Source organism: Coregonus lavaretus (assembly GCF_964263955.1).
Source record: "Coregonus lavaretus genome assembly, chromosome: 12".
NCBI classification, from domain to species: domain Eukaryota; kingdom Metazoa; phylum Chordata; class Actinopteri; order Salmoniformes; family Salmonidae; genus Coregonus; species Coregonus lavaretus.
The window spans coordinates 12050888-12122976 of NC_139999.1; the positions used below are offsets into that span (position 1 = coordinate 12050888).

Below are 72089 nucleotides of genomic sequence, written 5' to 3' on the forward strand. Positions count from 1 at the left end.
TGTGGGGTACAGAGGTGAGGTAGTCATTCCAAAATCATGTTAAACACTATTATTGCACACAGAGTTAGTCCATGCAGCTTATTATGTGAAATGTTAAGCACCTTTTTACTCCTGAAATTATTTAGGCTTGCCATAACAAACAGATTGAATAGTTATTGACTCAAAACATTTCAGCTTTACATTTGTTTATTTTATTTTTATTTTTATTATAAAAACATAATTCCACTTTGACATTATGGGGTAGATCAGTGACACAAAATCTATATTTAATAAATTTTAAATTCAGGCTCTAACACAACAAAATGTGGAAAAAGTTGAGGGGTGTGAAAACTTTCTGAAGGCACTGTATATAAATGCTAATATCAAATATTACCACACTACACCTTTGTAGGAGCATCGTTAATTCGCCGAGTTGTTTCCCAAAACCATCGTTATTAACGTTGCATTTGAAAACGCTCTGAATCTAACGCCTGCCTCAGACCACTCATAGAACAGCTAAGTGTGTCTTTAGATGCTTTTTTGCCCTCCTTCATCACTTAATATATAGATATCCCGTGTAGCTCAGTTGGTAGAGCATGGCGTTTGCAACACCAGGGTTGTGGGTTCGTTTCCCACGGGGGACCAGTATGAAAAACAATGTATGCACTCACTAACTCTGTAAGTCGCTCTGGATAAGAGCGTCTGCTAAATGACGTAAATGTAAATATCTCAGCTAAACATAGAATCACATGGTTTATCCATCTCTCTGTGACCACTGATAACTTCAGGACAAAGTTGACTACAAATACAAAGTTGCCAATGTCTTTGCAATTGATACAAACAAGCAACGTATAAAAAGATGCTTCAAATGAAAAGCGACATGACTGTGTTAAAATATCAACAGTAGGCTATAGGCCTATTTCAATCATATTGAAATACATTTAATTTTCAAACAATTGAGTACTATTGTGCTACATGTAGTAAACTGTCTGTAATTTGTCTCAATATATTTAATGATGTGTAACAACGTGCCAAATGAATCTCTGATTGAGTGCATTATAATAGTGGAAGCATTAAAATAAGCCGCCTCAATATTTGCAGCCATTAGGTGATAATATATCTCTAGGAGCTGATCCGTCGTCAGTCTTGTTGAATAAGATTAGAATTAAGGTAAGATTTGAATGGAGATAGCTGATCAGAGAGCAGCGCTGACGTTCTTTCTATCCTATCAGTATTGACACATGCTCCAGCAACGCACTTAGCAAATGTTCTTTCTGCTTGGTGTTTTGGGAAACGGATGGTACATCTTCGGCCGTTGTAGGAAAGATTCATAATTAAAACACTTGTAAGCCTAAATTCCATCGCTATCGGAAAACCGGGCCCTGCACAGCATCACAGCCTGGCAAAACAGGAAATGACTGTACTCCCTGACTTCCTGCACCGACTGGGAACAGGGATGTCTACTGGCAGTCCCCCACCCCCTGAGGACTGTCCCTTGGCCCGATACGAGGCTCTAATTTCCTGCTCTGGAGGAGCAACAGACAGGGAGGTGGGGGATGTTTGTCTACACAATATAGAACATATGAATAACATTTGCATTTTGTTACCATATTACCTTTTTGTATCGGTTCATGTGTAAACAACGTATTCATGTTGCCAAGCCGTGAAAAGGACACCAAGGACAGAAACGTTTAAGATGCCAGACCTTTACGCCAACCTAAATGCCAAGGAATTCTGGGACAGCTAGCTCAGTGTTTCCCAACTCCAGTCCTCCAGTACCCCCAATAGCACACATTTTGTGTTGTAGCCCCAGACAAACTCACACGATTCAACTCATTGAGGGCTTGATGATTAGTTAAAAAGTTTAATCAGGTGTGCTTGTCCGGGATTACAGCAAGAAATGTGTACTGTTGGGGGTACTGGAGTTGGGAAAAACTGAGCTAGATGAAGACATTTGTGAGACAAGAAGTCCAGTATAATACTAACAGCACAGCATAATGTTAAAACAGACCCGCACCGCAAAGCAGAAGGCAAACAACATATCACCAAGAGAAGCATGTATACTGCTGTCTTGTGTAAGCTAAAGATCACACTGCTACTAAACCTAATCAAGTCTTTATCATGTCAGTGTCTGCATAGTCTCTACAGGACACTATGGCTCTACTATGGGAACAGCTTCTATCGGCTCATTGTCTGTAACTCTCCTCTTTCTGGAAGTATTTCAATTGATAATCCAGGTTTATATGAAAGCTCATTGTAATAATGGTTTGTAAATGGAAAGTGTTGTAGTGTATTTTAAAGTGAACACGAACAATGTTAATAAACTATTTCTGAGACAAGATTATACACAGCCTCCCTTGTTCAGTTTTTCCATTTTACACAGACTATTTTACACATTTATTGCTTGTTTTCCAGTTTAGCAGCCACTGCTTCAGTTAGGGATGTAGTAGTGAGACATGAACATACATGGTTATAGATTCCTGAGAGATGGATATCATCTATTGCGGATAAATGACTGAAACATGATGTAATGATGTTAGACCAGGTGACACTGATCCAATAGTCATCATACTACTGCATCTAAAATGTAGTGGTTCAATTGTCGGCATACTGAAAATACAGTGGAGGTTTAAAAAGACATCGCCAAAAACAGTAAATATCAAATGTATTTTGAATATAAAATAGTTGATAAAAACACTCTCGCATCATATGCTCTGAGGAGATACTGTCCTTTGAATTACATGTTTGTCTTCATTGGTCACTTGTCAGTGGGATATTTTGTATTACCAAACGGTGAACTGGTCAGGCTGAAGATTTCATCCAGTTTCTACTGAGCAAGGATTTTAGTCACCCATCAAGGCAAAACAGTCTCAGAACAGCAACCAGTAGGTGTACAGTATGTGGAGGACCGTGAACAGACTCCCTAGGTTAACTACTCTTGGCCCTTAGGAGAACAAAGGTGTTACCGCTCCCAGGTTAGGTTCCTGTTGAGGATAACAGGGTTTCCCACCACTATCAGCAAGGCCTTGGCTCTGGTCATGGCCAACTTGAACCTCTGTAGAGAGGAGAGAGGACATGGTGGGGTCAGCTAACTGCTGCACAGAAGGTGCAGATTTAAAGCTGCAGGACATGGTGAAAAGCTAACATTTTCTCTTGGCTATAACTACTAGACTATGATTTATGCATGCAGACACAGATGTCATTCAGGGAACGAGTGAGTAAAAGGTACTGTAAGTGCAGTGAAATAACTTCTCGTTAGTGAGGAAGCTGATGTTAAAGTCTTGGTCCATCTTGACGTAGACACCAGTGGAGGCTGCTGAGGGGAGAACGCCTCCGGAACGGAGCAAATGGAATGGCATCAAACACCTGGAAACCCTGTGTTTGATGTATTTGATACCATTCCACTGATTCCGCTCCAGTCATTACCACAAGCCCATTCTCGTGGTAATGACCTCCTGTGGTAGACACCGTGATGATCCTTTATTTAATCAGGTAAGCCAGTTGAGAACAAGTTCTAATTTACAACTGCGACCTGGCCAAGATAAAGCAAAGAAGTGCGATAAAAACAACAACAACACAGAGTTACATATGGAATAAACAAAAACGTACAGTCAATAACACAATAGAAAATAGAAAATCTATATACAGTGTGTGCAAATGTAGTAAGTTATAGAGGTAAGTCAATAAATAGGCCATAGTGCAAAATAATTACAATTTAGTATTAACACTGGAGTGATAGATGGGCAGAAGATGATGTGCAAATAGAGATACTGGGGTGCAAAGTAGCAAAATAAATAACAATGTAAATAACAATATGGGGATGAGGTAGTTGGGTGGGCTAATTACAGATGGGCTGTGTACAGGTGCAGTGATCGGTAAGCTGCTCTGACAACTGATGCTTAAAGTTAATGAGGGAGATAAGTGTCTCCAGCTTCAGAGATTTTTGTAGTTCGTTCCAGTCATTTGCAGCATAGAACTGGAAGGAATGGCGGCCAAAGGAGGTGTTGGCTTTGGGGATGACCAGTGAGATATACCTGCTGGAGCGCATACTACGGGTGGGTGTTGCTATGGTGACCAATGATCTTCCTATCCTGTCTCTAGAACTCCTCCACTGAACCCACCTGGAACAACCACAACAACATGGTTAAGAAACAACTACAACAATCATCAACACTCAAGGCCTCATCTAAACAAAGGCCCCGTACACACTCAGGTTGTTAAACTGATATATAACACAGGACTCACCTTGAGCTCCTTGATGTCCTTCCATTGACTCAACTCTTTGACAGACTTCAAAGCATTCTGGATTTTCTCAACCTGTTCAAAACAGCAGATGACCCTAGTGAATGACCTGCAGAGAGCTGGGACCAAAGTAACAAAGCCTACCATCAGTAACACACTACGCCGCCAGGGACTCAAATCCTGCAGTGCCAGACGTGTCCCCCTGCTTAAGCCAGTACATGTCCAGGCCCGTCTGAAGTTTGCTAGAGTGCATTTGGATGGTCCAGAAGAGGATTGGGAGAATGTCATATGGTCAGATGAAACCAAAATAGAACTTTTTGGTAAAAACTCAACTCGTCGTGTTTGGAGGACAAAGAATGCTGAGTTGCATCCAAAGAACACCATACCTACTGTGAAGCATGGGGGTGGAAACATCATGCTTTGGGGCTGTTTTTCTGCAAAGGGACCAGGACGACTGATCCGTGTAAAGGAAAGAATGAATGGGGCCATATGTCGTGAGATTTTGAGTGAAAACCTCCTTCCATCAGCAAGGGCATTGAAGATTAAACGTGGCTGGGTCTTTCAGCATGACAATGATCCCAAACAAACCGCCCGGGCAACGAAGGAGTGGCTTCGTAAGAAGCATTTCAAGGTCCTGGAGTGGCCTAGCCAGTGTCCAGATCTCAACCCCATAGAAAATCTTTGGAGGGAGTTGAAAGTCCGTGTTGCCCAGCGACAGCCCCAAAACATCACTGCTCTAGAGGAGATCTGCATGGAGGAATGGGCCAAAATACCAGCAACGGTGTGTGAAAACCTTGTGAAGACTTACAGAAAACGTTTGACCTGTGTCATTGCCAACAAAGGGTATATAACAAAGTATTGAGAAACTTTTGTTATTGACCAAATACTTATTTTCCACCATAATTTGCATATCAATTCATTAAAAATCCTACAATGTGATTTTCTGGATTTTTTTTTCTCATTTTGTCTGTCATAGTTGGCGTGTACCTATGATGAAAATTACAGGCCTCTCTCATCTAAGTGGGAGAACTTGCACAATTGGTGGCTGACTAAATACTTTTTTCCCCACTGTATATCAACTTGTGACTCTACACATTTGTTGGGTGCATTTGCTGTTTGTTTTGGTTGTGTTTCAGGTTATTTTGTGCCCAATAGAAATGAATGGCAAATAGTGTATTGTGTCATTTTGGAGTCACTTTTATTGTAAATAAGAAAAAAATATGTTTCTAAACACTTTTAGTGTTTTACAGACTGTTACAGGCTTTGGTTATTCCATTTATGTATTGAGGTTGGACTTTAGCACCTATAGCTCGTAAGCAAGTGGGGCGCACCGATTGATGTCACCTCGTTAGTCAGTATGTGTTACACCCGTGCTGGTTGCCGTTTCGTTAGTGGGAATGTGTTTCACCTGTGTTGGCCCAGGTGCTATTTAAGAGTGGCTGGCCCAGTTAACACCTTTAGTTGGTGCTCCCATTTTAGATTTCTAGACAAACAAATATTTTATCTGATCTTCGCTGTTTTCGTTTTGCTTCACTTTGTGGTTTGCTTCCTGTCTTTCAGTTTGGTCTGCGGGGGTTTTACTTTTGTTTGCCTCTTCTTGGGAAAATGTTGTGGGCGCTCATGGTGGGTGTCTTTTAGGTTCCAGTTGTTGTTGCTAGTCAACTTTCAGTGGACACCCCCATGAGTGTCTTTCAGAACCCATCCTAAAACACCACCTGTTTCATTTTGGTTGTTGGTCAGTGACTCTTTGTTAGTTCCCCCTTCTTTTCGAGTGACATTTTTGGTTTTCTTGCTGGGGAATGTGACACATTACAACAAATTGATTACAGCACTACCTCAAAAATGGAGGAGGCAGGTGGCAGAGAGAGGAGGTAGGGAACTGGTCTGTCTGCCCAATATAAAGGATCAAAACTGGCAGAGGAACAAAAATAGCATGAATAGGAAAGTATACCAGTTTCATTTGAGGACCAGGATGTTGACAGCTGTGCCATACAGATTTTGTATATACTGATTCCATGGTACAGGGTGTATATGTATATGTATGTATATATATATATATATATAAACCGATGCAAGATTCAACACTGTACTTTTCAGCTAAAAGTAATGTACAGAATTCTTACCACCAACTAAACTATTTGGGGCATACAACCATTGCAGATGTTGTTGTAAGGAAACAATCAATATATCATTTGTTCTGCTATTGCCCTCAGGTAGCCTGTTTCTGGTCTCAGGTTCAGGAAGGGCTGAAAAAACATAACATTAATCTAAAATTGACCCTAGAAATAGCATTGTTGGGAGACTTGGAGAGACATGGTCAGTCAATTCCTAATTTACTAATACTCTTAGTAAAAGTATTTATCTTCAACACGCAATCTGTGGATTCTATTCGATTAGATAGATTTCAATTGTATGTTAAACATCACAGCATAGTTGAAAGATACAGTATGCGTCGCGTAGAAATCCGAGCATGGCCAGCAGAGCGAGGTTGGATGGGCTGAGTCAAACCGAGGGTTGGGCTGTCTAAATGGAGACAAGTGAGAGTGAAGTTGCTGGGCAGGTGGTAGAATGACGGTTAAAGATAAAATAAACAAATATAAAAAGTTTAAATGACACTAAAAAGGAACGTTGTTACATCCAATGCATGTTTGTCTGAGGCTGATGCCACGCAAGCGCTTGGACACGCGTACACATACCTGCATTCAAACGCACACACACATAAATAGTGCCACACGCACACACACATACAGTGGGGGAAAAAATGATTTAGTCAGCCACCAATTGTGCAAGTTCTCCCACTTAAAAAGATGAGAAGCCTGTCATTTTCATCATAGGTACACGTCAACTATGACAGACAAAATGAGAAAGAAAAATCCAGAAAATCACATTGTAGGATTTTTTATGAATTTATTTGCAAATTATGGTGGAAAATAAGTATTTGGTCAATAACAAAAGTTTCTCAATACTTTGTTATATACAGTACCCTTTGTTGGCAATGACACAGGTCAAACGTTTTCTGTAAGTCTTCACAAGGTTTTCACACACAGTATTTTGGCCCATTCCTCCATGCAGATCTCCTCTAGAGCAGTGATGTTTTGGGGCTGTCGCTGGGCAACACAGACTTTCAACTCCCTCCAAAGATTTTCTATGGGGTTGAGATCTGGAGACTGGCTAGGCCACTCCAGGACCTTGAAATGCTTCTTACGAAGCCACTCCTTCGTTACCCGGGCGGTGTGTTTGGGATCATTGTCATGCTGAAAGACCCAGCCCCAAAGCATGATGTTTCCACCCCCATGCTTTCATCTGACCATATGACATTCTCCCAATCCTCTTCTGGACCATCCAAATGCACTCTAGCAAACTTCAGACAGGCCTGGACATGTACTGGCTTAAGCAGGGGGACACGTCTGGCACTGCAGGATTTGAGTCCCTGGCGGCGTAGTATGTTACTGATGGTAGGCTTTGTTACTTTGCTCCCAGCTCTCTGCAGGTCATTCACTAGGTCCCCCCGTGTGGTTCTGGGATTTTTGCTCACCGTTCTTGTGATCATTTTGACCCCACGGGGTGAGATCTTGCGTGGAGCCCCAGATCGAGGGAGATTATCAGATTATTATGTCTTCCATTTCCTAATAATTGCTCCCACAGTTGATTTCTTCAAACCAAGCTGCTTACCTATTGCAGATTCAGTCTTCCCAGCCTGGTGCAGGTCTACAATTTTGTTTCTGGTGTCCTTTGACAGCTCTTTGGTCTTGGCCATAGTGGAGTTTGGAGTGTGACTGTTTGAGGTTGTGGACAGGTGTCTTTTATACTGATAACAAGTTCAAACAGGTGCCATTAATACAGGTAACGAGTGGAGGACAGAGGAGCCTCTTAAAGAAGAAGTTACAGGTCTGTGAGAGCCAGAAATCTTGCTTGTTTGTAGGTGACCAAATACTTATTTTCCATACCCTTCTTTCTTTTCTTTCCAAAACACTTGAGCGTGCTGTCTCTGACTTAGTCGCTCGCTATCGCTCTCAGAACGATCTTCTTGACCCTAACCAGTCAGGCTTCAAGACGGATCACTCAACCGAGACTGCTCTCCTCTGTCACGGAGGCTCTCCACACTGCCAAAGCTGACTCTCTCTCCTCTGTTCTCATCCTCCTAGATCTATCCGCTGCCTTCGACAATGTGAACCATCAAATCCTCCTCTCCAACCTCTCAGGGCTCTGCGTCTTAGGCTCTGCACACTCTTGGATTGCATCCTACCTGGCAGGCCACTCCTACCAGGTGATGTGGAGAGGATCTGTGTCTGCACCACATACTCTCACTACTGGTGTCCGCCAGGGCCCTCTTCTCTCTATACACCAAGTCACTCGGCTCAGTCATATCGTTACATGGTCTCTCCTATCATTGCTATATGGATGACACTCAACTACTTTTCTCTTTCCCTCCTTCTGACACCAAGGTGGCGACGCGCATCCCTGGGTGCCTGCCAGATATCTTAGCTTGGATGTCGGCCCACCACCTCAAGCTAAACAAGACGGAGCTGCTCTTCCTCCCAGGGAAGGCCTGCCGGCTCCAAGACCTCTCCATCAAGGTTGACAACTCTGCGGTGTCCCCCTCCCAAAGGGCAAATAATCTTGGTGTGACCCTGGACAACACCCTCTCGCTCTCTGCAAATATCAAAGTGACTCGCTCCTGTAGGTTCATGCTCTACAACATCCATAGAGTACGATCCTACCTCACACAGGAAGCGGCGCAGGTCCTAATCTAGGCACTTGTCATCTCCCGTCTGGACTACTGCAACTCGCTGTTGGCTGGGCTCCCTGCTTGTGCCATCAAACCCCTGCGACTTATCCAGAATGCCGAAGCCTGCCAGGTGTTCAACCATCCCAAGTTCTCCCATGTCTCCGCACACTCCACTGGCTTCCAGTCAAAGCTCACATCCACTACAAGACCATGGACCTACGGAGCAGCAAGAAGAACTGCCCCTCCCTACCTTCAGGCTATGCTCAAACCCTACACCCTAACCCAAGTACTCCATTCTGCAACCTCTTGTCTCTTGGCCCTCCCACCCTTACAGGAGGGCAGCTACCGCTCAGCCCACTCAAACTCTTCTCTGTCCTGACACCCCAATGGTGGAACCAGCTTCCCCCTGAAGCTAGGACAGCAGAGTCCCTGACAGTCTTCCAAAAACATCTGAAACCCTACCATCATCAAAGAGTACCTTAAATAATCCCACAGCACCCCACCCCCCCAAAAACAACGTGCCTTCTGTGATCGAACACTTGCACTTGACTCTTTCCCCCCTACTAGCACTACTAACTTTGAGGAAAAATGTACTTACTATGACTGAGATAGCCAGGTGGGACAACCACGTATCTTTAGATGAACGCGCTAACTGTAAATCGCTCTGGATAAGAGCGTCTGATGAATGACAAACGTTTATGTAAAATATATATGCCTCATCACAAAGAGTCTTTACGCGCACATTAATTTAATGATAATCTCTTCAACAGTGGAACTGTGTGTAGCATGTGTACCTAATGCAAACAATCAGGCGTGGATCGCTGACTCCACTTATGTCTGATCTATAACATGGAGTTCAAAGTTCTGTGCTTAGTATTCCAAGATAACTGACTGTGTTGTCGGTCACCCCTTGTCCTGTTAATTGTGTTATCATTTAGTTGTGTTAATTCTCCAAAATATCTACATTTTTACAATTTAAATGGGCCGTAAATGTTTTCACTAAAGCAGCACAACAGCATGTGAAGATAAGATTTATCATGCCAGTATAATGAAGGTAAGGTCATATATCGAAGCGTTCAGAGACAAAGGGACTGAAAGCAGAGGACAATGGGAGACTAATTGTATTGTCCATCAACACGGTTTTACACATTGGACACAAATGTGCACAGACAATGCAGATGAGGAGTGCTCAATTAAAGTGATATACAATAATCTTTGTTTCTTTATTCAAATGATGTCCCTTTCACCTTTTGCAGTGCTAGCCAGCATTTACACACATACACATTTGGCACCAATTCAGATTATTTCCCAATCATCATATTTCTACATACTGGTATGTGAAACGCTATTTATGGTTAATGATCACAATAGTTACTGCATAGCATTTGGTGCAACTTCTTTATTCCTTTGAATTATACATGTTTGTTCTTACATTTTGTATAAAAAAATATAGCAAAAAGCTAAAGGAAGGCATGTGGGAGGTAAGGAAGAAGATCAGTATATTATATATTAAGTTGGCCTAATCACTGATAGAGGACACTGAGGGTACTCTGCTTGTTTAGGCCTGATTAAACCATTGTACATGTACATCTCTTTCCAACGGGAAAGCTTGCAGGGGACAGAGCTGTTACTTGGGATTTTCTTTGGAGGTGCGCTATATTTAGTCATTAAGGAGTATACCCCTCACTTGGAGGAGACCTTGGGTTACAGATAGATTGGCCAAGACCTATATAAAATATAGGTCATGATTCAATCCAATTACCTGCGCACAGCGATAGGCTTTTAAAGGCAATTTCCCAGACATTCACAGAGATCACGCAGCGGATGCAGCTCAGTCAGAAATCGCCTTTAAAGATTAACCACAATGCACTGGTCGTTTATCTGCATTTGTTTGAATCCCGGCCATAGTGGGTTACGAAATGGGCTTAAACTGATTACTACCTGTGGCCCCCAGACACAAAGTCAACCAAATGTGGGGTATGAGGATATGACTATGATTTTTGAAGCATCGGACAATGAGTGAGTGTGGGAGAGCGAGGTTGACCCAATTACCCAAACTTTCACAGTGTCACTAAAGGCATTTTGTAGAAATTAAAAATTTGCAAATAAGCCAGAGCTAAACAACCCAAAATGTCCTCTTAATATGAAGCCATCGCCTCCTAACGCGCCGAAGATAGCATACCAACTCCACACACCAAATCAAACCGTGGCATTCTTTAACAAAGACGAAATAGACCAAATTTTTACGACACCACCCCCCTTTGTGACGCCTCCTTTTCTGATTTCCCCTATTCTCTCTGTCTTTGCAGTAACACAGTAACACTGACCGACACACTGTCCTCTAAGCATTCTGCATCTCCTTGCCAATCTTGTAGCTGAGGATCTTGTTCCAGTCAATCTTGGTGCGGGTGACAGGAAGCTGCCGGCGTAAGGCTTTGAACGTGGTGTCAGACATGGTCTGGTAGTTCTCACTGATGGCCGTCTGGAAATTAGGAAAACAAATGTTTAGACTCTTGCTCCCCACATTGAGGGGGAAAAAATACATTAAACTGTGATTTATTCCAATATTCCAATTCCGCCAATATTATTGTGAGGAAACATGTTGCATACCTGGTATTCATTTTCTGTATCCTCAATGATTTTCACAAACTCCTTTGCAGTCTGAGTCTCACTCTGCCAAAACAACAGAATACAACCGAGTGTCACACCTCTGAGGAAGAGTTGTCATACCAAAGAAAGGACTAATAAAGCAAATATCAGAATTAATGCCTTTGACAATTGAATTGCCTGTAAACTTGACAGAGATTGAAGACCATCTCTCTCTTTATCATAAAAGGACATTTCACTTATTATTTTATTTTACGTCATCCTACTTCTCATGCACCAATGAACCTGGACTAGGGTTGCAAAATTCCTGGAACTTTCAATAAATTCCCTGGTTTTCTGGGAATCCCGGTTGGAGGATTCCCGGAATCAGGAGGGGATAAGCAGGAAATCCATAATTCTACAACCAGGATTTCTGGAAAACCAGGAAAAGGTTTTACACCCTTCTTCTTTTGAACGCTTATGTTCAGGTCTAAAATATCCTACTGAAAGGGGAACTCACATTTACGGTGAGGGATTCCTGTACTTCCTTGTGGCTGACCAGCTGCACATTTCCATCCTCATAGTAATGCACCTGCAACCACAAGATGGCGGGTGAGGGAGACTATATACACAATATGACAAAACAATATCCATTTTCAGTTTATCAAATTTGACTTGCAGGGGCCTGTGCCCTAGCCTCGTATGGACCATCCTGATCTTGCGAGCTCACATTCTGCATGTGAGCTTGTGAGTTCAGGGTGGTTCATACGAGGCTACCTGTGCCCAACCAGTTGTCTTTGAACAGGCTTTTAGACAGCCGGACAAAATGGTGGACAACACTTGGCGATGGACACTACCAGCCTACCTGTATTTTGAGGACTCCAACGACTTGAGCTGTAGATTGGGAGATGCTGAACTTCCATTCAGACCTACAACGACCATTCCTGAGAACAGAAATCAAATATCAGTCCTTTCCCAAATTCATAGTTGATTTGCATTAGGTCTAAGGCACTATTATAGACAGAATTACATTTTTCATACAAAACACAACAGTTCAAAATGCAAATGTTTGTATACTCATTCCCTAAATGACTCCCCGATAAAATAAAGGTTAAATAAATAAATAAATGATTGGTAACTTTATGAAGAGACATTGGTTTTAAAGTGAGACTACACTTACCAGAAGTTCTTTGGTTGAAATTGATGACCTTCAATGCAAGCAATTATGGTTTGCTGGCCGTCAATAGTTTTCCCATAAACCTGTGATATAATAAAACAAGGTCCTGTCATTGTTTACCACGCACATCTTAAAGATAATGTTATTATATCTTGCAGGTGAAAGATGGGACGTACAGTGCAGACGCCGCTGGGGTAGTGCTCCTTGACATAGGCCCTCAGGGCGCTGTCACACGCGTCTCTCCAGGGTCTGAGAGCTGCCTCTCCCTCGTGGGGCTGGGGGTCGCTGGCCTCCTTCCTCAGGTGGTCGAACTTGAATGACCGCTTGTTGCGGGGGTCAAAGAAACGGCCATTGCCCAGGTCCCCATGCTCGGTGATCAGCACCTGGAGGGGAGATGGATCACAGGGACACAGATAGAGGTCCTCAGTTGCTGCATTGATCATACAGGGATTTTTCTGCCATACTCCAAACTGTAAAAAAGTGTTTTTATATACACTACCAGTCAAAAGTTTGGACACACCAACTCATTAAAGGGTTTCTTAATTTTTACTATTTTCTACATTGTAGAATTATAGTGAAGACATCAAAACTATGAAATAACACATATGGAATCATGTAGTAACCAAAAAAGTGTTAAACAAATCAAAATATATTTTATATTTGAGATTCTTCAAAGTAGCCACCCTTTGCCTTGATGACAGCTTTGCACACTCTTGGCATTTTCTCAACCAGCTTCATGAGGTAGTCACCTGGAATGCATTTCAATTAACAGGTGTGCCTTCTTAAAAGTTAATTTGTGGAATTTCTTTCCTTCTTAATGCATTTGAGCCAATCAGTTGTGTTGTGACAAGGTAAGGGGGGTATACAGAAGATAGCCCTATTTGGTAAAAGACCAAGTCCATATTATGGCAATAACAGCTAAAATAAGCAAAGAGAAACGACAGTCCATCATTACTTTAAGACATTAAGGTCAGTCAATCCGGAAAATGTCAAGAACTTTTAAAGTTTCTTCAAGTGCAGTCGCAAAAACCATCACGCGCTATGATGAAACTGGCTCTCACGAGGACCGCCACAGGAAAGGAAGACCCAGAGTACCTCTGCTGCAGAGGATAAGTTCATTAGAGTTACCAGCCTCAGAAATTGCAGCCCAAATAAATGCTTCACAGAGTTCAAGTAACAGACACATCTCAACATCAACTGTTTTTTTTTCCAGAGGAGACCGCGTGAATCAGGCCTTCATGGTCGAATTGCTGCAAAGAAATCACTACTAAAGGACACCAATAAGAAGAAGAGACTTGCTTGGGCCAAGAAACACAAGCAATGGATATTAGACTGGTGGAAATGTCTCCTTTGGTCTGATGAGTCCAAATTTGAGATTTTTGGTTCCAACCGCCATGTCTTTGTGAGACGCAGAGTAGGTGAACGGATGATCTCCGCATGTGTGGTTCCCACCGTGAAGCATGGAGGAGGTGTGATGGTGCTTTGCTGGTGAAACGGTCAGTGATTTATTTAGAATTCAAGGAACACTTAACCAGCATGGCTCCCACAGCATTCTGCAGCGAAACGCCATCCCATCTGGTTTGCGCTTAGTGGGACTATCATTTATTTTTCAACAGGACAATGACCCAACACACCTCCAGGCTGTGTAAGGGCTATTTTACCAAGAAGGAGAGTGATGGAATGCTGCATCAGATGACCTGGCCTCCACAATCCCCCAACCTCAACCAAATTAAGATGTTTGGTTTTTTTTCACCTTTATTTAACCAGGTAAGCCAGTTGAGAACAAGTTCTCATTTACAACTGCGACCTGGCCAAGATAAAGCAAAGCAGTGCAATAAAAACAACAACAACACAGAGTTACATATGGAATAAACAAAACGTACAGTCAATAACACAATAGAAAATCTATATACAGTGTGTGCAAATGTAGTAAATTATGGAGGTAAGGTAATAAATAGGCCATAGTGCAAAATAATTACAATTACAATTTAGTATTAACACTGGAGTGATAGATGTGCAGAAGATGATGTGCAAATATAGATACTGGGGTGCAAATGAGCAAAATAAATAATGTAAATAACAATATGGGGATGACGTAGTTGGGTGGGATAATTACAGATGGGCTGTGTACAGGTGCAGTGATCGGTAAGCTGCTCTGACAACTGTAGCTCAATTGGTAGAGCATGGCGCTTGTAACGCCAGGGTAGTGGGTTCGATCCCCGGGACCACCCATACGTAAACATTTATGCACACATGACTGTAAGTCGCTTTGGATAAAAGCGTCTGCTAAATGGCATATTATATTATTATTATTAGATACGTGTCTCCAGCTTCAGAGATTTTTGCAGTTCGTTCCAGTGATTTGCAGCAGAGAACTGGAAGGAATGGCGGCCAAAGGAGGTGTTGGCTTTGGGGATGACCAGTGAGATATACCTGCTGGAGCGCATACTACGGGTGGGTGTTGCTATGGTGACCAATGAGCTAAGATAAGGCGGGGATTTGCCTAGAAGGGATTTATAGATGACCTGGAGCCAGTGGGTTTGGCGACGAATATGTAGTGAGGGCCAGCCAACGAGAGCGTACAGGTCACAATGGTGGGTAGTATATGGGGCTTTGGTGACAAAACGGATGGCACTGTGATAGACTACATCCAATTTTCTGAGTAGAGTGTTGGAGGCTATTTTGTAAATTACATCGCCGAAGTCAAGGATCGGTAGGATAGTCAGTTTTACGAGGGCATGTTTAGCAGCATGAGTGAAGGAGGCCTTGTTGCAAAATTGGAAGCTGATTCTAGATTTAACTTTGGATTGGAGATGCTTAATGTGAGTCTGGAAGGAGAGTTTACGGTCAAACCAGACACCTAGGTATTTGTAGTTGTCCACATATTCTAAGTCAGAGCCGCCGAGAGCAGTGATTCTAGTCGGGCAGGCGGGTGCAAGCAGCGTTCGATTGAAGAGCATGCAATTAGTTTTACTAGCGTTTAAAAGCAGTTGGAGGCCACGGAAGGAGTGTTGTATGGCATTGAAGCTCGTTTGGAGGTTTGTTAACACAGTGTCCAATGAAGGGCCAGATGTATACAAAATGGTGTCGTCTGCGTAGAGGTGGATCTGAGAGTCACCAGCAGCAAGAGCGACATCATTGATATACACAGAGAATAGAGTCGGCCCGAGATTTGAACCCTGTGGCACCCCCATAGAGACTGCCAGAGGTCCAGACAACAGGCCCTCCAATTTGAAACATTGAACTCTATCTGAGAAGTAGTTGGTGAACCAGGCGAGGCAGTCATTTGAGAAACCAAGGCTATTTAGTCTGCCAATAAGAATGCGGTGATTGACAGAGTCAAAAGCCTTGGCCAGGTCAATGAAGACGGCTGCACAGTACTGTCTTTTATCGATTGCAGTTATTATATCGTTTAGGACCTTGAGCGTGGCTGAGGTACACCCATGACCAGCTCGGAAACCAGATTGCATAGCGGATTTGAAATGGTCGGTGATCTGTTTGTTAACTTGGCTTTCAAATACTTTTGAAAGGCAGGGCAGGATGGATATAGGTCTGTAACTGTTTGGATCTAGAGTGTCACCCCCTTTGAAGAGGGGGATGACCGCGGCAGCTTTCCAATCTCTGGGGATCTCAGACGATACGAAAGAGAGGTTGAACAGGCTGGTGATAGGGGTTGCGACAATTTCGGCGGCTAATTTTAGAAAGAAAGGGTCCAGATTGTCTAGCCCAGCTGATTTGTAGGGGTCCAGACTTTGCAGCTCTTTCAGAACATTAGCTATCTGAATTTGGGTGAAGGAGAAGCAGGGGAGGCATGGGCAAGTTGCAGCGAAGGGTGCAGAGCTGGTGGCCGGGGTAGGGGTAGCCAGGTGGAAAGAATGGCCAGTCGTAGCAAAATGCTTGTTGACATTTTCGATTATCGTAGATTTAATCGGTGGTGACAGTGTTTCCTAGCCTCAGTGCAGTGGGCAGTTGGGAGGAGGTGCTCTTATTCTCCATGGACTTTACAGTGTCCCAAAACTTTTTGGAGTTAGTGCTACAGGATGCACATTTCTGTTTGAAAAAGTTAGCCTTTGCTTTCCTAACTGATTGTGTATATTGGTTCCTGACTTCCCTGAAAAGTTGCATATCGCGGGGGCTGTTCGATGCTAATGCCGTACGCCACAGGATGTTTTTGTGCTGGTCAAGGGCAGTCAAGTCTGGGGTGAACCAGGGGCTATATCTGTTCTTAGTTCTGAATTTTTTGAATGGGGCATGCTTATTTAAGATGGAGAGGAAAGCACTTTTAAAGAACAACCAGGCATCCTCTACTGACGGAATGAGGTCAATATCCATCCAGGACACCCGGGCCAGGTCAATTAGAAAGGCCTGCTCGCTGAAGTGTTTTAGGGAGCGTTTGACCACGGACCCATTACAGACGCAGGCAATGAGGCACAACTTTGTCCCTGACCTGTTTGGAGAGCTCCTTGGTCTTCATGGTGCCGCCCCTTGCTTAGTGGTGTTGCAGACTCTGGGGCCTTTCAGAACAGGTGTATGTATACTGAGATCATGTGACACTTAGATTGCACACAGGTGGACTTTAACTAATTATGTGAATTCTGAAGGTAATTGGTTGCACCAGATCTTATTTAGGGCTTCATAGCAAAGGGGGTGAATACATATGCACGCACCACTTTTCCGTTATTTATTTTTTCGAATTTTTTGAAACAAGTAATTTTTCTCTTTTCACTTCACCAATTTGGACTATTTTGAATATGTCCATTACATGAAATCCAAATAAAAATCAATTTAAATTACAGGTTGTAATGCAACAAAATAGGAAAAACGCCAAGGGGGCTGAATACTTTTGCAAGGCACTGTATATCACAGTATGAGACCAACAAGACTCAAAACAGCTGGGTAGGAGTCACAGCTCAAGTGACTGAGCATCTTACCTGATCATCATACCCTTCAAGTTTGGCAAGGGTGAACTGATCCATGTTGTACTGGGCAAAGGCACTGTTTTCCAATGGAGAAAAAAACAAAATACAGCAAGTTAACACAAATGTACACAACAATACATGGACAGAATACAGTAAATAAATCAATAAAATACTACTCACTGTGCTGCACCCTCCCTGAGAAGATTGTCATTGTTGAGCAGTAGCCGCACATCTGAAACCAAGAGATAGCATTATCACGAGATTGCCAACGCCTTAACAGACTGTATAACAAACCAAGTGTATTGGTAAATAAACAAACAGTACAAAGAATGCACGATTTCTAAGCACACTCACCGTTGAAGACTTCATTGAATTCTCCAGGTGGAGCATGGACGACAAAATTAGCCGCAATGCGGACCTGAGGGAAAGGAAATACAATGAGGTAAATAGGCTACTATCCACTTTTTTGCCATACAGCTTTTACAGCTGAGTGCCAATGGAACATTTTGGTACTATATGATAAAATGTTTATTCCATTCTACTGAACCATTTGCTTTATGTTCTTATCTTTTATCTCTTATTGTTGTTGCATTGTCCAGAAGGAACCTGCAAGGAAGCATTTCGTTGGATGGTGTATACCATGTGTATCCTGTACATACGACTAATAAAACTTGAAAAAGATATTTCATACATATTAATATTTCTACCACTGATATGACACCCAGGGACAGTGTAATGATGCAGCCAAGTCATTATTAAACTGGCCACTAGGGTGAAGCAGAGAGCGGTGACTGACTTGGCTTCCTGACTAGCCTACCTCTGCGCTGTCCTAACCACTCCTTAGATGGCTCGAGCTTTTCTTAGCAGCGTGTGGTGTCAGAGCAGAACCAAGAACAGTGAAAGTGGGGGGTGGAAGGGACTAGGCAATCTTCATTAGGGCTTCCCTGAAAGTCTAGAGTGCACTGAAATCAGTAGCAGAACTGCAGTATTGTAGGCCCTAATGCATGTCTTCATGTCCAGACTCAGACCCAAAGGTTGTGTGGGTTACACAGCTTTAATTCAAGTATTTTTGCAACACTTCACCAGTACATTGTAAACAATACCAACAGGTTCTGGAACGTCTGGTGTGTGTATGCTGTTGCCATACAGTTAGATGCTCCCAAACACTGTTAGGTGCCTTCCCATGCTAAGTAATGTATTTACAAAATACCTATGCTCATTCTACTGGTCTGTACATGTATCTGACCGCATCTCTGCCTGCCACTGAAGCGGTAGGAATGCTAGACACCAGTAGGCAGCCTCAAACATGTATCTATCTGCAAGCTGTTGACAGCAAGAATGGTCAAACCCAAGCTCTCATATTAAGGTTGTTTCGTTTTTGGTGATTCAATCTCAATTGGTTGAAAGTGGCCACAATCACTTTCATCGTGTATGACCGTCAGAAGAAGTGTTGTGAATAGGGTTTTATGTTTTTGTGGACTTTTTCATGACTTCAATGATTGTTATACCAAATAATTGGTCAATCAAAAGTTAATTGTGTTGTAATGCGTTATAGTCAATAGGCCAGGTGCCATCCCAAGACAGAACATGGGATTATAAATTATGCCTATTATCTTCAGAGTTGTGTCTAGCAGGGTGTGGAGGGTGTTGCAGTCAATACAGGAAGTAGTGGCTTTTTCTAGCTAACTAACGTTAGTTAATCAAATGTTTTTTTTAGACTAAAACCATTTACAAATAATCCATGAACAATTGTATGATCATTTACTGCTAGATAGTAACTACAAGACTCGGTGGGACAATTGCCATTGTAAAGTTAGCTGGCCACCGTGCAAAAGCCCAATGGCAAAGCCCAGCTAAAGTGTCAGACTTGAGGCACATACTAGCTAATTTGCTCATCTTTGGCTAAGGAACGTGGCTAACATTCACAAACATTTTAGCTAGCTAGTTAAGCAGTAAGCAAAGTGCTTCTTGGGTCTGGTATGTTTTATCATGGTGTATGGAGCTGTAGCTATCTAACTAGGTGATACAATTAACTCCCCCTGATAGTTTGTTCGCTAACAGTAGCTAGCTTCAGATAGGATAGCTAGCTAGAGTGTAATGTTAGCCAGTCAGCTAATGTTAGCTTAGCAAACACTTTTTGCGGCCAAAATAATTGAGTAAGGACACAAACAACCTAATTTACTAAACGTCGTAAAACAATGAGCAAAGCTTCTCAAAATACTGTACCTTCTCTTCCTCAGTGAGTTGTTCTTCGAAATCGGCCATCTTGGCTCATGAGACAAACCTCTACTGATCGGCGACTGACTGCAGCGGACAGTGAGGAAGCGGATCTTGACAGTGCCACTGGCACATGATTCCTCTGTTTACAGCACAGCCATCCGTTAAAAACATGGAGGACGCGACCAGCATTAATCCTCAATCTCTTGGATTTACAGATAAATTAAAATCATGGTTGTCCTGGTCATGGACATACATATGTGTCGTTTGGTTTGCCATGGTTTTAACTATGATCTATGTTCTGCGAAGCCCCTTGAAACTGCAGGACACTCTTACCTCAGGTGAGTTAGCTAGCTTTCTAAGAATGGGCTAGCTAGCGAATGTAGTGTAGCTAGCTAGCCAGCCTTCTGACGTTAGCGAGCTAGCAAATAGAAATCGAGAGACAGTGGAGGAACTGAACGTTTGACAGCAAGCTAGCTAACTGTATGACAACACATTGCACGAAAAATATATCTCAGGTTGGTTTATTTATTGAATGGTAACTAGAAATATTAGCTAGCTAATGTGGCTACTAGCTATCTACGTTAGCTAACTTAGCTAGCTGTTAATGTTATGCTTATGCATAACAACTAGCCAGCTAGCTAGCTAACATCATTCAAACAATGCATAATGATTGCTAGCTAAAATTGCATGAGTGTCAGTTACTCAATGTTGTAAGTTAGCTAGCTACCTAGCGCCTATATCTTCATCTAGCTATATGGTCATGGTACTTCAACATCGCTACTGTAGCTAGCTACACACTGACTCAGTCAGCATCTGTCTGTGTGGTGGGCTCTGCATGATCAGCAAGCAACTAGCTACCTTCAGTGTTCAGTCTGAATCCCATTTTAGGCAAGTGTAGTGTCATTCATTTGTGTGGGATGCGTTTGATCTAACATAGCGTTCCTTGTTGTTTCAGCATCTGTGTTCTTGAATACACTGACCCCTAAATTCTATGTGGCACTCACTGGAACATCCTCTCTAATCTCTGGTCTAATCTTGGTGAGTTGTGATGATCACAGGGTTACTCACTGCATGGGGTTGGTGATGTGAATATTGTTTTGCCCAGATTGTAGTTTGGACACTACATTTGGAAATGTGGATTTCAAATACCAACACCAAAGGTAGCTTAGATTCATTGTACAGTTGGTGCACTAATAATGATATGATAATCTAATAAATTGTCTAGAAGGTTTGTGTACCGGTACATTGCTCTCTGTATGACTGTCCCAATCCCCTGCCCCCAGATATTTGAGTGGTGGTACTTCCGTAAGTATGGGACCTCGTTCATCGAGCAGGTGTCTGTTAGCCATCTGCGACCCCTCCTAGGTGGGGTGGAGAGCAGCTCAACCACTGGCCTGTTCTCCTCAGTCAACGGAGAGGCTGAGCCCAGACCCAGTGTCTCAGGTAAACGTTTCTCCAATATAATGTTTCCACATTTTGCAACAGAAAACAAAAATGACCCTGGGTTGAATACGTGACTCAGGTTGGCAAGGCCATCAATGTTACAAAGTAATGATACAATGACACTGTCTTTTGCAGAGTGTAAAGTTTGGAGGAATCCTTTAAATCTATTCAGAGGAGCAGAATACAGCAGGTATGATGAGCCCCCACAGAATGTCACTGTGTTCATGTTGTACTTCAGCCTAACACTGTGTTCATGTTGTACTTCAGCCTAACACTGTGTTCATGTTGTACTTCAGCCTAACACTGTGTTCATGTTGTACTGTACCCATCTAAAGGTACACCTGGGTGACTGGAAAGGAGCCTTTGACGTACTACGATATGAACCTGTCTGCTCAAGACCACCAGACTTTTTTCACTGGTGACACTCAGCAAATCAAGGCTGAAGATACTGGTTAGAATCCTAACTTTTTAATCGGAATATCATGAAAAAGTGTTAGCCAAAGTGTAAATGTCTGGGGAGGAATATAATCCTTTAATTCCTTTTGAAAGACTGCTTTGGTTCTCATCGGCCTCACTCCTACTCCTGCATTCAGTACAGTATTTGTTGTCTGCTTCCGGCCTGTTACAGTGATGCAGAAGGCCTGGAGGGAGAGGAATCCCCAAGCCCGGATCAGAGCAGCTTACCAGGCCATAGAGATGAACCACGAGTGAGTTCCACCACCACCATAACAGTTTCAGTTGCGCTTAAAAAGACATTGCATGCTCATTTAGGAAAATCCCAAATTAATTTTCTTATTCGGAAAATATTCAGACCCCTTGACTTTTTCCACGTTTTGTTACGTTACAGCCTTATTCTAAAATTGATTAAATTGTTTTTTTCCCCCTCATCAATCTACACACAATACCCCATAATGACAGCAAAAACAGGTTTTTAGAAATTGTAGCTAATTTATATATTTTTTAAAAATATTACATTAACATAAGTATTCAGACTTTGTTGAAGCACCTTTGGCAGCGATTACAGCATCGATTTTTCTTGGGTATTTTTTTGGTACCCTTCCCCAGATCTGTGCCTCGACACAATACTGTCTCGGAGCTCTACGGACAATTCCTTCGACCTCATGGCTTGGTTTTTGCTCTGACATGGCTGTCAACTGTGGGACCTTATATAGACAGGTGTGTGCCTTTCCAAATCATGTCCAATCAATTGAATTTACCACAGGTCAAATCAAATCCAATTGTATTTGCCAGATGCGCCGAATACAACAGGTGTAGACCTTACAGTGAAATGCTTACTTACAAGCCCTTAACCAACAATGCAGTTTTTTAAAGAAAAAAAAGTGCAAATAGTCCGGGTAGCCATGATTAGCTGTTCAAGAGTCTTATGGCTTGGGGGTAGAACTCTAATCAAGTTGTAGAAACATCTCAAGGATGATCAATGGAAACAGGATGCGCCTGAGCTCAATTTCGAATCTCATAGCATAGGGTCTGAATACTTTCGTACATAAGGTATTTTATTTTTTATTTTTTTATACATTTGCAAAATAATCTGAAAACCTGTTTTAGTTTTTTTGTCATTATGGGGTTTTGTGTGTAGATTGCTGAGGCTTTGTATTTATTTAATCAATTTTAGAATAAGGCTGTAACGTAACAAAATGTGGACAAAGTCAAGGGGTCTGAATACTTTCCGAAAGCACTGTATATTCTGTGAAGTAGATTTCGTAGCAAGTGTCTTCCCTGTGGTTTCTAGGTGTGCTGCTGCCTATGTGCTTCTGGCAGAGGAGGAAGCCACCACCATCACAGAGGCTGAGAGGCTGTTTAAACAAGCCCTGCGGAGTGGTAAGGGAGAACAGAGAGTACAGGACCCCATCACAAGCCTCAGGCCTCTGACCCTTCGTTTAAAAGCATTAGTCAGGGATGGGATTGTGTTAATTAAATGCATTAAGTTTCCTCTCTTCCATAGCTGGCAAAGACATCAACTTGCTGGTGTACATCAAACGCAGACTGGCCATGTGTGCACGAAAGCTGGGACGCATCAAGGAGGCAGTGAAAATGATGAGAGATGTGAGTGTTGCCATTTCCTTAATCAGGGGTGTTCAAATCAGGGCCTTGAATTCTGCATTATGGCTGGTTTTCTTTTCTCCCTAGTAGCGGATGTCATTGATTGGCTAGAGGGAGTGTTCACACACATGGTGTCCCAGGTCTGAACCAGTCGCTGTTTAGAGGCTAGAAGAACAACCAGAAGTATTGTGGACCTGGAGGCCCTGGGGCGGCGCGCTCAGCAGGACGCAACGTTTTGGAACCTTCGGATATAATTATTCTATGTAGAACAAACATGCCTCTCTGACATGTAGAACAAACATGCCTCTCTGACATGTAGAATGACAAGGAATCACGTCGGCTCTATTCGTAGCATTTCTATCTGCAACGTTCATGAAAGTTTGACTACTGAACGTAGCCCTGATTTGTATAGTCCTGTCTTCAGTCCTCTTCTATGCTCCTTTAATACTGGTTAGTCCTGCCATTTTATGATTCCTTCTCTCACTCACTGTTCCTCACTTCTCCCAGTTAATGAAAGAATTCCCACTGTTGGGAATGTTGAATATACATGAAAACCTCCTGGAGGCGTTACTGGAGCAACAGGCCTACGCTGATGTACAAGCAGTCCTCGCCAAATACGACGGTAAGATATGTGCCATGTAGCAGATGCTTTTATCCAAGCCGACAGTAGTGAGTGCATACATTTTCATATCTGTGGCCAGCGGTGAGAATCAAACCCATGATCCTGGCGTTGAAAGCATCATGCTACCAACTGAGCCACGCAGGACCACATAAGAAAAACATGATTCAAGCCGACTAACTACAATAACTTTGAACCAGTCCTCTGTTTTATTTTATTTATTTATTTAACCTTTATTTAACTAAGTTAAGTCAGTTAAGAACAAATTCTTATTTACAATGACGGCCTACATCGGCCAAACCCGGACGACGCTGGTGCCAATTGTGCGCCACCCTAAGGGACTCCCAATCACGGCCGGTTGTGATACAGCCTGGAATCAAACCAGGGGGTCTGTAGTGACGCCTCAAGCACTGAGATGCAGTGCCTTAGACCGCTGAGATGCAGTGCCTTAGACCGCTGAGATGCAGTGCCTTAGACTGCTGAGATGCAGTGCCTTAGACCGCTGAGATGCAGAGCCTTAGACCGCTGAGATGCAGTGCCTTAGACCGCTGAGATGCAGTGCCTTAGACCGCTGAGATGCAGTGCCTTAGACCGCTGAGATGCAGTGCCTTAGACCGCTGAGATGCAGTGCCTTAGACTGCTGAGATGCAGTGCCTTAGACCGCTGAGATGCAGAGCCTTAGACCGCTGAGATGCAGTGCCTTAGACCGCTGAGATGCAGTGCCTTAGACCGCTGAGATGCAGTGCCTTAGACCGCTGAGATGCAGTGCCTTAGACCGCTGAGATGCAGTGCCTTAGACCGCTGAGATGCAGTGCCTTAGACCGCTGAGATGCAGTGCCTTAGACCGCTGAGATGCAGTGCCTTAGACCGCTGAGATGCAGTGCCTTAGACCGCTGAGATGCAGTGCCTTAGACCGCTGCTCCACTCTGTCACTTTACCCCTACCTACATGTACTAATTACATCGACTAACCTGTACCCCCGCACATTGACTCGGTTCTGGTACCTCCTGTATATAGCCTCATTATTGTTATTTTGTAGTGTTATCTTTTTATTTTTTTTTATTTTTTAACTTTAGTTTATTTAGTAAATATTTTCTTAACTCTATTTTCTTAAAACTGCATTGTTGGTTAAGGGCTTGTAAGTAAGCATTTCACGGTAAGGTCTACACCTGTTGTATTTGGCGCATGTGACAAATAAAATTTGATTTGATTTGATACTCATGATTTACAGACTCATAGTTTGAGCTTAAAGTGAAATGTGTTCTCGTTGTAGATATCAGCTTGCCAAAATCAGCTACAATATGCTACACATCTGCACTGCTGAAAGCACGGGCTGTATCAGATAAGTATGTGGAAAGACTCATTTGCGTTCTGACAGAAATATTTGTTGTAGGAGGACATAGTTGTAACCATTAATGTACCATTATAAGACATAAACAAACAATATGATCTATACTTGACGGATGCATCTGTCTTTATAGGTCAGACTAATCTTCAAGACTTGTTTGTGGGACATCAAACCCCCTATTTGTGGCTGAAGTGCATGATATCTCTTAAAGCTGTCCTGACTCCTGTGTCTTACCATGGGCGTCTTCTCTCTCTCTCTCTCCGTCTCTCTCTCTCTCTGTCTCTCTCCGTCTCTCTGTCTCTCTCTCTCTCTCCGTCTCACTCTCTCTCTCTCCGTCACTCTCTCCATCACTCTCCGTCTCTCTCTCTCTCTCTCTCTCTCTCTCTGTCCCGCTCACTCTTTCTCTGTCCCTCTCTCTCTTTCTCTGTCCCTCTCTCTCTTTCTCTGTCCCTCTCTCTCTTTCTCTGTCCCTCTCTCTGTCCCGCTCTTTCTCTTCCAGGTTTTCTCCTGAGGCAGCATCCCGGCGGGGCCTGAGCACTGCAGAGATGAACGCTGTGGAGGCTATACACAGAGCCGTGGAGTTTAACCCACATGTGCCAAAGGTCAGTCCAGACCCTCAGTCACAGATCTAGGATCAGTTTACCCTATCCAAATCCTAACCTTAACCATTAGTGGGGAGAAATGTACAGATCTAGGATCATCTTAGCGTACCCTATCTTAAGTTCTGACCTGAACCATTAGTGGGGTTAACACGACTGATATACGACATTGTCTGTATATGCAGTTAGCTTTATTTGAGCAAATTCTGTCAAATTTTACACACACAGGTGATGGCCATTTAGTTGTGTCTCTGTACGCCATACTCCTCTTGGGTGATGGCTGCAGAGAGGGCATCATCAACTTCTCAACCTGAAGTTATCTGTTCACCAACCGCCATCATTTTCAGATGTGCAAAATTCCAAGTTCTGTGGTTGATAGAGTCCCCTGTAGCTCAGTTGGTAGAGCATGGCGCTTGCAACGCCAGGGTTGTGGGTTCGTTTCCCACGGGGGGCCAGTATGAAAAAATGTATGCACTCACTAACTGTAAGTTGCTCTGGATAAGAGCGTCTGCTAAATGACTAAAATGTAATGTAAATGTAAAATGTAAGTGAGCTGACTGTGCTCCACTGTATTACCTGTAATGACCTATGTTAGCCAGCAGGAGTCAGTATTGCACTGGATAGTAAACGTAGCTGCTGTTGTCAGGACTGGACCTGTGAGCCACTTCTACTCTCTCTCTCTCTGCAGCACAGAAGAACATGGTACCATGCACTTAGTGGATTTTCCTAAAGGAGACACTATTAGTCTAATTATTACTAGGTTGTCATGGCCATCTATCAGTGGACTATAAAGAGTTCATAGTGAGATCTGGGTTGTGTAACCTCCCGAGTGGCGCAGTGGTCTAAGGCTGTGCCACTAGAGATCCTGGTTTGAATCCAGGCTCTGCTGTAGCTGGCCGCAACCGGGAGACCAATGGGGCGGCACACAATTGGCCCAGCATCGTCCAGGGTAGGGGAGGGAATGGCCGACAGGGAGGTAGCTCAGTTGGTAGAGCATGGCGTTTGCAACGCCAGGATTGTGGGTTCGATTCCCACAGGGGGCCAGTATGAAAATAAAAAAGAATAATGTATGCACTAACTGTAAGTCGCTCTGGATAAGAGCGTCTGCTAAATGACGTAAATGTAAAAATGTAAATGTAAATGTTCAGTACGGCACATTGTAGCAAAATCTTTTGCAATGGAAAATACAACTCTGTGTTATTATTGCACAAGGTCAGGTAGTACATCCCCAGTTTCAAAAGTTTTCTACCTACTGAACAGGAAGTGCACCCTCCCTGATCATGCATCTGTCTGGGCTCTGGTCTAGGCTATGGTCTGTGCTCTGGGCGACAACAAGGGGCCCCTGGCTCTCTGATGTATCTCCCTGCAGTAGATGAACAGAAACAATTCCTGCACATCTCTTCCCACAGGGATTAGGCTTGGATGTCCCATACTAAAACACACACACAGACCACATTACACACACACTCTCTCACACTCACTGATATACACACACACACACACACACAGGTCGCAGTACCCCACCCAGCAAAATGTAGTCTGCGTGTGTGTGTGTTGCATCCTGTGCGCTCCTCGTGTGTGTGTGTGAGCGTGTGTGAACTATTTTGTGATAGTCACAGGCAGCGAGGGGGAAACTCAGCTCTTTGATCCAGGCTTTGATGACAGGGCCCTCATCCTGAGTGTCTCCCTGTCACCCACCCCGCCCCAGGGGCATTGCTGCCCCCCTCTGCTACCCTCTGTCCCCCCCCCGCCACGGCGTTGACATACACACAGGGCGGGTCAGACTATAAAGTAGTGATCCCAGAGATAGTTCACAACTACAGTACCTCTGCTTTCAACTGGTGATACCCTAGACCGTTGAGCTAGGAGAGACTAATCTCTTATATCTGTCTGTCAATCTCTGTCCCATTGAAGAAGAGCTTCTCCCTCAGTCTTTCACATGGGGTTCATAATAGACAGACAGATAGACCGGCTGAACTATGAGTCTGAGACACCCCGAGGAGGAGGAACACAGCTGTGCTGTCAAAATGGCCGCTGACATGCAGCGCTGTTGATGTGACGACTTGTAAAGAGTTGTGTCGGTCGGAGTGTTCTCAGGAGCTCGGGAGTGAAGCACATTCTGTGGCCTCACAGTGTCAAATCAACTCACCTCATTGACTCCACTAGTGTTCTTTATAGTGAAAGCTTTTGGCTGTTGTTGACTGAAATGTTGCAGTTAGTGGGATTATTTCCGTTTATTTGTATCAGACTTGTCTTTCTTTATTTATCAAGGTGAGTCCCGTTGAGATCTTATGCGTCTCTTTCACAAGGGAGCCCTGTCTATGTCTGTCTAAATGGTCATTGAGTGCACCTGTAGCCGTAGAGGCTAAGGCCTGGTGTGGGCTGTTTTTTGCCCAGCAGCCAGTGTTCACACATAGATACCAGTGGTTCACTGGACTGGAGCGAGCTGCTCTGAGCTGCTATGGCTCTGTTGTGGGTGGGCTTCCATTTCCAGCAGGTTCCCCACATTCTCCGCTTCAATTCCTTCCCTGGCCTCGGCAACGTGACCCCTCAGCAGCCAGCCCCCCAGCTAGCCATCCAGCCCCTCCGCCAGCCAGCCCCCCAGCAAGCCAGCCAGCCAGCTCCCAGCTCCCAGCCAGCCCCCCAGCTAGCAGCCAGCCCCCCAGCCAGCTAGCCCTCGCCAGCCCCCCAGCTAGCCAGCCAGCCCCCCAGCCAGCCATTCACCAGCCAGCCTGGGAAGGGCAGTGTAATGAAGGCACGATTTATGGGCATTCTGGGAGGTCAGGCGTGGGGAGTGTTAGGGCCAGCATTGCAGCAGACCTGAGGGGATTATATATGGACATCACGCTACATCACGCTGAACCAGGTTGCAGGCACTGGTTACAGTTTGAAGCTTTTTCTTGAGTGGGCAGCTTGAGAAAAGCCAGTCAATATTGATATCACATACATTATCGAGCATTTCACACATACAGGGCATTTGGAAAGTATTCAGACCCCTGCACTTTTTCCACATTTTGTTACGTTACAGCCTTATTCTAAAATGGATTGAAAAAAGAAAAAAAACATCAATCTACACACAATACCCCATAATGACAAAGCAAAAACAGGTTTTTAGAAACGTTTGCAAATTTATTAAAAATAAAAACAGAAATACCTTATTTACATAAGTATTCAGACCCTTTGCTATGAGACTTGAAATTGAGCTCCGGTGCATCCTGTTTCCATTGATCATCCTTAAGATGTTTCTACAACTTGATTGGAGTCCACCTGTGGTAAATTCAATTGATTGGACATGATTTGGAAAGGCACACACCTGTCTATATAAGGTCCCACAGTTGACAGTGCATGTCAGAGCAAAAACCAAGCCATGAGGTCGAAGGAATTGTCCGTAGAGATTTGAGACAGGATTGTGTCGATTCACAGATCTAGGGAAGTGTACCAAAAAATGTCTGCAGCATTGAAGGTCCCCAAGAACACAGTGGCCTCCATCATTCTTAAATGGAAGAAGTTTGGAACCACCAAGAGTCTTCCAAGAGCTGGCCGCCCGACCAAACTGAGCAATCGGGGGAGAAGGGCCTTGTTCAGGGAGTTAACCAAGAACCCGATGGTCACTCTGACAGAGCTCCAGAGTTCCTCTGTGGAGATGGGAGAACCTTCCAGAAGGACAACCATCTCTGCAGAACTCCACCAATCAGGCCTTTATGGTAGAGTGGCCATACGGAAGCCACTCCTTAGTAAAAGGCACATGACCGCCCTCTTGGAGTTTGCAAAAGGCACCTAAAGGACTCTCAGACCATGAGAAACAAGATTCTCTGGTCTGATGAAACCAAGATTGAACTCTTTGGCCTGAATACCAAGCGGCATGTCTGGAGGAAACCTGGTACCATCCCTACTGTGAAGCATGGTGGTGGCAGCAGCATCATGCTGTGGGGATGTTTTTCAGCTGCTTGGACTGGGGGACTAGTCAGGATCGAGGGAAAGATGAACGGAGAAAATTACAGAGAGATCCTTGATGAAAACCTGCTCCAGAGCGCTCAGGACCACAGACTGGGGCAAAGGTTTACCTTCCAACAGGAAAACGACCCTAAGCACACAGCCAAGACAACGCAGGAGTGGCTTCGGGACAAGTCTCTGAATGTTCTTGAGTGGCCCAGCCAGAGGCCGGACTTGAACCCAATCAAACATCTCTGGAGAGACCTGAAAATAGCTGTGCATTGACGCTCCCCATCCAACCTGACAGAGCTTGAGAAGATCTCCAGAGAAGAATGGGAGAAACCCCAAATACAGGTGTGCCAAGCTTGTAGCGTCATACCCAAGAAGACTCGAGGCTGTAATCGCTGGCAAAGGTGCTTCGACAAAGTACTGAGTAAAGGGTCTGAATACTTATGTAAATGTCATATTTCAGTTTTAAATTTTTTATACATTTGCAAAAATGTCTAAAAACCAGTTTTTGCTTTGTCATTATGCCATATTGTGTGTAGATTCATGATATATACAGCTGCGGAAAAAATTAAGAGACCACTGTAAAATGATCAGTTTTTCTTGTTTTACTATTTATAGGTATGTGTTTGGTTAAAAATAACATTTTTCTTTTATTCTATAATCTACTGACAACATTTCTCCCAAATTCCAAATAAAAATATTTTCATTTAGAGCATTTATTTGCAGACAATGACAACTGGTCAAAATAACAAAAAAGATGCAGTGTTGTCAGACCTTGAAAAATGCAAAGAAAATAAGTTCATGTTCATTTTTAAACAACACAATAGTAATGTTTTAACTTAGGAAGAGTTCAGAAATCAATATTTGGTGGAATAACCCTGATTTTCAATCACAGCTTTCATGCGTCTTGGCATGCTCTCCATCAGTCTTTCACATTGATGTTGGGTGACTTTATGCCACTCCTGGCGCAAAAATTCAAGCAGCTCGGCTTTGTTTGATGGCTTGTGACCATCCATCTTCCTCTTGATCACATTCCAGAAGTTTTCAATGGGGTTCAAGTCTGGAGATTGGGCTGGACATGACAGGGTCTTGATCTGGTGGTCCTCCATCCACACCTTGATTGACCTGGCTGTGTGGCATGACGCATTGTCCTGCTGGAAAAACCAATCCTCAGAGTTGGGGAACAATGTCAGAGCAAAAGGAAGCAAGTTTTCTTCCAGGACAACCTTGTACGTGGCTTGATTCATGCGTCCTTCACAAAGACAAATCTGCCCGATTCCAGCCTTGCTGAAGCACCCCAAGATCATTACGTTTTACATTTTAGTCATTTAGCAGACGCTCTTATCCAGAGCGACTTACAGTTAGTGAGTGCATACATTTTTCATACTGCCCCCCCGTGGGAATCGAACCCACAACCCTGACATTGCAAGCGCCATGCTCTACCAACTGAGCTACAGGAGGCCTCCACCAAATTTCACAGTGGGTGCGAGACACTGTGGCTTGTAGGCCTCTCCAGGTCTCCGTCTAACCATTAGACGACCAGGTGTTGGGCAAAGCTGAAAATTGGACTCATCGGAGAAGATGACCTTACTCCAGTCCTCTACGGTCCAATCTTTATGGTCTTTTGCAAACCTCAGCCTGGTTTTCTTTGCTTCTCATTGATGAAGGGCTTTTTTCTAGCTTTGCACGACTTCAGCCCTGCCCCTTGGAGCCTGTTTCGAACCGTCCTCGCCATGCACTTCACTCCAGCTGCCGTTTGCCATTATTTTTGTAGGTCACTTGATGTCATCCTACGGACATTCGAATGAGTTGGCGGTCATCCCGGTCAGTAGAGAGTCGTTTTCGCCCTCTGCTGGTCTGTAGCTTTGTTGTCCCCAATTTCTGCTGCTTGACCTTGTTCTTATGAACCACCGTCTTTGACATTTTGAGGATGGAAGCAACCTGACGCTCACTGTATCCCTCTGCCAGTAAAGCCAGAATTGACCCCTTCTTTTCCTCACTGAAAACTTTCCTTTTCAACTCTTTTGGCATGGTCAATAGTTATTTTTTGATTCATATTACTTTTGAGGTATTATTAGCACTGTTTTTGCCATCCAGCTGGTCCTATTGCAAGAGGATAGTGATGACCACAGCAGTGGTTTTTATACTTTTCCTCGTTAAATAAGATCACCTAATCAGTACCTAATTCAGTAGAATGAGGTGTGCCTGAGTTGGAATTCAACAGACACTGGAATGGAATGGCTGTCATACATGTAGAGATGCTGATTTAAGAAACATTTGCAGTGGTCTCTTAATTTTTTCCACAGCTGTGTATATATATATACACACATACATACATACAGTTGATGTTGGAAGTTTACATACACTTAGGATGGAGTCATTAAAACTCATTTTTCAACCACTCCACACATTTCTTGTTAACAAACTATAGTTTTGGCAAGTCGGTTAGGACATCTACTTTGTGCATGACACAAGTAATTTTTCCAATAATTGTTTACAGACAGATTATTTCACTTAGAATTCACTGTATCACAATTCCAGTGGATCAGAAGTTTACATACACTAAGTTGACTGTGCCTGTAAACAGCTTGGAAAATTCCAGAAAATGATGTCATGGCTTTAGAAGCTTCTGATAGGCTAATTTACATAATTTGAGTCATTTGGAGGTGTACCTGTGGATGTATTTCAAGGCCTACCTTCAAACGCATTGCCTCTTTGCTTGACATCATGGGAACATCAAAAGAAATCAGCCAAGACCTCAGAAAAAAAATTGTAGACCTCCACAAGTCTGGTTCATCCTTGGGAGCAATTTCCAAATGCCTGAAGGTACCTCGTTCATCTGTACAGACAATAGTACGCAAGTATAAACACCATGGGACCACGCAGCTGTCATACCGCTCAGGAAGGAGACGCGTTCTGTCTCCTAGAGATGAATGTACTTTGGTGCGAAAAGTGCAAATCAATCCCAGAACAACAGCAAAGGACCTTGTGAAGATGCTGGAGGAAACAGGTACAAAAGTATCTATATCCACTGTAAAACGAGTCCTATATCGACATAACCTGAAAGGCCGCCCAGCAAGGAAGAAGCCACTGCTCCAAAACCGCCATAAAAATTCCAGACTACGGTTTGCAACTGCACATGGGGACAAATATCGTATTTTTTGGAGAAATGACCATCGTTATGTTTGGAGGAAAAAGGGGGCGACTTGCAAGCCGAAGAACACCATCCCAACCGTGAAGCACGGGGGTGGCAGCATCATGCTGTGGGGGTGCTTTGCTGCAGGAGGGACTGGTGCACTTCACAAAATAGATGGCATCATGAGGAAGGAAAATGATGTGGATATATTGAAGCAACATCTCAAGACATGCAAATGGGTCTTCCAAATGGACAATGACCTCAAGCATACTTCCAAAGTTGTGGCAAAATGGCTTAAGGACAACAAAGTCAAGGTATTGGAGTGGCCATCACAAAGCCCTGACCTCAAACCTATAGAACATTTGTGGGCAGAACTGACAAAGCGTGTGCGAGCAAGGAGGCCTACAAACCTGACTCAGTTACACAAGCTCTGTCAGGAGGAATGGGCCAAGGTGTTACCGACCCTTATGCCAGGCAGGACAGCTGCCAGTCAAATGCTTTGGTAAACATCACCTCTACCCTGTTATTGAACACTGCGATACCTGGGTAAAGGTGCTGCTCGTAACAGAATAGGGAATGCACAACACCCTTTTGCAGTAAGTGCTGACCGACGTAAAAGTCTCAACTTGAAAGTCACACACTGAATAACTATGACTCAGCAGTCAAATAAATCACAGCAATGAGGAGTGGTGTGTGCAGAACAAGTTTTAAAAGTGCGAGACACTCATTCTTTAAAAAAACTTGAAAATCATACAGACACTTATCCAAGCATACCCGTCACCACTACATTCATGCATACACCGTGTAGCCAGCCAGCTACCACCACACCACCACCTAACTGTCCCTGAGAGAAGAGGAGAGCAGAGTCGAGGGTTGGGGCTTGTCTCCCTCTCCTGCCCCTGGGAGCGCCCCGGGCGAGCATGGCGGCTCTGCTCTGGGCTGCTCTGCACTGGGCTGGCTGGCTGGCTGAGCCTGTGACCATGGGGGATTAGACAGGATTAGCTTTATGGTAACCTTCCCAAAGTGTCAGTCTGAGACCCATAGTCCTGTGAAGCAGGCAGCCTGGGAATCCAGCAGGCCCAACCCCAACGGCCCTAGCGGCCTCCACAGCCCAGGGGACCAGTTCAGAGGGGATTAATGCCACAGCCACGCCGCCATACACACACACACACACACACAGTCCTACACACACACAGTCCTACACACACACAGTCCTACACACACACACACAATCCTACACACACACACACACATTGGGTGGAGGGGGGGGGGGGGTACCCTCTGAGTGTAACAATAAAACAAAGGCTCTCAATAATAAATACCTCACATGAGGAAAAGTGTATTTCAGTCTATCGGTCGGTTAGCCATAGCTCAGGGAATTATTGCTCACTAGGATATAGATGAGCTGCTGACTAAATCACATTCAAATGAATGAACTACATTGCCCTTGCTTCTTGTAGTTGTCTTTACTTTCAAGCACTGGTTTTCCAGATAGCGGCTATGATTGTGATATGTGGTTGTTTTACCTACCTTAGTTGAATGCACTGATCGTAAGTCACTCTGGATAAGAGCGTCTGCTAAATAACTATGATGGAAATGCCTTTGACTGTAATGTAATATAATGGTGTTACTTTCCTGTCTCCCACTCTGTCTAGTTTTTATTAGAGATGAAGATTCTGATCCTGTCTAGTATTTATTAGAGATTAAGTCTGATCTTGCCTCCCTCTCTGTCTAGTATTTATTAGTGATGAAGAGTCGGATCCTGTCTCCCTCTCTGTCTAGTATTTATTAGAAATGTGGGTATTTGGTATTTTATTAGGATCCCCATTAGCTGTTGCAAAAGCAGCAGCTACTCTTCCTGGGGTCCACACAAAAAATGAAACATGACATAATACAGCACATTAATAGACAAGAACAGCTCAAGGACAGAACTACATAATACTTTTTTTAAAGGCACATGTAGCCTACATATCAATACATACACACAAACTATCTAGGTCAAATAGGGGAGAGGCGTTGTGCCGTGAGGTGTTGCTTTATCTGTTTTTTTAAACCAGGTTTGCTGTTCATTTGAGCAATATAAGATGGAACGTAGTTCCATTCAATAATGGCTCTATATAATACTGTACGCTTTCTTGAATTTGTTCTGGATTTGGTGACTGTGAAAAGACCCCTGGTGGCAGGTCTGGTGGGGTAAGTGTGTGTATCAGAGCAGTGTGTAAGTTGACTGCAAACTATTTGGGATTTTCAACACATGAATGTTTCTTATAAAAAGAAGAAGTGATGCAGTCAGTCTCTCCTCAACTCTTAGCCAAGTGAGACTGGCGTGCATATTATTTAAATCAGCCCTCTGATTACAATGAAGAGCAAGACGTGCCACTCTGTTCTGGGCCAGCTGCAGCTTAACTAGGTCTTTCCTTGCAGCACTCGACCACACGACTGGATGAAGGATCCTGTCTCCCTCTCTGTCTGTAGTATTTATTAGAGATGAAGGGTCTGATCCTGTCTCCCTCCCTCTCTGTCTGTAGTATTTATTAGAGATGAAGAGTCTGATCCTGTCTCCCTCTGTCTGTAGTATTTATTAGAGATGACGAGTCTGATCCTGTCTCCCTCTGTCTGTAGTATTTATTAGAGATGACGAGTCTGATCCTGTCTCCCTCTGTCTGTAGTATTTATTAGAGATGAAGAGTCTGATACCTGTCTCCCTCCCCCTCTGTCTGTAGTATTTATTAGAGATGAAGAGTCTGATCCTGTCTCCCTCTGTCTGTAGTATTTATTAGAGATTCCGAGTCTGATCCTGTCTCCCTCTCTGTCTGTAGTATTTATTAGAGATGAAGAGTCTGATCCTGTCTCCCTCTGTCTGTAGTATTTATTAGAGATTCCGAGTCTGATCCTGTCTCCCTCTCTGTCTGTAGTATTTATTAGAGATGAAGAGTCTGATCCTGTCTCCCTCTGTCTGTAGTATTTATTAGAGATGAAGAGTCTGATACCTGTCTCCCTCTCTGTCTGTCTGTAGTATTTATTAGAGATGAAGAGTCTGATACCTGTCTCCCTCTGTCTGTTGTATTTATTAGAGATGACGAGTCTGATCCTGTCTCCCTCTCCGTCTGTAGTATTTATTAGAGATGACGAGTCTGATCCTGTCTCCCTCTCCGTCTGTAGTATTTATTAGAGATGAAGAGTCTGATCCTGCCCCCAGAACACATCCTGAAGAGGGGGGACAGTGAGGCGGTGGCCTATGCCTTCTTTCACCTGCAGCACTGGAAGAGGGCAGAGGGAGCCTTAAACCTGCTGCACTGCACCTGGGAAGGCAGTACGTACTGGGACATTGATTGATTGATTAATTAATGGGTTACTTGATTAATTGATTGATTGATTGCATTATGCATTGGCAGTACTCACATTACAAATCACTGACATTAAAAATCTATGCACAGACACCATACAATCTATTCTCATGCTTGATGTGTTTTTTTCTGCATTTCTCTCCTGCAGCTTTTCGGATAATTCCCTACCCTCTAGAGAAGGGTCACCTGTTTTACCCTTACCCTGGGTGCACAGAAACAGCAGATCGGGAACTGCTGCCAAGTAAGCAGTAGGACAAGTAACTACTATACAGTATGCTCAATGCAATGGTCAATTCAGCTGTCCACTCATGATATGTGTCTGTCTCTCTCTCTCTGTCTCTCTCTCTCTCTCTCTCTCTCTCTCTCTCTCTGTCTCTCTCTCTCTCTCTCTGTCTCTCTCTGTCTCTCTGTCTCTCTGTCTCTCTGTCTCTCTCTCTCTCTCTCTCTCGCTCTCTCTCCTGCAGCCTTCCATGAGGTGTCTGTTTACCCAAAGAAAGAGCTTCCCTTCTTCATCCTCTTCACAGCAGGCCTTTGCTCCTTCACTGCCATGCTGGCCATGCTCACACACCAGTTCCCTGAGCTCATGGGCGTCTTTGTCAAAGCAGTAAGTCCTGCGCTTCTCATCCACTGATCCTAGAATGATTGTTTGATATCGAACTGGATCTGTTTAAATTATAAGTTTTAATGGGAACAATTCAATTATTAAGACATGTTGTATGCATGGCTTCAATGCCTCTCGTTGGCCAATACACATAGCATCAGCAATCCAGGGTTTATACACATCATTGGTTGTATGCGTGTTATTATGTACTCTGACCCGGTTGACCTCTGGTGTAGTCACTGCCTCTCGTCTCTGTCAACAACGAGGTTCATGGGATGCCTGGGTCTGGTGGTCGAGGCTCCTGTGTGTTTCACTGCACATTCACTCCCTACACCTCAACTGCTGCTCTCCATCAACTTGTTGTGCACCGCAGTTAAGCAATCCAGCTAAAATCTTGTATGATTAAATATCTTATTTCATGGGGCTGTTTTGTCTCTGAGGTTTGAGAATGAAATATATCCTGTTGTCTAAGTAGATTTCTAGAGTACTTTTTGACTTGGCGCAGAATAGGGATGTCATAATTACCGTATAATCGTGTATCCGACAATTATGGATGAAGACCAAAGTGAAAATAAAATAACCGTCATAACTGGTTTGAAAAAATAAAAATTGTTGGAACGAACATCTGGCTGAAGACGGGACGGCCGGACATTTGTACGGTTGAGTCCGTTTCCACGGTAATATGGACTCTTTACAACGTGATGAAAATGTGTTGCTCCTTGCTGAACCAAGCAAGGTGTTGTAGCAATCAAGTCTTTGGTTGCCTAGGCAACGCCCCCCTCCCTGCAGTCAGGAGCGGAGGTGTGGGTAAAAAAAGTGCGTCTTAAGAATAAAAAACACGGACAATTATAACGGTGACCTGCGGTCATTTGGCTGACCAATAACCATCCTCCAAAATTCCAGGACCGTCATAGCACAGAAGCAGCATCTCCAACTAAGCTCTGTCCCAGCCAGGTAGTTGGTAGTTCAGTTCACTGTTTTGGATAGCAGGACTTGAAGCCCATCATAAGACCAGCACCTAGGAGGGCCACTCTGGGGTACTAGTTCAGATATAGTATAGCAATAGTCTAACAGGCTAGTCTTGCATTGCCAGTTGCAAGTCTCGTGGGAAAGACAGAAAAGTTGGTTCAGAACCGGTGAACAACACCTCTGTTCAACAGCACTGTACTTGGATAGTAAATCAGACCTGAGGATGTATGTCACACCCTGGCTCTGGGGACTCTATATGTTGAGCCAGGGTGTGGATATTCTATGTTTTGTATTTCTGTGTTGGCCAGAGTGGTTCCCAATCAGAGGCAACGAGTGTCAGCTGTTGCTGGTTGTCTCTGATTGGGAGCCATATTTATAGAGGCTGTTTTCCCACATTAGTTGTGGGATCTTGTTCCTTTCGGTGTGTTCCTAGTTAGGTTTGTCCTTTGGATGTCACGTATCGTTTGTTGTTTTGTTTCGCTGTTCGGGTTAGTCATTCGATTAATAAAGTATGTGTGCTTTCAACGCTGCGCCTTGGTCTACTCCGTCTAACGATCGTGACAATGTAGCTTGCTTTGATGATGCCAGTTTTCCACATAGCTTCACCCTGTCGGGAGGGTCTCCAGGGAATGTGGAGGTTCAGCTTTAGGATGATAGAGTGCCTGTCACTACCAGAACAGGCTAACGCCTCCACTCAGTCCTTCTCAAAGGGCTGTTCCCAGGCCAGCCCAGGCTCAATTTCTTAATGCACAATGCCAGTTAAACATCAGAAGCAAAGAAAACTGCAGTCCAATTGCCCTAATAGACCATTTCACCGAGCCCCTTTTCCTGGATGTTATGGGCATATATGGGGGCCGGAAGAGTGTAAGCAGCTGATAACACAATTCAACATATACTGTATACCCTTTACAGACAGACTTAACTGTATGTTACCCCCCCCCCCCCCCCCCCCCAAAAAAAAATTAATAAATATGGCAATGTTTCTTAGAGCCAAATTCATACAGTCCCATTTTTACCACATTCTTTCTGGGATAAGCCTATTTATATGTACCGTGTACATGCCGGCATTTTTAGGAGTGCGCCGATGTGGGTGGACATCTTTTTCAATAAATCCATTGAATATACACCATCACAAAGAAATCCATTATTAATGTGTTTTAAGCAGATCTTAAGAAACATTATAAGACTAAAATATATTTTCAAAAGAAGACAAAGGCATATTTTCATTTGAATGATGTTACTGGTCTGTGCAGCCTAATGCTACATGGCTGCGCCATGCACAGGAAATCAATAGTTATTTTGTTCATTAAACAGACAAGACACACTTAGGCTACCCTGATCACAGTCAACACATATATTTTATAGTAGGCTAAGAATATAATGAAATATAACAGAATAAAATACAAATACTTTTTTTCTCACACAACTTACGTCACGGCAACGTGTGGAAGCGCTGTCATATAAAAAAGTGATATTTTGAAACAAGCCCATGCTTTATTTTAAATCCACTTTTCATCTGTTTCCTACCCTCACTGCGCTTTGTTAGGGAGCAGGCGTAGGGCCTTACATTGAGAGTATCTTCATCAGGATACGGATAGAAAATAATATCAATCTATATTTTCAAAAGCATTTGAGTCTAGTGTTCGTATTCCACAACCTCCGCTGGCTTTTGGAGTTGCCTATAATGTGATCAAGCAAAATAATAGGCCTACAGTTGATTTAGGCTACATTATTGCATGCTAAATGTTTCTGATCAGTGATAGATGAGCAAACTAATAGATGAGCTACCACCTCCACTTGTTTGCTCAGCCAGAGAATTAACCAAATATACAGATGGAGATTCAGTGAAAAAAAATCCCATTGATTGATTAATCCCATTGATTGATTAATCCCATTGATTAAGACAAGTCACAGGCTTTTGGTCGGGTAGGCCTAGGCTACTAAGCGACTGCGAGAGAAGAGCTAAATAATCCACTTGTTAAACTACGTAACATCATGCTGGCAAAATGTTCTGATCGGTGCTAATAAATGAGCTAACTAGACAAGATGATTATGAGCAGCACTCAGCTCAACATTTCCTCAGCCTAATTGTAGCCTAACCAATATCCAAACGGAGATTCAGTAAAAATAAAAATCTGACATTGATTGATTTATCAAGATGACTCTCCACACTTGTCTAAAAGCAGCACGAAATGGTGCTGACATAGTTGACCACACACGGGTAGGCTAATATTTCAAATGTATTATAACAACTGGATGTCTTTGGGAGTTTCAGTAAGCAACATTTTGTTGCCTTCATTTGCATTAGCCTACTTTAGTCCAATATTTTCGTCATCCAGTGATATTTATTCCCACAGTAACTCTTTATGGATCCATCCAGTTGTGGTTAAGAAACAGTGCATGTGTTGGACTATACGAAGAGATGGGTGAAGTGACATGCCTCGCAAAGTTTAGAACTGGCAGGAGGATAGTAGTAGCGGGCGCTGCCTAGCAACCATCAAGACCTTAAGAGCGTAGTGCGTGCCAATGCTGACTCAGCATTACGACTACATTTCATACTAAGCCATAAGCAGACTGCAGTCATGACTAGGTCGGCTGCTGAAAATAAAAGTAGAGGCTTTATCGCTGGCAATACCTTTCATATATACACTGAACAAAAATATAAACGCAACAACCTCTCCCTCAACGTGACCAAGACAAAGGAGATGATTGTGGACTACAGGAAAAAAAAAAAGAGGACTGAGCACGCCCCCATTCTCATCGACGGGGCTGTAGTGGAACAGGTTGAGAGCTTCATGTTCCTTGGTGTCCACATCACCAATGAACTATCATGGTCCAAACACACCAAGACAGTCATGAAGAGGGCACGACAAAGCCTATTCCCCCTCAGGAAACTGAACAAATTTGGCATGGGTCCTCAGATCCTCAAAAAGTTATACAGCTGCACCATCGAGAGCATCCTGACTGGTTGCATCACCGCCTGGTATGGCAACTGCTCGGCCTCCGACCGCAAGGCACTACAGAGGGTAGTGCGTACGGACCAGTACATCACTGGGGCCAAGCTTCCTGCCATCCAGGACCTCTATACAAGGCGGTGTCAGAGGAAGGCCCTCAAAATTGTCAAAGACTCCAGTCACCCTAGTCATAGACTGTTCTCTCTGCTACCGCACGGCAAGCGGTACCGGAGCGCCAAGTCTAGGTCCAAAAGGCTTCTCAACAGCTTCTACCCGAAAGCCATAAGACTCCTGAACAGCTAATCATGGCTACCCGGACTATTTGCACCCCCACCCCATATTTTTACGCTGCTGCTACTCTGTTAATTATTTATGCATAGTCACTTTAACTCTACCCACATGTACATATTACCTCAACTACCTCAACTAGCCGGTGCCCCCGCACATTGACTCTGCACCGGTACCCCCTGTATATAGCCTCCCTACTGTTATTTTATTTTACTTCTGCTCTTTTTTTCTCAACACTTTTTTGTTGTTGTTTTATTTTACTTCTTTATTAAGAAATAAATGCATTGTTGGTTAAGGGCTGTAAGTAAGCATTTCACGGTAATGTCTACACCTGTTGTATTCGGCACATGTGGCAAATAAAATGTGATTTGATTTGAACATGCAACAATTTCAACAATTTTACTGAGTTACAGTTCATATAAGGAAATGAAATAAATTCATTAGGCCTTAATCGATGGATTTCACATGACTGGGCAACGGCGCAGCCATGGGTGGGCCTGGGAGGGCATAGGCCCACTCACTGGGGAGCCAGGCCCAGTCAATCAGAATGTGTTTTTCTCCACAAAAGGGCTTTATTACAGACATAAATACTCCTCAGTTTCATCAGCTGTCCGGATGGTGAAGAAGCCGAATGTGGAGGTCCTGGGCTGGCGTGGTTACACGTAGTCTGCGGTTGTGAGGCCGGTTGGACGTACTGCCAAATTCTCTAAAACGACATCGGCTTATGGTAGAGAAATGAACATTACATTCTCTGGCAACAGCTCTGGTGGACATTCCTGCAGTCAACCTGCCAATTGCGCGCTCCCTCAAAACTTGAGACATCTGTGCCATTGTGATGTGTGACAAAACTGCACATTTTAAAGTGGCCTTTTATTGTCCCCAGCACAAGGTGCACTTGTGTAATGATCATGCTGTTTAATCAGCTTCTTGATATGCCACACCTGTCAGGTGGATGGATTATCTTGGCAAAGGAGAAATGCTCACTAACAGAGATGTAAACACATTTGTGCACAAAATTGGAGAGTAATAAGCATTTTGTGCGTATGGAACATTTCTGGGATCTTTTATTTCAGCTCAGGAAACATGGGACAAACACTTTACATGTTGCGTTTATATTTTTGTTCAGTATGTAAAGAAAAGTCAGCAAAAAGTTGGTGGGATGCTAAAGTTGTATGAAAAAACGTCTTGGTTTGAAAGGTGTAATAGGTTACAGCATACACATTAGTTACAGGGTATAACCATTGGTTATATGTATTTATAAGACACGTGTGGCAGACTCAGTGTTTCTGTTTTTAGCTTGTTTGGCTAGGTCTTCTCTCACACTAGGCTAATCCTCTGTTTACGGTGGCCCTGTTTATTAGCTCTCACTTTACACAGCAGAGCAGGGCCATTAGCCTGGGTAAAAGCAAGCCCTCAGAGACCGTCTCATGCTCAGACTTTTGTTATGGGAAAGGCTGCCTCTAGATAGTGGAGAGCCTGGTTTTTACAGAGCGGCGGAAAGCCTGGTTTGTGTAAGGGCCAGATAGAGGCACTACATGAAAGCCTCAGAGGCTGGAGGGAGGAAAGGCCAGGCCCACCATTCTCTGAGGAAAAAAATAGATTCCTGCTGAAGAGAAAAATCTCTTTGAATCTGGCCTTAAACAGGACAGTGGGGTGACCCCCCCCCCCCCCCCCCCCCCCGGCTTCCTCTTATCCACTCCTAGTACCACTACATAGCAGCCATAGCTGTTATCTACTCCTAGTACCACTACATAGCAGCCATAGCTGTTATCTACTCCTAGTCCCACTACATGGCAGCCATATCTGTACTCAACTAGGGCTGGGCGGTATACCGTATTTTACTATGTACCGGTATTGATGCACGGACCGGTTTGGGTTTTTACTTTACCTTCTATAACGGTATTTGAATGTTTGGTTTGTTAAATGTGATACGCCGTGTGTAACGTCCATTTTTATTGTTTACACCGCTACTTCAGTCATCCCTCTCTGCTCTCTCTCTCTCCATACCACTTTCCTCACAGACTTAGCCCCGCCCACTGTCACTCAAGGAGCGCATTTGTTGTTGCTTGACCACCAGGCACTTGCGTTCAGTCTGCATGGTCAATGCAGCACATGCAACAATGTTGATGACATTTGCTTCTTAATAGGCAAAGCATGAATATGTTGGCTACATGAAGCAACAAAGATTATAGGGTCCCCTAGGAAACACTGACCATCACTTTGGTTCCTACCCTGTCACAATAACTCCTCCCTGGCTTTTTCATTTGTTGTCATGTCAAACAACACTGTATTCAAATCACCCACTGTTATTTAGATTCTAACTATAGAATTAGAATAATCATTCTATTTCTATGATTCCAATAGTTCAACCAAGTGTTTTGATCTAAATCGCAAGTCAAATTGCAATTGCAATATTTGGTTAAAAATAAGGCCTAGTTTTTTTTGCCAGTATCATGCAGCCCTACGTGGCAGTGTGGAAATGATCTCAAATGAGTGCAGGAAATGCAAAAATTGAATGAAATGCAGGATATTATTTTTGGTTGAATTGAACAATATAAAACAATCAGAATGGAGAAATACCCATTGAAACTACTTAGAATGTATGTGCTGCCACCTTAGGGTCACTCACTACCCATAAAGCAAATTTAGAACTTATTATTAAAAAACATAAAATACTATCATACCGTAAAAAATGTGAAAACTACCGTGATATGATACTTTGGCCATATCACCCAGCCCTATCCTCAACCAGCTTTTATAAGGCTACCTATTCTATGGATCATTGTTGGCAGTTGGTCAGTAGAGATCTAATTCAACGTGTGCTTTGTAACTCTCTCCATCTTATGGAGGATGGATGATGTTTTCAGACATAGGTGACCGAGTGATATGACGAGAGAGAAAGTTGTTTCTTTGTAAATGTTATCTGATTGAGTGTCTTTAAACACTTTTTAAAAAACATCTGACTCCTCGTCACTACACCCTGTTCTGTTTGGGTTTGGGTGGATGTGTCTGTAGACCTGTGATTATTGAAATGTTTACCAAAAAACGTGTTTGTATAAACACAAGCAAATAGTTGGACAAAACACACTTCAACAAGGAATCAGCGGCCTCGCAACTAGCTCTTAGGAAACTTTGCGGTATTTTGTTTTTTTATGTATAATTTTTTACATTATTAACTCAGAAAGTATTTTGTATCATTACATACAGCCGGGAAAAACTATTGGATATCAGAGCGGCGGTAAAGCTGATATCTTAAAACCAAGACCAATTGGGCTGATATATTAAAGCCTTGATCAATTGGGCTGAAATCTTAAAACCATGATCAATTAGGCTGATATGTTAAAACCATGATCAATTAAGCTGATATCTTAAAACCACGATCAATTGGGCTGATATCTTCAAACCATTATCAATTGGGCTGATATCTTCAAACCATTATCAATTGGGCTGATATGTTAACGTGAAGTATAGACATTTATACATTCCAGTTGTTGTACTAGGCATGAAGACTAGCCTATGTTATCATGTTGTGTGGTGTCGTCGCTGTCGGTTGAGACTACGTGTATTTTGCACAATTTCCTCTCGTCACATAGTCCTCTACTTCATTAAGGACTGTGTGTGTGGACTTGGGCGGTATACCCTATACCGGGGTATTTTGAAATACTGACAGTATGATTTTCAATACCGTTTGGTATTTTTTTTGGGGGGGGGCGTGCATGCTACCCTCTTGCTTAACTATCTTAGATGTGCCAAATAAATGATCTCCAGCTCAGGGCTCCAGCTATGCATTTGGTCACTACACCCTGTTCTGTTTGGGTCTGGGTGGATGTGTCTGTAGACCTGTTACTATTGAAATGTTTACCAAAAGGCTTGTTTTTATAAACGCAAGCAAATAGTTGGCCAAAATACACTTCAACAAGGAATTTATGAAGACCACACTCAAGATGAAAACTTGCAGTCAGAACTTTGTAGTCTTGTATAATGTTGCCTACCTGAATGTGAAAAACCAGGATCAATTGGGCTGATATCTTAAAATCATGATCAATTGAACTAATATCTTAAAACCATGATCAATTGGGCTGATATGTTAAAACCATGATCAATTAAACTGATATCTTAAAACCATGATCAATTGGGCTGATATGCACCTGGCGCCGACGATGATGGCGGCCTCGCGAGTAGCTCTTAGGAAACTTTGCGGTATTTTGTTTTTTATGTATTATTCTTTACATTATTAGCTCAGAAAGTCGTTTGTATCATTACATACAGCCGGGAAAAACTATTGGATATCAGAGCGGCGGTAACTCACCAGCATTACGACCAGGAATACGACTTTCCCAAAGCAGATCCTTTGTTTGCTCTCCCCAGGGCAATTGAACTGATTCCAGCGGCTGACCCAAAACATCGGCGGCGGAGGAGAGGCACTCGGAGTGGCCTGCTGGTTCGACTTAGGAGGCGCGCACACCACCCACCGCTTCCAAGTATATTACTCGCTAATGTTCAGTCTTTGGATAACAAGGTTAAGGAGCTCAGGGCAAGGATTTATTTCCAGAGAGACATCAAGGCCTGTAACGCAAACATGGCTTTCTGGGGATATTCTGTCGAAATCAGTCCAGCCAGATGGGTTCTCAGTTCATTGACAGAAATAAATATCTCTCCGGGAAGCATAAGGGTGGAGGTGTGGGTTTCATGATTAACGACTCATGGTGTAATTGTAGTAACCTACAGGAACTCAAGTCCATTTGTTCACCCGACCTAGAATACCTCAAAATCAAATGCCGACCGTATTATCTCCCAAGATAAATGTATTCGGTTATAGTCACGGCTGTGTATATCCCCCCTCAAGCCGATACCACGAAGGCCCTCAAAGAACTTCACTGGACTTTATGCAAACTGGAAACCACATATCCTGAGGCTGCATTTATTGTAGCCGGGATTTTAATAAAGCAAATTTGAGGACTAGGCTGCCGAAGTTCTATCAACATATCAACTGTTGTACTCGGGCTGCTAAAATCCTCGACCATTGCTATTCGAACTTCCGGGGTGGCTACAAGCCCCGTCCCCCGTCCCCCTTCGGCAAATCTGACCACGACTCCATTTTGCTGCTCCCTTCCTATAGGCAGAAACTCAAACAGGAAGTACCCGTGCTAAGGACTATTCAACGCTGGTCTGACCAATCGGAATCCACGTTTCAAGATTGTTTTGATCACGCGGACTGGGATATGTTCCGGGTAGCTTGTGAAAATAATTTAGACGAATACACTGAAACGGTGACTGAGTTTATCAGGAAGTGTATAGGAGATGTTGTGTCCACTCTGACTATTAAAACCTACCCTAACCAGAAACCGTGGATAGATGGCAGCATTCGCGCAAAATTGAAAGCGCGAACCACCACATATAACCATGGCAAGGTGACTGGGAATATGGCAGAATACAAACAGTGTAGCTACTCACTCCGCACGGCAATTAAACTGGCAAAACATCAGTATAGAGACAGAGTGGAGTCGCAATTCAACGGCTCATACACGAGACGTATGTGGCAGGGTCTACAGACAATCACGGACTACAAAAGAAAAACCAGCCACTTCGCCGACACCGACGTCTCGCTTCCAGACAAGCTAAACACCTTCTTCGCCCTTTGAGGATAACACAGTGCCACTGACGCTGCCCACTACCAAGGACTGTGGGCTCTCCTTCTCCGTAGCCAACGTGAGTAAGACATTTAAGCATGTTAACCCCTGCAAGGCTCCCGGCCCAGACGGCATCCCTAGCCGCGTCCTCAGAGCATGCGCAGACCAGCTGGCTGGTGTTTACGCACATATTCAATCTCTCCCTATCCCAGTCTGCTGTCCCCACATGCTTCAAGAGGGCCACCATTGTTCCTGTACCCAAGAAAGCAAAGGTAACTGAACTAAATGACTATCGCCCCGTAGCACTCACCTCTGTCATCATGAAGTGCTTTGAGAGACTAGTCAAGGATCATATTGACCTTACCTGTCACCCTAGACCGACTTCAATTTGCTTACCGCCCCAATAGATCCACAGACGATGCAATCGCCATCACACTGCACACTGCCCTATCCTATCTGGACAAGAGGAATACTATTTAAGAATGCTGTTCATTGACTATAGCTCAGCATTCAACACCATAGTACCCTCCAAGCTCATCATTAAGCTCGAGGCCCTGGGTCTGAACCCCGCCCTGTGCAACTGGGTCCTGGACTTCCTGACGGGCTGCCTCCAGGTGGTGAAGGTAGGAAACAACATATCCACTTCACTGACCCTCAACACTGGGGCCCCACAAGGGTGCGTGCTCAGCCCCCTCCTGTACTCCCTGTTCACCCATGACTGCGTGGCCAAGCACGCCTCCAACTCAATCATCAAGTTTGCAGATGACACAACAGTAGTAGGCTTGATTACCAACACAGACAGTGGTGAAAAAGGCACAACAGCGCCTCTTCAACCTCAGGAGGCTGAAGAAATGTGTCTTGGCCCCTAAGACCTTCACAAACATCTACAGATACACCATTTTAGAGGATCCTGTTGGGCTGTATCACCACCTGGTACGGCAATTTCACCGTCCGCAACCGCAGGGCTCTCCAAAGGGTGGTACGGTCAGCTCAACGGATCACCGGGGGCACATTGCCTGCCCTCCAGGACATCTACAGCACCTGGTGTCACAGGAAGGCCAAGAAGATCATCAAGGACCTCAGCCACCCGGGCCACGGCCTGTTAACCCCGCTACCATCTAGAAGCCTGAGACAGTACAGGTGCATCAAAGCTGGGACCGAGAGACTGAAAAACAGCTTCTATCTCCAGGCCATCAGACTGTTAAATAGTCACCACTAGCCGGCCTCTGCCCAGTACCCTGCCCTGAACTTAGTCACTGTTACTAGCTGTCAACCACCCGGTACTCTGCTCTGCACCTTAGAGACTGCTACCGTATGTACAGTGAGGGAAAAAAGTATTTGATCCCCTGCTGATTTTGTACGTTTGCCCACTGACAAAGACATGATCCGTCTATAATTTTAATGGTAGGTTTATTTGAACAGTGAGAGACAGAATAACAACAAAAAAATCCAGAAAAACGCATGTCAAAAATGTTATAAATTGATTTGCATTTTAATGAGGGAAATACAGTGGGGGAAAAAAGTATTTAGTCAGCCACCAATTGTGCAAGTTCTCCCACTTAAAAAGATGAGAGAGGCCTGTAATTTTCATCATAGGTACACGTCAACTATGACAGACAAAATGAGGGATAAAAATCCAGAAAATCACATTGTAGGATTTTTTATGAATTTATTTGCAAATTATGGTGGAAAATAAGTATTTGGTCACCTACAAACAAGCAAGATTTCTGGCTCTCACAGACCTGTAACTTCTTCTTTAAGAGGCTCCTCTGTCCTCCACTCGTTACCTGTATTAATGGCACCTGTTTGAACTTGTTATCAGTATAAAAGACACATGTCCACAATCTCAAACAGTCACACCCCAAACTCCACTATGGCCAAGACCAAAGAGCTGTCAAAGGACACCAGAAACAAAATTGTAGACCTGCACCAGGCTGGGAAGAGTGAATCTGCAATAGGTAAGCAGCTTGGTTTGAAGAAATCAACTGTGGGAGCAATTATTAGGAAATGGAAGACATACAAGACCACTGATAATCTCCCTCGATCTGGGGCTCCACGCAAGATCTCACCCCGTGGGGTCAAAATGATCACAAGAACGGTGAGCAAAAATCCCAGAACCACACGGGGGGACCTAGTGAATGACCTGCAGAGAGCTGGGACCAAAGTAACAAAGCCTACCATCAGTAACACACTACGCCGCCAGGGACTCAAATCCTGCAGTGCCAGACGTGTCCCCCTGCTTAAGCCAGTACATGTCCAGGCCCGTCTGAAGTTTGCTAGAGTGCATTTGGATGATCCAGAAGAGGATTGGGAGAATGTCATATGGTCAGATGAAACCAAAATATAACTTTTTGGTAAAAACTCAACTCGTCGTGTTTGGAGGACAAAGAATGCTGAGTTGCATCCAAAGAACACCATACCTACTGTGAAGCATGGGGGTGGAAATATCATGCTTTGGGGCTGTTTTTCTGCAAAGGGACCAGGACGACTGATCTGTGTAAAGGAAAGAATGAATGGGGCCATATGTCGTGAGATTTTGAGTGAAAACCTCCTTCCATCAGCAAGGGCATTGAAGATTAAACGTGGCTGGGTCTTTCAGCATGACAATGATCCCAAACACACCGCCCGGGCAACGAAGGAGTGGCTTCGTAAGAAGCATTTCAAGGTCCTGGAGTGGCCTAGCCAGTCTCCAGATCTCAACCACATAGAAAATCTTTGGAGGGAGTTGAAAGTCCGTGTTGCCCAGCGACAGCCCCAAAACATCACTGCTCTAGAGGAGATCTGCATGGAGGAATGGGCCAAAATACCAGCAACAGTGTGTGAAAACCTTGTGAAGACTTACAGAAAACGTTTGACCTGTGTCATTGCCAACAAAGGGTATATAACAAAGTATTGAGAAACTTTTGTTATTGACCAAATACTTATTTTCCACCAAAATTTGCAAATAAATTCATTAAAAATCCTTCAATGTGATTTTCTGGATATTTTTTTCTCATTTTGTCTGTCATAGTTGACGTGTACCTATGATGAAAATTACAGGCCTCTCTCATCTTTTTAAGTGGGAGAACTTGCACAATTGGTGGCTGACTAAATACTTTTTTCCCCCACTGTAAGTATTTGATCCCTCTGCAAAACATGACTTAGTACTTGGTGGCAAAACCCTTGTTGGCAATCACAGAGGTCAGATGTTTCTTGTAGTTGGCCACCAGGTTTGCACACATCTCAGGAGGGATTTTGTCCCACTCCTCTTTGCAGATCTTCTCCAAATCATTAAGGTATCGGGCCTGACGTTTGGCAACTCGAACCTTCAGCTCCCTCCACAGATTTTCTATGGGATTAAGGTCTGGAGACTGGCTAGGCCATTCCAGGACCTTAATGTGCTTCTTCTTGAGCCACTCCTTTGTTGCCTTGGCTGTGTGTTTTGGGTCATTGTCATGCTGGAATACCCATCCACGACCCATTTTCAATGCCCTGGCTGAAGGAAGGAGGTTCTCACCCAAGATTTGACGGTACATGGCCCTGTCCATCATCCCTTTGATGTGGTGAAGTTGTCCTGTCCCCTTAGCAGAAAAACACCCACAAAGCATAATGTTTCCACCTCCATGTTTGACGGTGGGGATGGTGTTGTTGGGGTCATAGGCAGCATTCCTCCTCCTCCAAACACGGCGAGTTCAGTTGATGCCAAAGAGCTCGATTTTGGTCTCATCTGACCACAACACTTTCACTCAGTTCTCCTCTGAATCATTCAGATGTTCATTGGCAAACTTCAGACAGGCATGTATATATGCTTTCTTGAGCAGGGGGACCTTGCGGGCGCTGCAGGATTTCAGTCCTTCACGGCGTAGTGTGTTACCAATTGTTTTCTTGGTGACTATGGTCCCAGCTGCCTTGAGATCATTGACAAGGTCCTCCCGTGTAGTTCTGGGCTGATTCCTCACCGTTCTCATGATCATTGCAACTCCACGAGGTGAGATCTTGCATGGAGCCCCAGGCCGAGGGAGATTGACAGTTATTTTGTGTTTCTTCCATTTGCGAATAATCACCTGTCCACAGAAGCAATCAATCAATCAGATTCCAAACTCTCCACCATGGCCAAGACCAAAGAGCTCTCCAAGGATGTCAGGGACAAGATTGTAGACCTACACAAGGCTGGAATGGGCTACAAGACCATCGCCAAGCAGCTTGGTGAGAAGGTGACAACAGTTGGTGCGATTCTCTGCAGATCTTCTCAAGCTCTGTCAGGTTGGATGGGGACCGTCGCTGCACAGCTATTTTCAGGTCTCTCCAGAGATTTATGATCGGGTTCGAGGCCGGGCTTTGGCTGGGCCACTCAAGGACATTCAGAGACTTGTCCCGAAGCTACTCCTGCGTTGTCTTGGCTGTGTGCTTAGGTTCATTGTCCTGTTGGAAGGTGAACCTTCGCCCCAGTCTGAGGTCCTGAGCGCTCTGGAGCAGGTTTTCATCAAGGTTCTCTCTGTACTTTGCTCCGTTCATCTTTCCCTCGATCCTGACTACTCTCCCAGTCCCTGTCGCTGAAAAACATCCACACAGCATGATGCTGCCACCACCATGCTTCACCGTAGGGATGGTTCAAGGTTTCCTCCAGACGTGACGCTTGGCGTTCAGGCCAAAGAGTTCAATCTTGGTTTCATCAGACCAGAGAATCTTGTTTCTCATGGTCTGAGAGTCCTTTAGGTGCCTTTTGGAAAACTCCAAGCGGGCTGTCATGTGCCTTTTACTGAGGAGTGGCTTCCGTCCGGCCACTCTACCATAAAGGCCTGATTGGTGGAGTGCTGCAGAGATTATTGTCCTTCTGGAAAGTTCTCCCATCTGCACAGAGGAACTCTGGATCTCTCTCAGAGTGACCATCGGGTTCTTGGTCACCTCGCTGACCTTCTCCCCCGATTGTTCAATTTGGCCGGGCGGCCAGCTCTAGGAAGAGTCTTGGTGGTTCCAAACTTCTTCCATTTAAGAATGATGGAGGCCACTGTTTTCTTGGGGACTTTCAATGCTGCAGAAATGTTTTGGTACACTTCCCTAGATCTGTGAATCGACACAATCCTGTCTCAAAGCTCTACGGACAATTCCTTCGACCTCATGGCTTGGTTTTTGCTCTGACATGCACTGTCAACAGTGGGACCTTATATAGACAGGTGTGTGCCTTTCCAAATCATGTCCAATCAATTGAATGTACCACAGGTGGACTCCAATCAAGTTGTAGAAACATCTCAAGGAGGATCAATGGAAACAGGATGCACCTGAGCTCAATATCGAATCTCATAGCAAAGGGTTTGAATACTTATGTAAATGAAGTATTTATGTTTTTTAAGTTGAATACATTTGCAAGAATTTCTGAAAACCTGTTTTCGCTTCGTCATTATGGGGTATTGTGTGTAGATTGAGGATTTATTTTTATTTAATCCATTTTAGAATAAGGCTGTAACGTAACAAAATGTGGACAACTGGAAGGGGTCTGAATACTTTCCGAATGCACTTTATGTAAGGTGCCTTCAGAAAGTATTCACACCCCTTGACTTTTTCCACATTTACAGTGCCTTGCAAAAGTATTCATTCCCCTTGGCGTTTTTCCTATTTTGTTGCATTACAACCTGTAATTTAAATGGATTTTTATTTGGATTTCACAAAATAGTCCAAATTGGTGAAGTGAAATAAAAAAAATTACTTGTTTCAAAAAATGCAAATAACGGAAAAGTGGTGCGTGCATATGTATTCAACCCCTTTGCTATGAAGCCCCTAAATAAGATCTGGTGCAACCAATTACCTTCAGAAGCCACATAATTAGTTAAATAAAGTGTGCAATCTAAGTGTCACATGCTCTGTCACATGATCTCAGTATATTTACACCTGCTCTGAAAGGCCCGTGAGTCGGCAACCACCACTAAGCAAGGGGCACCACCAAGCAAGCGGCACCATGAAGACCAAGGAGCTCTCCAAACAGGTCAGGGACAAAGTTGTGGAGAAGTACAGATCAGGGTTGGGTTATAAAAAATATCGGAAACTTTGAACATCCCATGGAGCACCATTAAATCCATTATTAAAAAATGGAAAGAATATAGCACCACAACAAACCTGCCAAGAGAGGGCCGCCCACCAAAACTCACAGACCAGGCAAGGAGGGCATTAATCAGAGAGGCAACAAAGAGACCAAAGATAAACCTGAAGGAGCTGCAAAGCTCCACAGCGGAGATTGGAATATCTGTCTATAGGACCACTTTAAGCCATACACTCCACAGAGCTGGGCTTTACGGAACAGTGGCCAGAAAAAAAGCCATTGCTTAAGGAAAAAAATAAGCAAACACGTTTGGTGCAAACAACTGTAGTTGTGTTACAGCCTGAATTTAAAATGGATTAAATTGAGATATTTTCTCACTGGCCTACACACAATACCCCATAATGTCAAAGTGGAATTATGGTTTTTATTTATTTTTACAAATTAATAAAAAATTAAACTCTGAAATGTCTTGAGTCAATAAGTATTCAACCCCTTTGTTATGGAAAGTGCAAATAAGTTCAGGAGTATATGCTTAACAAGTCACATAATAAGTTGAATGGATAGTAGTGTTTAACATGATTTTTGAATGACTACTTCAGTCGAGCAGTGAATTTCAAACACAGATTCAACCACAAAGACCAGGGGTTTTTCCAATGACTCACAAAGGACGGCACCAATTGGTAGATGAAAAAAAGTAATAATAAGCAGACATTGAATAGCGCTTAGAGCATGGGGAAGTTATTAATTACACTGGATGGTGTATCAATTCACCCAGTCACAACAAAGATACAGTTGTCCTTCCTAACTCAGTTGCCGGAGAGGAAGAAAACCACTCAGGGATTTCACCATGAGGCCAATGGTGACTTTAAAACAGTTACAGAGTTTAATGGCTGTGACAGGAGAAAACTGAGGATGGATCAACAACATTGTGGTTACTCCACAATACTAACTTAATTGACAGAGTGAAAAGAAGGAATGCAAATACTCAAACATGCATCCTGTTTGCAACAAGGCACTAAAGTAATACAGCAAAAAATATTGGCAAAGCAATTAACTTTTTGTCCTTAATTCAAAGTGTTATGTTTGGGGCAAATCCAATATAAAACATTACTGAGTACCACTCTCCATATTTTCAAGCATAGTGGTGGCTGCATCATGTTATGGGTATGCTTGTAATCGTTAAGGACTGGGGAGTTTCTCAGGATAAAAAAGAAATGGAATGGAGCTAAGCACAAAATTATAGAGGAAAACCTGGTTCAGTCTGCTTTCCACCAAACACTGGGAGATGAATTCACATTTCAGCAGGACAATAACCTAAAACACAAGACCAAATCTACACTGGAGATGCTTACCAAGAAGACAGTGAATCTTCCTGAGTGGCCGAGTTACAGTTTTGACTTCAATCTGCTTGAAAATCTATGGCAAGACCTGCAAATGGTTGTCTAACAATGATCAACAACCAATTTGGACAGGGGAGTTTATTATAAATAAATAAATTGTGGCACCGAATCTGCAATAGAAAGAATAAAATGTAGCTGCTGTAATATGGGTCATATTTGAACAGTTTGAGATAGAGCAGGGATCTCCAACCTTTTCTTTCATAAAGGCCACTAAATACTTAAACATTTTTCATTCATGAAAAGTATGAGGAATAACAAAAGTGTGGTCTCAGCACGTATTGACGTTCCGCTTTAACTCCGACATGGACTTTTTTTGGTGCCATTGTTTGAAGCGCTGTCACCATGAAAATTGTTTTAAATTAACTTGTCTCAGCAGCATACATATTTGATGCGAAGAGGGTGGAAATTGCTTATTTGGTCGATATTAGTTACCAAACCGAGCATAGCTGTTTTATCGAGATACAAATATCCTGTGCTTTTTCATTTGGCGCATAGGTGCATACAGACAAAGCTTGGCTACGTTGTAACTGTGAAGCGGCCACGGTGCACTGGCATATGGGGCTCACCCAGGAAATTATACCATGAAAATTATATGGAACAACACCATTGGACCAAAACACTCTGACAGGAAACAACAATACAAATTAAATAAATATTTTGCAGGTCAGGTGCCTTTTCATATTAAACACCAGTGGTGCAACTAGTGCTTTCTAACTATACTGAACCAAAACAGTGCACGCAGGAGTGAAGCAAGACTTCCTATTGGTCAAAACCATTAATCTTGAGGCTTTCTATTGGTGTTGGTTCAAAATGCAATCTGTTAATTATTACACAGTATCATATATAAAATGGAAATATCTATTTTAATACAGACTAGTTTAAAACATTACTAATCATTGAAAATGACATTACCCAATGCATCATGATAATATTCTGGTAAAAAAAGTGAGGGTGCAGCTACTCCATTGCTCAGGCGCTTATGCGTATACCCCAGTATGGTACAGGAATGGTATGAAGGTATGAAAATCTGGATACCACCCAACCCTAGTGTGTGTATCTATTAAGTGAGGTTCGGAACTGGAGAAGAGAGGCCCATTACATGGCATGCTTGCCCATGGTCCAGATACTAGAACAATGCTGTGGCCTTGCTTTCCATATCCTGTCGAAACCATCTGTACACCTCGCGAACGTATGGCTTCAGAAACACATTAAAGTGTTGTTTATGGTGGATTGAACTATTGGTGTTGAACATTTTTCAGATGTGTGATCGTGGGCGATTTCAATTGGTTAAGCTGGACAGAGCGAGGCCTCAGCAAGGGTTATGGGTCTCCTCTCTCTACTTGCTTATTTGTTTTGGGAGCATTTTATAGAATTAGACCTTGGGTCCCTAGGGTGTAGTAGTGATGCAAGCTCTGGTATTCAGCCTTAGATGAAGGGTACATTCTAACATGCCCTCAATACAAGTCGCCAGGCTTCTGCTGGTCATCTCACTTTCATTTCTCCACCCTATATAGTACTCTAAATACCCCCAATTCATGTTAAGTTCAAAATAAAAATTGCTGACACCATTCAAACCAATGAGGGTTCGGAGTCAGCCAATTATCTCAGAATCATCTTTTTGCTAATAGAACCTTAAAGCCTCATCTCTGGATGTGTTGTAGGTAATTGAAAGCAGTGTATTGAAATGACTTTGTTTTGTTCCTCAGTTCTTCAGCACCCTCTTCACACCCCTGGGTTTCTTCGCAGACAAGATGGAGAGCTTCATGCCGTCGAGTTTCTGGCATCAGCTGACTCGAATTTGACCCCATCACACACACGTACACATACACACCCCTCAGACACCAACACTCCAAAACTACAGACAGAAATGTTTGCTCTCCTGTTTTCAGCATTCACACACACTTGTTGTTTTGGTACTGATTATGTTGGCCAAGTCTTGTATCAACATCCAGTCGCAACTCAGAGATGCACCCACTAAAGAAGCCAGGTTTTAAAGTAAACATTTACCAGATATTCACGCAGTTATTCGTTTATTATTATTATAGGAACTTGAAGTTATGTTGAGTTACACAGAACGGTAAATTTGGAAGTATTTCAACCTACATTTTACTTCCAAGTCCCACCTCTAAATTACGTCAATCTCTCATACAGTTATGAATTAAGTGCTGAAACAATAAATGTATTATTAGTTTACTTTTCATTATTGTGAAGGCTAACACTACAGTTCATGCAAGTAGTATCCCTCTGTTCTAGTTAGGGGTGCAAAATTCCAGGAACTTTCAATAAATTCCCTGGTTCTTCTGAAATCCTGGATGTAGGATTCCGGATTTCCTGCTTATCCCCTCCTGATTCCGGGAATCCTCCAACCGGGATTGTGGGAAAAACATGGAACGTATTGTTCTAGTGTTGCTATTCTTAATATCTGGCCAAGTGTATTGTCTGTGTTAGCTGGTGCAGCAGGAGACAGATGGATGGATATATAGAAAAGCATACTAGAAGGCCTGTTTTCCATGATCGCAGATCTGAACAGATCCATTTCTGTTCACTAGAATAAGGCAGAGACATGTATTTAGAGAGTTGGGACATTGAGCTTTCTGCTTTATGAAGCATTTACATGAGACAATATATGGCAGCCATGTTAGCGCCCCATTTACATTACATAGGGAATATGTCTAGAATGAGTATATGACTAATTTACATTACACTTAAAAATTCTATGGCAGCCATGTTAGCGCCCCATTAATATTACACAGGGAATATGTATATAATGCTATGTAACAATGTCTAGAATTAGAACAATATTTTAAAAAATCTAAAACTTGGCCCAACTCTAAATGCATGGCTCTGGAATAAGGTATGTGTGTCAGAGGTCATGCCAGTTCAGATAGGTTAAAACAAAGCCTTTATGGTACATAGTCATCATATGTGGCAGAGTTTAAGTTTGTGAGACCTTCTAAAAACAGATCCTTGATTTACTGCCTCACTCTGTCTGTAGTGTATACAACGCCTGCAGTGTTTTGCCAGTTGTTGCTACAGCATGCCACCTCCGTGCTATGTCACTGGCAACCTGCACCCCCTCAAACGTAGCATAAACATGTAAGTGGGATTATGACCGGTTACGGCATGGGTAGTCATGGCATCATCACTCACAGCCAATCACATAACAGAACGCAGCGTTGCCAGTTTCTCCTCTATGAGTTGTATGCAACTCGTATTGCTCAGGTGTTATGGGCCAATCACAACAGGACGCTTTGTTTGAATCACTGTGTGATTTCACCCTAGCCTCAACAGCAAATACTCTGAACCATGATCTAAGACTAGTCAATAGCCTATATATTGTGGCAGGACTTGCTATTTGATATTGAATAGCATGAAGGACCTTTTGTGCCTCACTGGCTCAACAGACAGATTGGATTTAAGCGGCTTGATGAAATTGAAAGCTATTGCCCACAATACTCCCAGATACGTATTGTATTGATGAACCAACGTTTCGGCACACAGTGGTTTCAGAACCTGCTCATTCATTTGCTAATTCCTTGACCTGTATTATATAATTTAGCAAACATAAACCCAAATAAAAAATAAAAAAGATGGCAGCAAGAGCTGACCGTTCATTGGTTGCTGGTAGTGCATTGCATCCAGTGCTGGACTAACGCGTTTTGGGCCTCGGGGCCCAAACATATTTATATTTTGGGGGAGGAATACAGCTAACTTCCTGCATGTGCAGTTTTATAATGAAATTCTACATATTGTGTCATGAGGCCGAGATAACATTTTGCAGTTTTAAAGCAAATTTCCTACGATTCTACACATTTCGCCATGGGGCAGAGAGAAAAAGTTGCTGTTTTATAGCTTATCATGCTATTCTTCAGATTTTGCCATCAGGATGAGAGAAAATGTTGCAAATTTCCTGCTATTCTACACATTTTGCCATGAGGCTAAGAGAAAATCTTCCAGTTTTAAAGTACATTTCCTGCAATTCTACACATTTTGCCATTGCTTATGACGTGTTCATATCCTATTTGTGGGGACCCCCGACACCCTTTTTTGGGGGGGGTCGGGGGCACGTGCTCTGCGTGCCCGTTCGGCAATCCGACCCTGATTTTATCATGGTCTATTGGTGCACAGTGCTTGAACAGCACTGATAATTGGTTTGCTACTTTCATTCAACTTATGTGTCAGAGCCATCAACACTCCTACCTGGCTATACTGTGCACGATCTGGGTGTAATTACTGTACACTATTTTAATTCCATACTGTTGGATTATATTTGGGATAGTCCAGAGTAACAAGATGAAATGCTGAAGACAGAAGTCCTAATATTTGACCTTACTACCATATGAGTTAGATATCTCACAATAAATTGGTTCTTGAATGTAAATCTAATGCGTTTGTGTTTGAATTTTTGTTGTACTTTGTGAACAAATAAAAGAAAATAAAAAGATTCAAGACTGATTTTGATTATGTTTTGGGGGTGTGGCCTAGGCCCTATGGTTTACCTAGACAGTGAACACACGTAAAACAAGCTGAGTACCTACATTATACGCCCTAACCATTTCACTGTATTTGGTGTTGGGATGAAAACCAGCTTTGACGTTATGAACCACATCAATGTTCCCTTTCCCCCACACCGTGAAGAGAGCCCATCTCCTAACACTAGACTAGGGGTTGTTCAACTGTTATATTTACATTTATACTTGCAGTTTGGCGCTTAGAGGAAGTTGGCCACTTATTGAAGTTGTATCAGGTCCAGGCCTTTGTGACAGTTACTAATGATGATGTTTGTGTTTGAACCAACAAACTGCTGGTGAACGTTCCTCAGACTCTGGGGCCGTGACAACAACAGGAGGCACAAAACGCTCTCATCGGTCCCCTATGAAGATACACAAACAGCCACTTTGTCTTTGTCAGTAGAGATACACAGAGACTTATAGAGAGTGGTTACCATGACTCATTGGCTTGGAGCATGATGCTTGGGTTAGGGTTAGTGCTTGCAACACCAAAGTGGGGGGTTTGAAACAACCCTTATCCCCTCTAGGTATTTGTGTATATCTGAAAGATTGGGTAAGCATTACTGCAGAATCCCACTTCACACTCCATAACCCAAGATGGCAGTAGCTATACTCTCAAAGCTACTGTACTCTATACTCTCAAAGCTACTGTACTCTATACTTTCAAAGCTACTCTGAAACAATTTCCTGATTGGAGGGTGTAGCCAGCCCTCATTCTCTCTGGTTTGGGACTTGCAGATGCTATGTGGTGGGATAGAGATGGTCGTTTGGTGTGCTCCTGCACATGGAGACTGGATGAACTGATGTGAGACCCAAGTCCCTTTGATGAAGCTCATGATTTATTGTATATACCTGGTATCACCTCAACTACAAACCAAACAATGCTGGAGCTGGCCGGCCTGGATGGTCAACTCTGCCGATCAGAGGTCAGAAGCTGGAGAGGACAGGGTAAGCTGTCTACTTTGGGGTAGACAGACTGGGAATATACGATAAGCCACTAGCCTGGTCCCAGATCTGTATGTGCTTTAGCCAATTCCTGTCTGTTGCGTATGTAGGCTATACAGCAATAGTGAGAGGTGTTGGTTTAATACAGATCTGGGGCCAGGCTAATAATCCACTGAATGGCAGGGAGAATAAAACCCTTGTCACACTAGTGAGTCAAACAAAGATGGCCTGGTTTCACATTCACTGGAGTCGCTGAAAAATACAGAAACAATCTGAGCTAGCACAGTACAGTTCAGGTTAATCTCTGGTGGACAGACTACGTAGACATAAATGGTAACATAGATCTGTCATGATACAACGGCATGCGTGAGATAACAAGCAGGATTAGATCTGTTGCTTTGGACAAATCACGATTTCGCAGGTGTAAGCATCTTTTGAATTTCGGAAGGGGAGGGGCTATTTGGCCTATAGACTTTCCCGTAACTTGCAAAGCTCCTCGTTTCGGTTCCAATTTCTTCTCAACCCAGAACATAATTGAGCATCTGACCAATTACACAAGACTTTAGTTCCAGGTCAAGTGAGATTAGGTTTGGGTCAGCACATTCGTGTAAAAAGAGTTGGCCTATAACTGAGCAGACGCTATCTTTGTATCCATCTTCTGTTCATCCTCTCTACAGCAACAGACAGTCACACAAAAACTTGGTGAGAGACGCATTCTTGACAGTTGACTCACTAGATAAGGGTTTTCATGTGTTAATCCTCTGCCGGCAGCCCGGTAATCTCACCCGGACAGCGAACGTGTTAATAGACCATGAACCTCGCCTGGGAGCCTTGCCATGCATGTCCCTGAAGGTCACGTATATATTACAATTAACTCCCCTATAAATCTGCCCCAGGGACCTATCACTGGCACTGACCCTAAGCCTGCTGCTATGCTGCGCTGTTGAGGACTGCGGTCGGCTCGGACACACAGACTGGTAAGTACCAAGCACATGGCTCAACCAAACACTGTCCCACCACCCAACTCTAAAGCAGCCTCCTAGGCCGCAGCACAGTGGGACCAGGTGCGGGATGTGTTGACTATGGGGTTACGACAATATGCTATGATTCATATCGTGTAGAATTTATGACACGAATAGGATCAGGGATGAGCCAACGTAACCAGATCACCACCAACATAACCATAAAGCAGTTGATGGCAGATGACATGTTAGGGTGGGCTGTGTATTTGGGTTCTGTGTTGTAATGCAGCTAGAGCCTTAGGATAAGAAAGAAGACCACTAGGACTCGGACTCTCTACCAGCAACTAGTGCTGATATCACTTGGCTGGAGCTGCTGTTCTGTTGAGCACAGTGAAGACCAGTGTGTGCCACCACAAATCTTACAGTCGATAGGGCTCTGTTCAGGGCCAAACTAAACGAATGAAACTCTGACATAGTAACTTTCAACACATTTCTGCATGCAGTCCCGGAAGCCATGGGACAACTTCTAAAAGTAAACATACATATTTTCCTCTATTACTCAGCAAAACTGAGATTTGGCAAGGAGTGCATGGTGAACCGCAGAATTTGTTAAATAGGACAGATAAGGCCAGAGGCCCCCAGTAACTTTTTGTAATAAATAAATGGGAATTACAATCATTCATACTGATTAGATGTTTTTGCATCTAAACTAACTGTTGTATGATTTACATTTACGTCATTTAGCAGACGCTCTTATCCAGAGCGACTTACAATTAGTGAGTGCATACATTATTTTTATTTTATTTTTCATACTGGCCCCCCGTGGGAATCGAACCCACAACCCTGGCGTTGCAAACGCCATGCTCTACCAACTGAGCTACATCCCTGAAGTTAATACACTACGATACTTATTTCTTTTTATTATGTCACTGAGTGCATTGAGGTCTTCCACCCTCAACTTTCTTTCCCCCGGGACAATTTTAGAATGATCATCCTGTGACTAAATAGATGCCCATTAGATATCACTATGATAGGAGGAGAATGCAGACAGTGACAAGCTGGTTATTTTAGAAGACTGATGTGAGAAAGGCAGGCGTTTCCTGTTCCCTGTTCACTGTTCACTATATGAGATTTGGCAGGACATTTCCACAAGGACACAGTTGCACTGCCCTTTAAAAAGATTTAGAGACCAATAAAAGCTTTTTCGAAAGTGATTAATATGACTAATCATTTTACAATAATGCTCTGTGTAAAGAAAACAGTCTGCATAATATCCCCTGGTTTACACAGTCTCTGAAATGGAGAAATAATTCAAACTTTTGGCATTGGTGAGGAGTAGTCTGTTGTAATTGGATGGCCTTCACCACGGATTCGGCGTGTGCTGAAAGCAGGCCCTGTGTAGCTCAGTTGGTAGAGCATGGCGCTTGCAACGCCAGGGTTGTGGGTTCGATTCCCATGGGGGGCCAGTATGAAAATGTATGCACTAACTGTAAGTCACTCTGGATAAGAGCGTCTGCTAAATGACTCAAATGTAAATGCTGTGTCTGGCACTGACATTAGGAGGAAAAAAGTATATATATCTTAATTGAATGAATTACTCAAGAAAAGTGTGGAGTAGCCTATATTCAGTGAATATCAGCTCCTGTATCTCAGTGACAGTGATATGGGGATGGAAGAAATCTGATGTGAAGGATCAACAAGGTTTAATATAGAACAAGTGTGGTATTTTTGGGTCCTCCCCAAGGTGACAATAACCCTTCAACTAACATTACAGTACAACTTGGCCCACGACTCCCAACCGTTCGAGAACATTGCATTAAAATCATATCAATTACCATTTACACTTGAAAATGTTGATATTTTTTTACGTAAACTGAAGCCTCATTCAGCTTACAAAGTAGTTATTATCATCGCATGGATTTTACTGATTTTGTTCAATCTTGGGTTCCATGTGGTTCAAACTTTGTACCATTTGTCCAGTCTCCAATGGCCTGACTCCCTATAGGCCTACGTGCATTTCTGAATGTTGATTTGAATGTTCAATTCTGGTTCTCAGCTCCTCTACGTTGTGTAACATCATGGCCTAGTTTCACAAAGTCCTTAATTTCTCCCAGATCGGTCAGAACCACCTGTAGCCTACAACACAACCCAGAACCACCTGTAGCCTACAACACAACCCAGAACCACCTGTAGCCTACAACACAATCCTGAACCACCTGTAGCCTACAACACAACCCTGAACCACCTGTAGCCTACAACACAACCCAGAACCACCTGTAGCCTACAACACAACCCAGAACCACCTGTAGCCTACAACACAACCCAGAACCACCTGTAGCCTACAACACAACCCTGAACCACCTGTAGCCTACAACACAACCCAGAACCACCTGTAGCCTACAACACAACCCAGAACCACCTGTAGCCTACAACACAACCCAGAACCACCTGTAGCCTACAACACAACCCAGAACCACCTGTAGCCTACAACACAACCCAGAACCACCTGTAGCCTACAACACAATCCTGAACCACCTGTAGCCTACAACACAACCCTGAACCACCTGTAGCCTACAACACAACCCAGAACCACCTGTAGCCTACAACACAACCCAGAACCACCTGTAGCCTACAACACAACCCAGAACCACCTGTAGCCTACAACACAACCCAGAACCACCTGTAGCCTACAACACAACCCAGAACCACCTGTAGCCTACAACACAACCCTGAACCACCTGTAGCCTACAACACAACCCAGAACCACCTGTAGCCTACAACACAACCCAGAACCACCTGTAGCCTACAACACAACCCAGAACCACCTGTAGCCTACAACACAACCCTGAACCACCTGTAGCCTACAACACAACCCAGAACCACCTGTAGCCTACAACACAACCCAGAACCACCTGTAGCCTACAACACAACCCAGAACCACCTGTAGCCTACAACACAACCCAGAACCACCTGTAGCCTACAACACAACCCTGAACCACCTGTAGCCTACAACACAATCCTGAACCACCTGTAGCCTACAACACAACCCTGAACCACCTGTAGCCTACAACACAACCCTGAACCACCTGTAGCCTACAACACAACCCTGAACCACCTGTAGCCTACAACACAACCCAGAACCACCTGTAGCCTACAACACAACCCAGAACCACCTGTAGCCTACAACACAACCCAGAACCACCTGTAGCCTACAACACAACCCAGAACCACCTGTAGCCTACAACACAACCCAGAACCACCTGTAGCCTACAACACAACCCAGAACCACCTGTAGCCTACAACACAACCCTGAACCACCTGTAGCCTACAACACAACCCATAACCACCTGTAGCCTACAACACAACCCAGAACCACCTGTAGCCTACAACACAACCCAGAACCACCTGTAGCCTACAACACAACCCAGAACCACCTGTAGCCTACAACACAACCCAGAACCACCTGTAGCCTACAACACAACCCAGAACCACCTGTAGCCTACAACACAACCCTGACAGTGAAATGGCTGTAGTGTTGCATACGGATGCAGAATAAAAGTGCCCCAAAGTGAGAATGATAACTTCGGAGATATAGAAGCTAGCAGCGTCAGTAATCGGAAACCAGTGAAAAATAATGAGCAAGAGATGACAGCTCCCGTCCATCACACCGTATACATTTAGGAACATGTACAATAATAGATTGATAACACATACTGTAAGAGTACCTGTCACACTGAAGAGAGAGGAGACATACTATCCATCTCAGTCCACCACAATGTCTGTTTCACTTAACTCTTATAATAGAAACATTTGTTTAAATGAATTTCTTTGCTCCATATTTAGCTACATTAGTGTCCATAGAGCAGCTCTCTGGCCTGCGGTAAAAGTTGATTGTTAGACTTGGTGCAACTTTCTGCTGTACATCCATTCCAATTCACTTTACCAGTAGGTTAAGGTATGATGTCCTTTTTTGGGGGGGTTCACTCTCCTAACAACTGAATACAAGTCAGTCTTTCCATTATATCAAGCAGAGTACAATTTCAGTTCAAAAAACAACAACACATACACCACCCAACAATCCTAACTCAATCTCTGGTGTGCTCACAGTATAATGTCCTGTTCCACATTTCGACAACAGATACTGTGTGAATGAATGTCTGTAGAAATAAAGTGTCCTCAACACCTTGGAAGCAGCACACAATAGTATTTCCCCAGATCAACACAAACAAACATAAACGTAAATAGGAACTATCCTCTCTCCCGGCCCAACCATTCTCTTAAGCAGCCTTCCCACAGAACAGTCCCATACAGTACTGCACCATCCAAACCAACTTGGGATACGGCACCTTGGGAAAGGTTCTTTAGGATGTCACTTTAGAAGGGGTTGTCAGATGAGAACCATGCCAGAGGTAATGGAGGTCAGAAAGGAGTCAGGGGTAGGGAATACATATCCCACAATGCAGTTGGCCACTGCTACGTCCTTTGAAAGGCCGGGCCTCAGCGTCAGGTTAGGTCCAGCCAATCGGGTCGCTTGTGGGGCTTGCAGGTGTGAACGTCCACCGTGTCCTCACAGTCCTTACACTCAACGGCACAACACCACTTGAACTTGCACTCGCACTTGGTGACTCGCTTGACACGCATCGTGTCATAGCCCCGTCCGCAACACATGACCTCGCAGCCGTCTGTGCCTCTAGAAGACTTGTTGCAGACTCTCCCTGACGTTCCCAGGGAGCCTGTGGAGAGGGCACAAGACAGAAGCCATGGTTAAAGACCAGTCGGCCCGTGAGTGAAGGGGTGTAAGAATGGGTGTGAGTGGAGGTAATCCCCTTTAGGATTTGGGAGTGGAGCTTAATAGTGACTACAGAAGGATTTGAAAAATTACCCTGTTGTATCCTTAGGGTGTGAATTCCTATACAATAAAGATTAGCAGAGAAGAGAGCTATAAGCCCTTTAAAATCAGCCCTGTTGCACCTTGAAGTAGTCGAGGGGCGTAGTGTAGTTTCTCTTCTAAATTAACAGCAGTTCACTACGTGTCAACCTTTAACCATAGGTCTAACAGAGATGAGGATGATGCCAGTAACACACAATACACCCAAAGTATCATAACCAGAGCCTGTTAACTGTTCTAGACCTCATTGAACGCTCTGCTGAAGTGATGGGACATGAGGGGCGTGAAAGACAGAGATTACCAAGGCAGAGAAAACTCAGTTGGAATTAGAGAGAAGTTAAAGGTCAAATAATTGAACTCTAAGCTATGCAGGTATGCAGGCCTTCGGCAGATGAGTCTGGTATTCTCGTAGCCGTATTTGAGGAGTAGGCCGCTGTATTATCTAACTTCTGGGTAACACTCTTGACTCAGAGCAACTAGGTTTCTGATGGCAATATTTCCCCCAAGTTTGGTGATAAGCACTTGAATAATGTCCCATATGTTTTCAAACTACGTTTGACTAAATATGATATTATGTTGAATCATCTACTTTCCTCTAAGCCATTGCTAAAACATCTGGGGTTTTCTCTGTCAGGTCATGTGTTGAGGAAAAACTCCTGTCCGTACCTAACACCTTTAACTGCATGAGTTGACCCACCTGCTGCTCTGTCCATGAGGCAGTAGTCAGGGGAGTTTTCTACATACACCAGGTCATTCTTAGTGGTTCCCTTGACGTCCTTGTCAGCCACCATGAACCCTGTGCCATCCTGGTTCATGGTCACTTCGATGGCCATGTTGTACTTCTTCCGGAGGTAGTCCCCGGTCCTCCGGAAGTCCGACATGGCCAGCCAGCAGGTTCTGAGGGCGCAGGAGCCGCTGACGCCATGACACTTGCACTCCAGTTTCATAAAGCGCTTCACTGCCTGAAATCGAGACGGTTGGACAATTTCATTGGTGGTTGAGACACAGGCTCACCTGTGACCAACCTAGTACACTCACTATTCATGTCTAGAGCATTTACAGAACGTCTGTTCAACAGTGGCTTGAATTTTACCAGCAATGTTTGTTCCATTGTAGTAACCATGTTGTTACACAGTAGTTATAGCATGCTCTAATGTTAGTTGAAAGGGACTGCCTGTCAGCCAGTTTTCTGTGTGTGACAAGTCCAGATGCATCACAGTGCACATTTTAAAAAGTATAATGCCCCTTAACTCCGAAGCCATCGCTCACCATTCGTCCACAGCGGTTGTTGTGTAGATTCATCAGTGCCCGAGCGTCCTTCACCATCTTTTCCCTGGCATCAACAAACGTCTTGGTGAACTTGATGCCATAGTTGATGTTGTCGCTGCAGCCGCCCCAGTCAAATTCGCCCCTGTCGTCACTAGCCTGGCCCCGCTTGTGGGCGTCGCAGCTGCAGACCTTGAGGTCCCCCTGGCTGCAGGCTCTGGTAATTGCATAGACCACGCCTGCCGAGGAGATTGCGTACACAAACGCTGCCTCCCGGCTACCTGGGGAGACATGATGGAGGAGATTGTGTTAGAAGATGTCATTGTTAGACAGCTACTGTTAAGGTCAGGGAAGGGAGGGAGGGGTAGATGTGTTCCCACAGCCATGGGAAGTAGGGGTGCTGCAGCACCCCCTGAAAAATCAGAAGAAAAAAATATGCATATATAAAAAAGTTTTAAAAAATTGACAAATATATTTTTTCACTAAAGTAGTGCACTGGGCCTTTACTAGTCCTGTATTAGTGGACCTATCTAGACGTCTGTAGTGCGGGCAAAAAACATTTTTTCAGCATCTCAGCTTTGGCAAAACAGGTAGTTGTATAATTAAGAACAGTATCTTGCAGGATTCAATAGTTGGAATTGTAAGAGATGTTGCCCTGTCCCTTTTTCTGTTCTAATGGAATCCATTAAGACCAAAACCCTGTCCTCAAACATTTACATCAAAAGGTGCAAAGTTATGGACAAAGACCTAAAACATCCATATCAAATTAAATATTTTTCTTGATCAAATAACATGGAAAACAACCACTTTTTGTGTATATTAATATACCATCCTTACAAACCACTTAATGTAAATGTACATTACTGTATTGTACATAGGCTGGTCCTCTAGGTTTGTACCTGTAGACTTTCCATCACCATGAAGAAAAACAATGCACAATACAGTAATTGAGTAGAACAAATAAACATGGCTGCTAGCAGCACATTTACGCCGCCTCTCCTTTCACCCTTTAATTTGCACAGATGGAAGCTTTCTCAGTCACTAGGTATGTTTCCATCTGAGAGGAGAGCAGATTCAGGGTTATTTGGTCTGCTTTTCCCACCCACCTCTAGTTTTCATTCCTCCTCACGCAATGAAGCAGAACACAGGCGATATGTCAGGGAGCACGGCTTTGTCTGCCTGCCAGAAACATCGACCCAAATATTTACATCTCCTATTTCTGTTTAGACGTCACCCATGTGGATCTTTCTATCTGCTACCTGTCTTCAGAGAATAGCAACTTTCTCCAACGCTCCTCATTCATGGAGAAGGTGAAACTATTACTGAACAAAAATATAAACGCAACATGTAAAGTGTTGATCCCATTTTTTATGAGCTGAAATAAAAGTTCGCAGAAATGTTCCATATGCACAAAAAGCTTATTTTTCTCTAATTTTGAGCACAAATTTGTTTACATCGCTGTTAGTGAGTATTTCTCCTTTGCCAAGATAATCCATCCACCTGACAGGTGTGGCATATCAAGAAGCTGATTAAACAGCATGATCATTACACAGGTGTACCTTGTGCTGGGGACAATAAAAGGCCACTCTAAAATGTGCAGTTTTATCACACAACACAATGCCACAGATGTCTCAAGTTTTGAGGGAGCATGCAATTGGCATGCTGACTGTGTCGTTTTAGAGAATTTGGCAGTATATTTTTATTTATTTTTTATTTAACCTTTATTTAACTAGGCAAGTCAGTTAAGAACAAATTCTTATTTACAATGATGGCCTACTTGTAAAGCCCCCCCGGCCAAACCCTCCCCTAACCCGGACGACGCTGGGCCAATTGTGCGCCGCCCTATGGGACTCCCGATCACGGGAGTATATCCAACCGGCCTCACAACCACAGATCACGTGTAACCATGCCTGCAGGATCGTCTGAGACCAGCCACCTGGACTGCTGATGAAACTGAGGAGTATTTCTGTCTGCAATAATTGGCTGATTGGCTGGGCCTGGCTTCCCAGTGGGTGGACCTTGCTCCCATGTGGGAGGGCCTATGCCCACCCAGGCCCACCCATGGCTGTGCCTCTGCCCAGTCATGTGAAATCCATAGATTAGGACCTAATGAATTTATTTCAATTGACTGATTTCCTTATATGAACTGTAACTCAGTAAAATCATTGACATTTGTGCATGTTGCATTTTTATTTTTGTTCAGTGTATATAATGTAGGGCTGACCCCATTTAGTCGACTGGTCGATGGTTTGGTCGATAGGCTGTTGGTCGACCAAGTTTTTTTAGTCGAGCAGTGGCAAATATATATATATTAAAACAATTATGGCACACGAGACACCTGTCTGATTCACACCTGTCTGAGTGGACTAATCGATTGTGGAGGCCGCGGGGGTGGCACACCAGTATCACCACTAGTACATTTACCGTTCCTTCTATGAACTGTAACTCAGTACAGTCTTTGAAGTTGTTGCATGTTGCGTCCATATTTTTGTTCAGTATATATATTGTTCACACATTCTCTCTGTACTGTAGAGCAGACTAGTAGCTTCTCCTGTTGCCTTATTGGAGAGTGGCAAACAAATGAAACATACAGGTGCGGCCAAATATATTGGCACCCTTGCACGATTACATATTTATTCTAAAAGAAGATTAAATTGAAATAACTTTTGGCGTTCTCATGTGTATTTGTTTGATTTACACTGGACCAAGATAAAAATAATCCAAACTGAATTTGAGATTTTTTACTTCATAGTAAAAGAAAAATGGTCTTGTGAAATTATTCAAAATTCTAATTAATTTGGTTGGAGGCAAGTTATCTTGTTTACTGTGTAATTTTTCTCACCTGTGGTAAGTTGCAGGTGCCTACAGGGTAAAAATAGCCATTACACCAGTTTTGAAAAGAGAGAACAGAACATTCTGCTACATTGCACTCCATTGTAAAGTGCAAGGGGTGCCAATATATTTGACCGCATAATAATAATATGCCATTTAGCAGACGCTTTAACCAAAGCGACTTACAATCATGTGTGCATACATTTTTACGCATGGATGGTCCCGGGGATCGAACCCACTACCCTGGCGTTACAAGCACCATGCTCTACCAATTGAGCTACAGAGGACCACCCTGTACATAGAGATGATAAACTGTTGTATGAAGTGTTGAACTGAGATATGTATATAACATGCATATACCCTTAAAGGGAAATTTCTAAATTGTTCAACTTCATATTCATTATCTCCAGCACCACCCCAACATCAACATATATGAAAATGTCACATTTCTATGTTTTGTAGCAAAAGAAGATAAAGGAAGATAAGTGTTTGCAATGAAATCAACCAATTAGTAGACAATTAGTAGACAATTAGTAGACAATTAGTAGACAATGCCTCCTCATAATTGGTCAAAATCACATGATGCACACCGATGATGTCATTGCAAACACTTATCTTCCTCTATATTTTTTACTACAAGACATAGAAACGTGACCTTTGCACATATGTTGATGTTGGGGTGGTGCTGGAGATGATGAATATGAAGTTGAAACATTTAGAAATGTCCCTTTAAGGCTTGGATATCTGTAGGTCTAAAAGGAAATGGAACAGTCCCTTAATGCTTCTGTAATAGTCTACAACAATCCATCCCTTCTACATATTGTATCAGATTCATGTAGTGAATCTTTCATCTAAGATTCAAGTGGTTGAATACTAAACATCTTAACACACACACACACGGACACACACACACATACACAGACACATACGGAAACACACACGCAGATGCACACACACAGACTTACTGCGCAGCATGACCCTGCCAAAGACAGTGTGGTCTCGGTCCAGCGTGCTGCAGTTCCAGCGATGGTGACGGAACTGGTGCTGGCACTCGCGGATCCACTCCTTGGCACCCTCCCCAATAGACTGCATGAGGTCCGGGTGGCGCTGACACAGCTGGCGCTGCTTGTTCACCAGGCCTGGAATGTTGTCACAGATCACCCGTGCACCCAGGGCTCCAATGTACCTGCAGATCAGATAGACAGGTGCACTGTCAGTGGTAGACCAGTCAAACTTCCAGGAACTATTGTTATGCAAACACAGATGTTATTTATCTCGTTTTCTTTCAGAAGGGCAAGATACTGTATATTGTTTGTGAAGTTAGGTCCAGTCTGATAGATTCTTCAAGAATCAATGGGCATCATTAATTTAATTGACTATTGAACAGCAGTAATTCTTACAAAGTGTGCATTTAACCATTCTGTCCCGCTTCATTGTAATCCCACGCTGTGAAACATGCCATAAATGGTACATCAGAGGACAGTGTTATGAAATGTGAGACCTTCAGAAGCCCTTTCACAGACAGGGAAGAGTCCACACAGTTAACTAGGAGTGGCCCCTGACCACTGAGACTGGAACAGGAACACAGAGTGCAGTGAAGCAGCCATGCAGTATGACATGGTCTCCTATAAGTCACCATTCTCCTATAAGTCACCATTCTCCTATAAGTCACCATTCTCCTATAAGTCACCAGTCTCCTATAAGTCACCATTCTCCTATAAGTCACCAGTCTCCTATAAATCCCCAGTCTCCTATAAGTCGCCAGTCTCCTATAAGTCGCCAGTCTCCTATAAACCTCCAGTCTCTTATAAATCGCCAGTCTCCTATAAGTTTCCAGTCTCCTATAAGTCGCCATTCTCCTATAAGTCGCCATTCTCCTATAAGTCGCCAGTCTCCTATAAGTCGCCATTCTCCTATAAGTCGCCAGTCTCCTATAAGTCGCCAGTCTCCTATAAGTCGCCAGTCTCCTATAAGTTACCAGTCTCCTATAAGTTGCCAGTCTCCTATAAATCACCAGTCTCCTATAAGTTTCCAGTCTCCTATAAGTTTCCAGTCTCCTATAAGTCGCCAGTCTCCTATAAGTCACCAGTCTCCTATAAGTCGCCGTTCTCCTATAAGTCGCCAGTCTTCTATAAATCACCAGTCTCCTATAAGCTGGCATGCTCCTCTAACTTTCCCGCTCCCTGCGATGACAAAACTTCATTACTGCCAGGCTTAATCACAGCTACATTATGTGTCACGCCACCTAGACAGCAACAGAAAAGGGTTTCCATTCCAGTTATGGCTGTCCCATCCCCCCAACAATCTGCATTCATTCCCTGTTGCCTGAGCCTTAGCAGGAAAGCAGAGCAGAGACACAGTGTTTACTCTCTCCATAGAGAGAGTAGAGAGCTGAGCCAAAAGACCCTGACTATCTCTACGCCTCATACGTAGTTTGGGGAGAGGACTATCAGTCCAGAACACCAGAGAACACGTTGCTGCTT

At 43.6% G+C, this 72089-nt stretch overlaps 3 protein-coding genes across 4 annotated transcripts in view; 1 reads left to right on the plus strand and 2 right to left on the minus strand.

Moving 5' to 3' along the window:
* Positions 1-10053: 10053 nt before the first annotated feature.
* Positions 10054-20002, minus strand: LOC311139052 (F-actin-capping protein subunit alpha-1). Of its 2 annotated transcripts, XR_014614076.1 has the most exons (11): positions 19859-19947; positions 17987-18050; positions 17813-17864; positions 17645-17708; positions 12890-13096; positions 12717-12796; positions 12402-12480; positions 12057-12128; positions 11561-11623; positions 10797-11432; positions 10054-10729 (listed from the first exon to the last, which is right to left on the minus strand). XR_014614076.1 is itself a non-coding variant. In XM_084173901.1 (10 exons), exons 1-10 carry the CDS (start codon positions 19895-19897, stop codon positions 11292-11294), a joined length of 861 nt encoding a protein of 286 aa, XP_084030027.1. In that variant the 5' UTR covers positions 19898-20002; the 3' UTR covers positions 10054-11291. The 2 variants fall into 2 exon arrangements, 1 of the variants encoding a protein (XP_084030027.1); XM_084173901.1 differs by having other exon boundaries at positions 10054-11432; positions 19859-20002.
* On the plus strand, positions 19952-56393 carry LOC311139051 (suppressor of tumorigenicity 7 protein-like). The gene is made up of 15 exons (XM_084173900.1): positions 19952-20190; positions 20808-20890; positions 21136-21295; positions 21431-21485; positions 21631-21746; positions 21924-22002; positions 23046-23134; positions 23259-23359; positions 23864-23978; positions 25249-25321; positions 25823-25925; positions 36163-36313; positions 36496-36588; positions 36812-36951; positions 55909-56393. The coding sequence occupies exons 1-15, from the start codon at positions 19983-19985 to the stop codon at positions 56002-56004; spliced, it is 1662 nt and encodes a 553-aa protein (XP_084030026.1). The 5' UTR covers positions 19952-19982; the 3' UTR covers positions 56005-56393.
* Positions 56394-62306: 5913 nt separating this feature from the next.
* LOC311138444 (protein Wnt-2b-A-like) overlaps positions 62307-72089 on the minus strand; it is an 11689-nt gene continuing 1906 nt past the window's right edge. The window contains exons 2-5 of the mRNA XM_084173124.1: positions 70572-70792; positions 66778-67055; positions 66206-66470; positions 62307-65353 (exon numbers count right to left, since the gene is read on the minus strand). Of these exons, the coding sequence (XP_084029250.1) occupies positions 65124-65353; positions 66206-66470; positions 66778-67055; positions 70572-70792 (994 nt within the window). The 3' untranslated portion in view covers positions 62307-65123. The remainder of the gene's footprint in view (positions 65354-66205; positions 66471-66777; positions 67056-70571; positions 70793-72089) is intronic.

Bases quoted from the DNA above. Each gene is read 5' to 3' on its own strand.
- LOC311139052 (XM_084173901.1), bottom strand. From the start codon at position 19,897: ATGGCCGATTTCGAAGAACAACTCACTGAGGAAGAGAAG. The intron at 17,709-17,812 runs GTGAGTAGTATT...ATTGGAAAACAG, and splicing joins CTCAGGGAGGGTGCAGCACA to TGCCTTTGCCCAGTACAACA. The intron at 11,624-12,056 runs GTGAGTTCCCCT...TTGTTTTGGCAG, and splicing joins AGGAATCCCTCACCGTAAAT to AGTGAGACTCAGACTGCAAA.
- LOC311139051 (XM_084173900.1), top strand. From the start codon at position 19,983: ATGATTCCTCTGTTTACAGCACAGCCATCCGTTAAAAACATGGAGGAC. The intron at 21,296-21,430 runs GTAAACGTTTCT...TGTCTTTTGCAG, and splicing joins GCCCAGACCCAGTGTCTCAG to AGTGTAAAGTTTGGAGGAAT. The intron at 36,952-55,908 runs GTAAGTCCTGCG...TTTGTTCCTCAG, and splicing joins TGGGCGTCTTTGTCAAAGCA to TTCTTCAGCACCCTCTTCAC.